General features: G+C 47.4%; 1 protein-coding gene across 3 annotated transcripts; it reads right to left on the bottom strand.

Moving 5' to 3' along the window:
• Nucleotides 1-17,422: 17,422 nt before the first annotated feature.
• TRIB2 (tribbles pseudokinase 2) lies at nt 17,423-57,480 on the bottom strand. Of its 3 annotated transcripts, none has more exons than XM_036881690.2 (4): nt 57,349-57,480; nt 55,822-57,230; nt 50,802-51,094; nt 34,166-35,308 (listed from the first exon to the last, which is right to left on the bottom strand). In XM_036881690.2, the coding sequence occupies exons 2-4, from the start codon at nt 56,089-56,091 to the stop codon at nt 34,840-34,842; spliced, it is 1,032 nt and encodes a 343-aa protein (XP_036737585.1). In that variant the 5' UTR covers nt 56,092-57,230; nt 57,349-57,480; the 3' UTR covers nt 34,166-34,839. The 3 variants fall into 3 exon arrangements, with proteins under 3 accessions (XP_036737587.2, XP_036737585.1, XP_036737586.1); XM_036881691.2 differs by having other exon boundaries at nt 55,822-56,517; nt 56,705-57,439; XM_036881692.2 differs by lacking the exon at nt 34,166-35,308 and adding an exon at nt 17,423-17,775 and having other exon boundaries at nt 55,822-57,448.
• Between the last annotated feature and the right edge of the window lie 14,303 nt (nt 57,481-71,783).

Genomic DNA, 71,783 nt, shown 5'->3' on the forward strand with positions numbered 1-71,783 from the left:
TCTCTAGGATGCCCCAATATCCCCTCTTACAGCGACTTGGGTAGAAAGTGGCCCCAACAAAGACTCAAAACACATAACACATTCCCCCAGCCCGCACACCCCTCTGGCACCGCTAGCTTCCATGGGTGCGATTGTGCTTGCCTCTAGGAATCCACTGTGTGGCTGTAACTTCTTTGCCTTTATAAAATATGAATCAAAACATGGTTTCCAGCATTTTCCTCAAGATAAACATGTGGAGTTAGGAAGCAAGACTGGGAGACCTCACTGCCATTAGAAATGGATCCTGGGCTCCTGCCTTCTGGGAATGACTCTGTCTTTCGTCTACATGATGAATGAGCATTTGAGGAAATTTGGGCAACTTTAATAATTCCCGGTGGATTTGAGCTCCCTGGGTTTAAATCCTAGTTCGCATGACTGTGAGCAAGTTCATTAATCTACCTGAACTTTAGGAGTTGTTAGAGTTAAATGAGTTTCCCCATGGAAAATTCTTAACATAGTGCCTGACACATAAATGCTCAGTTAAGTCGGCATCGATATGGCTCTTCCTGCTATCACAAATGCAGCAAGCTTCTCAGTCACAGGGTCACTGCTAACATCCACATCCTACCCGAGCACTGATCGAAACGCACAGCTCTATACATCTCTTGCCATCTTTTCTCAATTCTAATTTCTAGTTTCTGCCACCATGCTCGCCCTTCCCATCATCTTTTTGCCTGCCTCCTTTGATCTCATTCCCAGAACCACTGCTCATCATCCCAACTTGATCAACAGTCTGGCCTGTGGTGCAGCTGGTCCTCCGTCACACTGACTAACCTCTCTCCTTTGTCCTACTCAGGGTTTTATGGCTGTTTCTGTGCCACCAACTCCTTTTGGCAGTGTGATGAAGCCTATAAACCCGTTCTCAAAATACTTTAACAGAAAGGATTTTAAAGGGAATCGATTATGTCGGAATACAATTATTCATATTAAATGTATAACATAGGAACTTTTGTTTCTTTAACACATTACATTTCAAAAGTCTAACAGTGATCCAATAAATACTATAATTTTGAAGTGGTAATGAATGTAAACATTCCAAGGTATCTACAACTGTAGTGGAATATGAACATATCTGTGATATCTAAGGATTTTACAGGTAGAGCAAAAACAATTGATTTGTATCCTTCACTCATAATTAAAGGACATGCCAAATTTCAGTTGTAGGTTAGTGAAAATAAAGACATAATTTTTCTTATCCATGGTTACAAATTCCTAAATTCTGTACACAGACTTCTTGGAAGGCTCATGGACCAAAAATTAAGAGAACTTGGTCTATCCTTGGTCTTCAAGCGTCTCCTGTAGCCAGCATCCCTGATGAACTCACTAGATGTTTGCATGGGTACCAAACTGTCCTGGTGCCCAGGGACTTGCTTTTGGGGGATCATGTCCCATCTCTTCACTGGAGATAGAAATGTTTCAAGGCAAAGTCCAAAGCAGCCTTCTGCTGGGAGCTTTCCTTGATCATGGGTTTCATGGTGTTCTCTTGAATTATGGCTCTAAAACCAGCATTTATTATTACCCCAGAAGACTGGAGTCCCTTGTGTTTGAGGTTTATTGATGCTCTAGTCACCACTCTAAAGTGTTTGCTTTGCCTCACTACTCCATTTTATCAACCTGAACAGCAGATGTCAGTTATCCTCATCATCTCAACACAGTCACTCTGCATTTTACAAAGCTTAGATGCAACTGCATTTGGTTCTTCTAACAAGTCTCTGTGGGCATGTAGAGCACAGCCGTGATCTTTAACTTGCCCATGACAAAAAGCCAGGTGGTTCTCTAAGAGAAGGAGCTAGTAGGTGACAACATGGAATAGGGTCAGCCCCCTTTCCCTTGCCTCTGTCTCCACACCTGCGTTTCTCCAGCACAGAGCCGAGCAACGAGAACAGGTCAGTGAATGTCTGTGGCTGCTTCTTTCAAGGCTCTTCTCCATAATAAGCCGCATGACCTTCCATCAGTGAGGTCGCTCTCCCCAGCAGGATTGTTCGAGAAATCACTGTTCTCAAACAAGAGTCTTCAAAAGAAGTTGAGCTTCAGAGTTCTTCTCTCATCATCCATACAACTTGATTTCTAAAAACGTTGCAAGGCTGAGTCTGGGTGTCCATTTAAGGATTGCCAAAAATAAAAAGGCAAAGCAAGTAATCACTAACAAAGAATCCGGAGCTATTTCACACAGCACCCTTATGTTAAAGAAGAAACAGAATCCAAGAACAGGAAATGAGCATCACCAAGGAGCAGCAGAGGACCTACATCTCCAGGGTCCCACTGAGATTTTAGGTTTATTGGTTTCAGGAATTAGCATCACCTTCACGAATGCAGTGTGTTTGGAAAGATATTACCAACAGGGATATTCCGGAGAATATGTTGAATTTCTTGATTCAATTTTGAATTTCTTCTATAGTGTGTTGCCTGTACAAAAATATCCATATTATATACTCTAAATCTAGGACTTGATAAGGCTATGTGTGTGTACCTATATATCTGCATAAATAAAAAAACATTTACGCATGCTCACTCACATGGATAATCAGAGACAGGTATGTCACACAAATATATATTCATACCAGTGACTACTTATATATAAAGTATTACACATTCATGCATGCCTAATTTATGTACATACATGCATATGAATGAGCCTTGCTGTACCTCTATGTAGAAAGTTAATCAGAACTATGTATTGGTATATACAGAGATACATATACCTACAAAGCAGAGAGAAATGCACAATTTAAATATACTTCTGTATGTTAAATGCAAAAGTGTCTACATGCATAATATGTATATACTATATTAAGTAATAATATGTGTGCATAAACCTACGTGGATTATTTTTAAATTCAGTACTTATTCATTGGCTTTCTTTTCCTTGTATGCCTGACACCCTTCACACCACCCTGCTTCCTCAGTGAGCCCTCTGAGACAGGACTGCTGATTGAAACACCTCACCCACCCTCACTCTTTAAGCTGTACACACTTCATTTGGATGCTGGCTGTGTTCCAGAGTGGAAGGGCCCTAACCCAAGTGTTCAGGAGATGGGACAAGCAGGATGAAGCCAGGGCAGGAAGGAGCTCTAGAAGCAGCTCATAAGGATGTTCGCTGAGCTGACAGGGCTGGCAGAGCGGGAGCTGCATGACATGGCATGAGGCTTTGTTTCCACGCGTGAGGTGTTCCTATTCAGCCTCCATTGCTTTCCAGCCAACCCCACATGTGTGGCTGCTAAGAAAGGCCCCTGCAACCCATGACACGGAAGACCAATTAGGAAAAGTATCATTGTAATCGCAAAATTTGCACAAGGAGTTATGAAATTAAAACTGTTTATAAAAAGCATTTCCTCAAATAATAATATTCAAAGCAGGTGGGTGGTTTATTTATGTATCTAGTTAACTGACAAAGGACGACTCTCCTACTGTCACTGGGCCAGGCACTGGAAGTACAGAGAGGAAAGCTGCCCCAGGAAGTCACAGCACAGAGGGGTCTTGAGCATGGAAAACACACAGCCCTGGGTGGAGGGCTGACCGGCAGGGGCCTGCTCAGGAAAGGGCCCCCAGAGACGGGATGCGTGAGAAGCTGTCAGCCAAGAAAGAAACCAGGAAGGGTACTCTGACAAAGGAAAGGCATGTGCAGAGACGTGGAGACAACAAGGGGGCAGCACTGGGGAAACCAATCAGTCATGACTGGAGGGAGGGGGGAAGAGACTGGACCTGTTGGGAGGGAGAGTTGGAGCCAGGACAGAGCCAGACGGTAAGAATACATCTGATAAGAATTTTATTATGTATCTTTCAAGAATAGTAAGAATACATTTGATGAGAATTTTATTATACATCTTTCAACTTTACTCTTAAGCAAGAGAAAGGCAATACTGAAGCTCCTACTTCTTTGCTAAAAATGGAAGAAATGGAAAAAGTTCCTCAATATTCTACATGAGTGGCACACTGGTGTAGTGGAAAGATTGTTGTAGAATTTTGGTTAAATGATTGCATTAAGGACCCCACCGAATGGCATCTCTGCAAGTGCAATTCGAGGGCTCCTCCCATCTACAGATGGAATCTATTTTTCTTCACTTGAACATTCTGCCAAAGAGATTCAACACAATGTTCAAAACAAATATCCACCCAATAGTCTGCCTTGTGTTGGCCAAGGTAGATGTGACAGGATGACAGCTCCGCACCACGACTGTGCATTAGGACTCCCGCCATTCCCAGAGAACGTGCCCAGGCTGGTGCTGGAGGCTGAGAAGCCACATGGTGCACAGAGAGGTCTTCCCAGCCAAGACGATGCAGACAAGCCTGCCTCAGCCACCCCAGATGTTGACTGAAGACCAGGAATGCGTCCAGCCCCAGTCGGTGGACCCTGGTCCAAATCTGCAGGACTTCCTGCCCTGCCCCAAGACTGGTGAGCAAAATGAATGCCGATGGTTGTTTGCCACTGAGGGTTTGTGGCTGTCATAGCTCATTGTTGTTGTGGCTCTAGATAATTAATGCAGGTTTGGAATCCAAACGATTGGACCCTACTACCTCCATGTCTGAGCTGTGTGTTCCTGTGGCAATCATTTCATTTTTCTGAGTCCCGAGTTATTCTCTATAAAAGGAGAAAAACCATATTCACCAGCAGGATTTTGCAAGGATCTAAGTGACATGTGAAGTCTGGTATTTAATTAGCTTCAACCATTCGTTCCTCTCCGCCAGTGTGGGAGTCCTTATTCGATGGTTCCAACAGCACAGACCTTTTAAAGAAACGCACTCTGCTGAGGCCAGCAAACCAACGCTGTCAAAGTGGTCTGGGGGCTCTGAGCACCTCTTCTTGAAGCTCAACTTGTGAAACCACCAGCTAATTTAAAACAGTCTCCCAAAGACAACAGAAGTCCCCACAGCCATGAGGACCCCGGGCCTGGGAGCTGCCTGCGCCATACGACTGGTAGGATTTTCCTCTCCCTGTCTCTGCCTGACTGTCATTCTGCATGGCTAGAGACCTCCCGTCAGAGCTCAGCAATGGTTAGCAACTGGAGTCCCACTCAGACCACCCAGAAGCCTTAGCTGATGCACTTGGCTGCCTAATTAGAACCTGAACTGGTGGGAGCATGATGTTCCAGCGCCTGGGCTTGCCTGCTCAGCTGCCCTGACTCTGGTTCTCCGGGTCACTCCGTGGGGGCGGCAGAGCCTTTGATCTACAAAGCCCACATCCACTTTGATCCTGGTCACCTTTGAGGTCAATCTTTCAGCAGCTGGTCAATCCTTCCCACCATGTCAGTTCACCTGTGCCCTGAGAGATACTTAATATTTCCAGATGGAGATAAACTGGAAGAGCTGCTGGCTGCTTCTGTGGTGAAGCCAAGACTGCGATTTGAAAGATCTGAGATGCTCCACACATTTTGTTTTATCCTTGAGAATCCTGTTAGCAATAGAAAAGGGACGACCTAAATTCACTGATACCCTAACCAGGCACTGGGCACTGTTAATTCATTCTCACAACCAACTTGGGATCAAAGTTGAACTCCAGCCCTTGCAGTCGAGGCAGCCTTGGGAATGTCCCTACACTCTTTAAATCTTGGCTGTCTCATCTACAGAATAACAACAATTTCTTTAATAATAATATTTGTAAGTTCCTGGCATTTAAATACTACTAAATATAATTCTCATACCAACTGCCTAGTTGAGGTATCACCTGCCATTTTAGAGGGGAAGAAACAGATACTCAAGGACCCAAGGTGGATAGAGCCCAGGTCTCCAAGTCTCTCAATGCTCCACACTTCCCATTCTGTAGCCAAACACACTGAACCACGGACTGTTTGTTCTCCTGGATTCTTGCTCTGACTGGCTCAGTGAAGCCAGCTGGTGAGTGTGATCATGGCAGAAATGAGCTGCCTGAAAGGAACTTGGCATCCACGCTGTACATTAAGTATTCCTTGTGAAGTTCACCCATCACCTTTTTTGCATGAGTGATTTTCCAAATAATTCATTTGTTTATTCTTTAGTTTTTACAAGTTAACATTTCCATTTCAGATGGAAATATTCCTAAAATCATTGATATACTATTATTCCTTCTTGGGAAAGGTTACTGACTCCAAGCTTTAAGGTTTTCTTGATGGTATCATTATCATAATTATCCATTAGATGGTGTGACTCTCGATTAGAAAGCTTCGCAGTAAAGTGGTTCTGACTGCCCACTCTCCCCCCAGTCACCCACCAGGCTCTCGAGGTTTGTCCCAAACAGCCTTGCCCTACTTCTATTTGCTGTAACAGTGCTTCTCTGCACCAGCATGACTATTACTATCTGCAAAGTTTGCTAGCAATGCAGATACCAGGATCCCATCTGTAAGTGCTGTAGGTCTAGGGTGAGGCTCAGAACCTCCCTGTTTTAACAGGCTCCCCAAGGGTATGCTGATGCAGGTGCTCTGAGAAATGTTATGCTGTGGGCTGAAAACCAAGTCATTCAATCATTTATCTATTTGGCAAGTATTTCCTAGGCTAGGTACTAGGTTTGAGACCTTCAGAGATGGTCTCTGCCCTGACCTCTCTGCCTGGAAGGTTCCCAGTCTAGTGATCTGGCAGCCCTAAAACAAAGGATGCTGGGTCAAGGGAGTAGAAAGGTGGCACTTGGAAGTGTTCTGAATCCATCAGGGCTGGCTTCACTGGGGCACAAACCACAGAGCCCAGTTTTTAAAAGGTGAAGTCCCATTCCTAGAGCAGGAAGGTCATTCTAGGAGAGGGAACACAATGTGCAAAGTGACGGACATAAAGAGGACCTGGAGACTATAAGGAATTGCAAGTAGTATACATGGAGGGCATGTAGACTGAGACCAGGCTGTGTTGCAGGCCCAGAGAGGGGGGTGGGACTTCCTTCTGAGGGTGATCAGGATCAAGTGAGAGGTTTTCTTGGAGACAATGACACGATTAGAGCTCAGTTTTAGAAAAGCTGTGTCTCAGCCTAGCCAGGCTCCGTCACCTGGCGCTGTGTCCCTGAACTCTGACTTCCTTACTAGTACAGAACCACTTGCTCAGAGCACTTCTGATGGAAGCAGAAGTACGGTCAGGCCCAGGAGCTTAGGGAGCTCTACCAGTCGACCACAGTGACCGTAGGTGCTAACAAAATAGAGCTGCTTTCTATAACGATTTGCCAGTCATTGTCTTAAGCATGTGATTTATATACATACATACATATATATACCTGTATGTATATATTATAAATAATATGTGTATATATAATATACATATTTGTATAATCCACTCAGTATCTCAGCACCGGATCACCCATCACTATGGAACAAAGGACTGATAAGAGGTTTTTGAGGAATAGGTCTGGAAGGTGAGTGCAGAGCCTCAGTTTATCCCCCCAAATGAAGGCAGTGGCTGTTTTCCTGCGGATGAGCATCTAGAGATGTGAGTGTCTGCCGAGTGCCTCCTTCACTCTCTTTTTCTCCAGGAAAAGGAGGAAATGGACCCATATTGCCCCTTGCAATGTCTTCCCAGGCCCCAGCTGCCAGTGTCACATGGAGTCAAGGTCACAGGGACCCACACTTCTGTTTGGGTAAAATTATCCACAAAGCACTCCCTAGGAGAGAGTCTGGCACCAAATGCCAGCCAGCATCAGATGCAGTCCGTGTGTCCAGCCCTGACCCAGCCACCTGACCAGAGCTACTCACTGCAGGTTCAGTCACTCATGCCTTTGAACAGGCCTGCTCCCAGACAGGCTCTGCAAGGACCTTCTTTCGCTCCCACCCCTGAGCTTGAGTTTTCTGACATGAGGCAGCCTTCCTGGACAACACTGAGACTAATGAATTACCTGGACACTGACAACCTGTATGCCTCAACCTCTGTCACTCACTGGCTCTTACCCCGCCAACTACTTGCTCCTCCTCTTCCTCTTTTTCTTCCTGAACTATGAAATTAGTATTAAGTCATTAACGATAATCATTATTTATTGAGTAACATCTATGTGATATAAAAGGAAAAACATTACAGGTGTTTCTCCTTTACTCACACACAATACTTCAGACACCAGACAGGTAGGAGTATTTTTTCCCCCACACCAAGTGACTCTCTGAGACAACAGCTGGGCCCTACATTCAGTTCAGTGGGAGTTTTAGCACAGCCCCCACAGGTTAAGGGCTCAGTCCCACAGGACAGCCTCCCGCTGCAGGCGCCAATCTCAGGTAGTAGGTGCCAGGTTACCCACAACTGCTGTCCAGCTTGGCTACAGCTTGGACGTTCCCACACCCTCTCCTTGGATTCAGTCATTTGTTGGAACAGCTCAAACAACTCGGGGAAACACTGACTTATATTTAACACTTGATTATATGATAAAGGCTACAGACGAGCCACCAGGTGAAGTCTGCAGGAACCCCGAGCCCAGGAGCGTCTGTCCCCGCGGAGCTGGGCTGCACCACCCTCCCAGCTGCTGGATGCACTCACCAACCTAGAAACCTTCCAAAGCCCACTCTCCGGGGACTTCCATGGAGCGTGACTTAGGTATGATCAGTCACTAACTCTGTTTTCAGCCCCTCTCCCCTCTCTGGAGAATGGGGGCCATGGCTAAAAGTCCCAAGCTTCTAATCATGGCTTGGTGTTTCTGGTGACCAGCCTCCAGCCAGAAGCCCACCTAAGAATATCTTTAGAACAAAAGAGATTTCCAGTGACCCAAGAAAGTCCAGGGATTTCAGAGCTGTGTCAGGTGTTCCTGTCACTCAGGAAAAGAGCAGGGACCTAGGAGCTCTGTGTCAGGAACTGGGGTCAAAGATGAAATGTTTGAACAAAAGATTCTCCTAACATCTTTTATTTACAAGGTTTGTGGGAGCTCTAGGTCAGGAACTGGGGGCAGAAGCGAATATATTTCTATCTTATTTCTTCACTATGTACAAGTCATTTAAATACATTATCATTTAATTTAGATTTCAAGGGACCCTGCAAGAAAACATTATTATCCTGATTTTACAGAATTGTAAACTGACATAGAATGATTAAATGACTTGCTCAAAATCATTCAGGCAGCCGGTAGTGTATCTGGAATTCAAATAAGAAGATGTAAACTAGCCTCACTGTACTGCTATACCATCCCACTTGGCCCTTTTGACAAAAGAATATTTGCACTTTTTCTTCCTGCACCCCATGTGCTGATCTTGGTGTTTCCAATCTCCAGACTCATATCCCTGGATGCCTATCCATGGAAAAACAGTTACCTCCTTGATACTTCCTGGGACCTATAGCAACTTCAGCAAACCTACACATTTCTGAACCCAGAGGCATGTGAACCCGTTTTAGTCCTGTGCGTCCCGTAAGAAATCATTTGTGTAATGACTAAAACGAAAACATAGCAACAGTGGAAAGGATGTAGAAATGTCAAGTTAACTTTTTGAAGTTTAAATGTTTATTAATACCATTTGGGAACTGGCTGTTAAATATGACCACAAAGGAAGGAAAAATCCTTCTTGTCTTTCCGCCCTTCAAAGTCCTCTGTATCACAGCTGTGAGATTTCAAGGAGGGGAGGGCGGGGGCAGGAGTCCTGTATAGAAGACATTTCAAAGATGGAATCTCATGCAGGAAGGAGGCAGTGTGGTCCCAGGAGGCAATGCTGAGGCTTTCTTCCCTAATCGAGTCCTCCTGTTTGTCATGTTCACCTCTCAACATTGCTTTCAGACCCTCCACCACCCCCCAAAAATGCAAAAGAAAACATCTAGAGCACTTGATAAAATGCATATTGAGTAGTATTGGTCCAGTGTTAAAGACACTCAAATTTTATAATTAAGGACTCTCTGGAAGCAGCTTTTCAGTGAACACATCCAGGCTCAGAAATGTTGAGCAAAGTGGATGTCCCTGGGGGTGATTTTAAGCAAGATAGCTGCATACTGTCTGGGGATAAATCACTCACCATTAGCCTATGACTCACAGGGTGTTCAGAGCACCTTTCACCTATTCGGAAGCACCCGAATGCCCTTAGAACGTCTGTTGGGTTTACCTGTGCTCCTTTCCAGAATACAAAAGCCCTAGGAAATGTATGGAGGCTTTCATTCACCAGCAAGGGAGCGCAAGCTTATTTAATCACTGCTCCATTTCTAACGCCTGACTCTGAGCAAGCAGTTTAAACAATAGAGTTTAATGAAGAGAAGGAGTATGGGGAGGAAGGTAGGAAAGGCAACTAAGAACTCAGAACAAAAGGTTCCCGAGAGGAAAGGGGTCAGACAGTCTCAGAAGGTAAGTATTTCTCTGTGTGTCCAGAGGTAATCCTGCTAGTGCTTGAAAGGTAGGCTGAGGACCTAAGAGTGGAGCCCACGAATAGAATGGATATACAAGATTTCTCTTCTTCTGTGGCCAGGCACACCCTTTGGCCTGAAGCTGTCAAACCAGAGTAGGCATGGAATGAAAGCCACAAATACATGAATAGTCCTTTTTTCAAATCTACCCTCAGAGCTCTTGTTTTGGGGACCAAGAGGATGAAGTTGAATACTTGCTGGTTATATAATAGAAACGTGCTATTGGGCAAAATATAGCAACTCTGTGCTTCAGTATTCTCAGCTATAAAATTGGAATAATATAATCTGGTTTATAGGATTATGATTATTCTAAAGTCAGAGGTAGACTCAGAAGTCTGAGCTCCTCATTCCTGGTCTGCTGTTTATATCGTGTGTGCGTGCGCACGTGTGCAGATGCGTGTGTCTGTGTTTGTGTGTGTAGTTGCATGACGCACCTTCAAACCACCCTCCTGTATGAAACAACTGCTTCACACAACAGAATTACGGCTGCGAGTTTTGTCCTGAATCTCGATTCCTGCCTACATACCTGAAGCAAGTAAAGATGAAATTTCTTATCACTAAAACTCTTTTCTAATTCTTGAGACTGTGACCAGATGGTATGAACAGCTGAATCTCCTTAGAAAAATTGGTAAGAAAAGGCAGGAAATAGAAGAACACAAAAATAATTTTCAAACCTTTAGGTGAGGTAATGAACATTGTGCAGAAAAGAAAAAAAACTGGCACTGCAGCTAAGTGACCAGAGGGTCGCCGGGAGATACAAGGCACTGAGATACCATCGATCTCTTAGCAAATGACTGAATATCATGGGGCCCCCTGGCTACTGTTATCACTACTTCCTTCTGAATGTATTTGCCACATAAAATCTTCTTTTGCTTATTCCCTAGAAATGTATGTTGGTTAAAAAAAACACAGGCCAGAAGATGGAGGCACTCGTGTTAATGGCCCCATGTCAGCACACTCAGACTTAATACCTAAACTCACTGCAGTCTCACCCCTTGGGAATGTAACCTGTAACCAGTCAACATGGAATTTCCTGGTCAGCACTAGGAAATGTACTGATAAACTCCTTCTTTTCCCTTTAGGAGAGTGACCTTACCCCAAACAATGGATTCTCTGCCAATAATTTCCTTTTTTCTGCACCCTCTCTACTTTTAAAAGCCCTTCCTTCTCTGAAGGTCAACAGAACATAGATGCTTGCTAGACAGGGGGCTGCCCGATTCATGAATCACTTAAAACCAATTAGATCTTCAAAATGACTCAGTTGAATATGCTTTGATACACCTAATCTGATGGAAATACAAAGAAAGAAGTGGAATCAGATGCTTAAAGGGCTTAAGAACCAACATTTGCTGGGCATCTGCTGAGTGCCAGGCAGCAGCCACCAGCACACCTGTAATTCTCCAGTTCTCACCAGTTCTGTCAGTATCACCTCCATTATACAGGTAAGATGACTGAGGCTCGAAGGTTCAATCACTTGGTCAAGATGAAAGGATGACGATATGGGATGTATGATGCCAAGGCTCAGGATTCATTCATTTCAAAAGAGGCTGATTAAATTATTTTTAACAAAATCAAGGGAGATGATTCTGAAGGAACTTTTTTGCACGGGGCTGTGCTATCTTCTTTCTCAAAACCCTCGGCATCACCATTCCACGACCACGCTTAGTCGCTGTGAGCTCCTTACAGCATCAGGGGTCTGTGCCTGGATCCTCGTCCCATGCTATCCCCACCTTTGCTGAGAAGTTCAAGGTACAAACAAGCCCTCAGGCGGTACAAGGGGTCAGTGAGCCATCACCAAACGGCGTAGCCCAACAGCCCGTTGCTCCGGGTAAGGCATCAGCAGGGGACGTGTGCTGATTCCAGAATCCTTCAGAAAGAGCAGGGACTGTGCCGACCCAGCCCCCCGGACGCCTGCTCAGCCCCACAGCCACAGGGGGGCTTTCTCACAGCACAGGGCGTAGCCTGGAGGTGTCCTCATCTACCACGTCCAGCTGCCTGGTTTCTTTCTCTCTTCTCCTCTCCCTGTTTCTCTCCTTTCCACCTTTCTCTCCCTGCATTCTCCTCTGCACGTCTTTTACTCAGTCTCTCCATGTTCTCTACAACGAGCTCTTCTTCCCTCCTTCCTTCCATTCCTGCTTCTTTCCTGCTTTCTTATATTTCCTTCTTCCTCCCAACTTCTTGCTTCCTTTCTTTTCTCTCTTCTCTTCCTTCCTTCCTTTTGTCCTTCTTTTCTCCTTTTCTTTTTCTTGCTTTCTGAAGCCCCAACAACCAGAGTGTTCTGCACACCATATTGCCTAGTTGCATGAAAAAAATTAATAGAAGGGGCCTAACCATATATATATATATTATATGTAATACCATATTACTGTTATATTACTGTTATCCTGAAAAAAAGAGCCATGACCTGCCCTCTCTTCATTCTGGAGAAGATTTAATCTCTCAATCTCAAAATTAGGGGACTCTCAGAGAACATTAGTTCAAGTGCAGCTGGTTCAGGAGTCACCTTGGCAGCACACCCTGCAGATCCCCGGGTCAAGGTCAAGAGGCCTCCTGGGATAGAGAAGAGCGAGGGGTGGGGAGCCAGGCCAGGCAGTCCAGCGCCCAGGCCACCTGCAGGAGCAGAGACGCTGTGGAAAACAACCGGCTCTAAGACGGGCACCTTCACTGAAAAGTTCTCGGGTCTTTGGAGAAAGCCGAGCGATATGAAAACACCATGACAAAGAGAGCTGTGCGTGTGAAATGGTCCTAGGTGTCCGGTGGGCGCCACAGTAACCAAGCAAGATACACTGTGGAAGAAGATCATTGAAAGGGCCCTGCACAGCCCTCAGTTTACAGAGAGAGAGAAAGAGAGTGGGAAAGAGACAAGTGAGTCAGCTGCAGAAGCAAGCCTAGAACCTGAGTCCTTGGTCAGTCATCCCACTCAGGCTGGGCCTGCCGGGAGGTTTGCCTTCTGAAGGTCAGCCCTCCAGGCATCCCTGGGCAGCCGCTCTCCTCTGCCGTCGCCCACATCCTGCTCCTACTCCCTGCCCTCCACCTCCCCTCCTGCCTGAAAACAGCCCGCGCTTTACCTACTGATGGCTCAGATCGACCGATGACCTGTGGTGGCCTTCCCAATCTGGTGGCTGGGATGAAAAGGCAGGAGGCACTCCCCCCTCAGCACCCACACTGAACTGAGCGCAGACTCTCGTTCCGGGACTCCCGCCGCCCTCGTGTGAAACGATGAGGCCCCAGGTCTGCTTCTGTCCACCCAGCTCTTGGAGGAGGAAGCCCTGGTCTGTAAAGACTCTGCATCTCTAGAGGCACAGGCCTGGGTGGCGGCTGAGAGACCGTCTACCCCAGTGCTTCGGAGTGGAGAACCAAAGCCCAGAAGGGGAAATGACTCGCCAAAAGTCACACATCATTTAATGATGAATCTGAACTAAAAATGAAGGTTGTCTCTCGTTCCAGTCTCCACACACCCACCACCACTGCTGAAGACACACAGGAGGACTCAGGAGAAATGCTGGTTGCCTTTGCGTGTTTTTTCCCTCCCTCCTCCCCTGTTCTCCCTTCTCTTCCTGCTCATTAGATGAAAGTAATTTATAAGCATTTTATGCTTATTTTCCTGGGATCAGTTTCCAGATTTAGATTTATAGGTCTATGATTTTCTCTTTCCTTTCATGTCCAGGGGGTTCTGAGGTCCCTTATCTGGCCCTCTTTTCTACCCATCCTAGAAAGGGATGCAGGCACACCTCAACGGGTGGCTTCCTAGGGCTTCTTCAAGCCCTAAGTGGGCTCCCACAGCCCTGCCCTCAGAGTGGAAGGGGCACCGAGGAGCCGGCCCAGACCGGCAGAGACAGAGCCGGGGGGAGCGCGGTGGCTGGGGAGGCGTTCCCCGTTCGCAGTGTCTCCATTGGGTTTCGTGAATATGAATCGTGCAGTTGGATTTGCCAAAGACCAAAGTGGAACATCTGCCAACGAATTCTGGAAGATCACAGCCATGTACATCTCAGCACTGGGATGATGAGGTTGGTCTTCTTGCCTCCCTGTGCAGGAGACTTTCAGGGGCTCTTTTCCTCTGGAACTTGGGGGGCGGCGAAAGGAGATGGCCTGCGAGGAGGCAGGGTGTGAAACAGACGTGACGGGACTCTGAGGGCAGGGAGGGCCGATTCCAAGCCCCACTCCGTCACCCACCTGGGAGTGACTGCAGCCCCAGCGGCCTCTGCGGGCCCACGGCAGGCAGCTGACTGGCCCTAGTGTCACCCGCCCACCACTCACAATGGTGTGGCCTGGTGTAAGGTTCTTAACCTGGGTAAATTTCCATTTATATAATGAGTATGATGACACCTACATAGCAGAATTGTTATAAAGATTAGCAATGATTAGCACAGGGTAGAGAATAATTGTAGCTGTCCTGAAGGTTATTATAACCATTAAAGAGGAGAAAGGGAGGACCATTTGAAATAGTCCTCCATTTCAGTGGAATTATTTTGGACAGGACACCATCAATTCAGCAATGGCAGAGTGAGCCCTTAGCTGCAGCACAGATCTTGCTGTATTTGAGCTGTGCGTCTGGAGGGAAGCACCCAGAATGTTCGCCAGATGGGTGCTGTATAAATAGCAGCTTTGCCATGCTGTTGATACTGCCCAAATTTCCTTATCAAGAACTGGGTTGTGTCTGCGCTTCTTGCTGCCCCACCCTGTCTCCCTGGCTGGCATGGCCCCTGGTCACTCTTGGTCACGTCCTCACCTGAGGGTCTGGGGACTCCATGGTCAGTGGGCAGCTCTGTGACTGCTGCCCCCTCAATCCAATCAAAAGAGAGCAGTACCCAGGATCCGGCAACAACCGGAGCCCCATCCAAGTTTACAGGCGCATCTCCATCTGGCTGAGCATCTTCTGTCTGGGATGCGACCACCCACGCCATTCTCTTCCGATCCAACAGTCAGGCTGCAGTGACTCAGGCCCCATCCCAGCGCTGCGGGACCCACTCTCCCCATGGCCTCGAAGTCTGTCTGATGAGTGAGCAGGACGTGTGGGCCGGGCAGCGCTCCCATCCGGACTCTGGGAGAGCCTACTCGCATCTGAGGTGTTGGGGAAACTTCTCTTATCCTTAATTTTAGCCGTATTAGCATTGCATTATCTTTGAGAGAAGCAGCACAGGGAGGTGGAGAGAGCAGATCAGACAGCTTGACTTCCGGTTCTGATTCCATCACTAGCAACTGCATGGTCTTGGCCATTTATTTCTACCTCTCTGAGGCTCAGTTTCCTGTTTCCTGTGCAATGACAGTAATACTGTCCACCCATCTCTGGGATGTTGCTAGACTCAAAAGCGATGATAATGGAGATGGAAGAGAGTTGTCAAGTGTACAACACCAACGTTTAATTATTAGAAATACAATAATTAGTGAAAAGATTCTTTTTATCCAAAAACTGTTCTTTTTAGACTTTGCCCATGGGTTGGAGGCAGGCTTGGGAGGTTGGAAGGAGAGAGAACATTGAAGGTCTTAGACAAATGAGAGACATATTCTGGACTTCTGGAGTTTGCTCAATTGAATCCTTTCTTCCCCATCTTTCCTGCCTCCTCTCCTGGCATTTCCTCTTCGAGGGGACTCTGAGTCCCTCCTTTGCTAGACACAGATGCTGGAAATGCAGTGATGTGAAGTCGCCAAGAGACTGAAAGGGGAGAAAGAAGAAAATATGGCGGGTGAGGCTGTCACACAACAAGCACCAGAGTCGGGACCCAAGGAGAACATGAACTCGCCGGCCATAAGGGGGTGGCCTCCTGGGCCTCTGAGAGAGGTGGCCTTGCCCCCGTCACCAAAGAGGACGCTGACTCTCAGGAAGGTTGACTGACTTGTCTCAGGTGAAAGCTCAGTACTCGGTGTAGCCTGGGCTCAACCCAGCCGCACACGGCTCCAGAAGTCATTCTCCTTCCATTACACCACTTGGGCTGTATTGGAGGAAACATGATGATATTTACAAACAAACAAACGAAAAAACAAATCACCTTTTCCCTGTACTGAGATTCTTGGAGTAAGGAGGTGCTAATCATCTTTATCACCCTCCAGTTCACTACCAAAGGCTTTGTATTCCAGGACCTCTTCCCTCCTCTAAGCCTTTATATTCTTGCATTAAGACCCAAACTGTCAATGAGGTGGCTTTCCTGGGTTGACCTCTTATCCTTCCTATTAGATACATTCTAAAGACTCCATCAGGCCAGTATCTCCAGGACGCAGGACAGGTTCTGAAGCCCCTTCAAGGCTCCATCACTTTCATTCCACTCCACCTAACCCTCCCCAGCTTTCTCCCAAGTTCACTCAACCAGACTTGATCTCTGCACAAGGACTGAAAGGAACACAGCCCCCGAGTCAAAATCTGGGCACGGCTCCCAACTCCGCCCCGAGAGTCTATCAGCTTGAGAAAGGCTGCCTATGTCTTTGAGCCTCTGTTTCTTTGTCCCTAAAATGAGAACATTCACCTTGACCCATTGGCTTGATGTGAGGCTTGAGTGATGGGATTCATTACCGAGGGCCTAGGAAAGTACAACGCCTCTGCTTTTTATCAACACAGAGGGCAAGCTGGCGATAGGCTTCTGATCCAGAATAAGCTCTTCACACCCAACCCCCACTTTTGTTCTCCCAGCCTTATTGAAATATAATTGGCGTCTAACGTTGTATAAGGTGAAGGTGTACAACATGATTTGATACACGTGTATATTGCAAAATGATTACCACAGTAAGGTAAATGAACAAATCCATTGCTCACATAGTTCACATTTATGTGTGTGTGGTGAGAACTTTTCAGGTCTACTCTCTTAGCAACTTTGAAGTACACGCTGCAGCACTGTTACCTATAGTGGCCCGGCTGTACATTAGACTCCTACAAACTCCAGTTATAAGCTTTCTCTCTCTCAAGGAAGGACCATGTGGGAGGGCCTTCCCTTCTATAGCCTTTAAACTGTCTCTTTTGAAATGATCATCTTCCTGGCAGATGCCTCTTTGCCCCTTATGCCCTGAAAGGGTAAATCAATTCAATCTTAGACCTGGCAGCTTATAATTGATGCATAATCTTTCTCCTCTCCTCATCCTTCCCTTTCTCCTACCCCTCCTTCTCCTTCTCCTCCTTTTTTTCCCCTAAAAATGTGTTTCTCTCATCTAATGAAGATTCCCTCCTGATACTAGCTGTTTTGGGCCTAAGAATACAACACTTGGAATGAGGTTCTGTGAATACACGCTGGGAAATGCGGGCCCAGCGTCAAGCATGACCGTCTCCAGCACAGTCTAGACTGCGGACGGAGGCTCCAGTGTGGTGGCCGTGGTGATATCGCTGAGTCACCAGCACCCAGGCCAGGACTCAGGCTTGGCAGGCGGCTCGCCTGCTGGCAGGCACACTCTCCAGCTGGGAGGGCCAGGCACAGGATGACTAGCGATGCAGCTTCCGTCTCCCATTTCTCAGAATCTTTCACTTGTGTGATATTGCAGCCAGCTGTGGTTTCTTCTGCGGTGCTCCTCCTGGAAGAGTGAGACAAAGGGGGGGGAAAGCCAGTTCCCTCATTTCTCCTGCCCAGTCTGTAAGTTCTAAGCTTACACAGAAACTTAGGAAAGAGGGTCACACACCTCCGCCCTCCTGCTAGAAGTCCAGTACCCGCATAGTTCACCGAAGCCACCTGGGCTCCATTGTGTGTCTTGAGGAGGAAGTCTGTATAATTTCCTTTCAACCTGAGGGTTGTAGAAGGTCAGGGAGACAGGCTTAGTTACAGTGTCTGTCACCCTAGGCTAGAGACCAGACGTGACTGAACCTGTTTCCTCCATTACAGAAAATACATAGTAACGCTCCCTCTAATTGAATCCAAGATACCACTACTTTTTGCACTTCTAAGAAAGAAAACAAAATGCTCCCAGTTAGACTGACACACTATTGGTGATAAAATACATCCTAAAATCAGAGATGTTAAAGTGTTAAAAAAAAAAAAAAGAAATAGTGTCTTAGAACAATGAAATGTGGCACCTATCTCAAAAGGTTCCTATAAAGATTAATTAAGATCATACCTCTGAAAGTGTTTTGGAAACTGTCAAGGGCCATAAAATAAGCTGTTCTAGTTAATGGAGACAGAGTGTTGCAGTGAGAAAAGCATGAGCTCTGAGCTCAGCCAACCGGGGTTCAAATTCCAGCAATATCACTTCCCCACTGTGGAATCTTGGGTGATTTCTTTCACCCTCATGGAGGTCACTTTTCTATTCTGTAGAATGGAGTTAGTGATTCCCACTCCACTTCCCCCACAAGTGTAGGATCACACATATATACTGGGTATACTGATATGAAATATTATTTACTTACCTGAAATTCAAGTTTAACTGGGTGTCCCATACTTTTATTTTCTAAATCTGTAAACTGTGTAAACTACGGGGATCAAAAAATGTAAGGTGTCGACACTCTGGGTCAGAGGAGTGAGACTTGGAGATTTTCAAAGGGCAGAATCAAAGGGAAATTGATGATGGTCTGGGGCTAGGAATTCCCATAAGCTTCCTGTGGCAGATAAAGACAGCAGGGCACAGGTTCTGGGAGACAGAGGTGGGGTCCGAAAAATTGAACAGAGGCAAGTAGATGCCGCCCCTGAAGGCCAAAAGCTCAGGTGACAGGGTGACAGGAACATACAGGCGGTGCTCAGATGGTGTCTTATGAAAAGCCAGGAGCGACAGACGCCAAATAACTGTCTTTAAAAAAAGGATCAAGATGACTAAGTGAGTACTAAGCTGCAGAAAGAGACTTCAGGGATTGCACTGAGTAAGAACACGTTCCAATGTTTTCAATAAGCGAAGGAAAAGCTGTAAATTATTCATTTGTTATTTTTGTACGATTTTCAAATTTATAATTTTTTTTTCCTATTCCGTCTCTAGTTTTTATATCCACAAAAATGTTTCTCCTCTGTTGCAAGCAACTCCTTTTTGCAAATGGAGTCCCAAACCAAACCAAAATTATAAAGTTCGTTTCCCCTCCTCATGTCCCACTGGACGGATTCCTAGGTTGGCTCTGGGCTTCATACTACGACCTTGTTCCTAGGAGAAGGCAGAGTTTGTATATGCTTGGTTTGTTTTGACTTGAGGAGTTGCTAAATTCAGATCTTTGATATTTGATCATATTTCTGAGCTATTGAAAGACTTGGATATTAGTAAGAACTGAATGACATTTGTGTTTTCTCAGAACACACTCATACCTCTGAGGCAGGTAGACTGGGGTTATGGTTCCTGGTTTGCCAGTGGGGACACTGAGTCCCAGGGCTCTAAAGTCTAGGCCTTGCTCTGGCAGCGGGTGGCTGAGAGCTGGACTACGGCCCTGGCTCCCCTTCTTCCCCACTAGCCATCTTGGCACTCCAGTTAAACCATCTGGGCCTCCACTGCCTCATCTAGGAAACGTGATGGACAGTGCCCATTTGCATGGTCATTTGTGAAGACCTGTGAATAATATGTACAAAAGGGTATTGCAAATCTCAAAACAGCATATCGGAATTAGCAGTTTTATATAATTTGTTTATTGGCAGGACACAGAGAAGAATGTCAATGTTTTTTAGGTAAAGCCTTTATTCCCCACTTTCACATAGGCACTGTCATGTAGGCGGAGGAACCAACCTTCCAAGGTTCAACGTTGATCTTATGGAGGGTCTCTAGCTCTTTCTTCAGAAGCAGGGGAAGCCAGCCCTCTTGCAAAGCAGGGTGACATGGAACAAGTCTCTTTGGCAACTGACAGATCTAAGCACGTGTCATAAGGAGAAACTACACAGGAAGAAATATATATATATGTCTTTAGGGAAACTGAACCTTTCACTTTTTTTGTATGTTAAGGAAGAGGGCTGTTTATAAACAGTAAGTTATTAAAAAACAAGAGACAGTGAAAATCTCCTTCAGTAAAATGCAACTTTTGTTCAGAAAAACAAGTATTTTGGAAATATGAGAGTTTACTGCCAATTAACAAGACCAATTTCCAAAGCTACATGTGTAAAACAATATTGTCACTTAATAATCAAATAGGTATAGTTTTCTAGAATTTGTATTATTCAAAATATGGTCTATATATGGAAATTTGGAGTTAGAAGAAATCTGACTAATCATTATAAACCAAACCTTGTATTGCAGATTTTCGAAACAAAGTCTAAGTAAGAAAGGATTTTGATAGGGCCACAAAGAAAATAAGGACAGAGCCAGAAATGGAATCTAGATGGCCTGGTTCTCAATTTTAAAGTGCACTAAGCTCCTTCTGCCTTTTTGTAGAATTTGCATGTATTCCTCTACCTGGAAAACAGAGATATTTCTTCTTTGCATTTCCTGTCCGTAGAAGGATAATGCAGTAATAATTCACCCAGCATTACTACCGCTGATACCAAAATTTGCTGAGGGTGACTCCCTTGTAGTGACTGCAGGTCCCTCCTGTCGCTCTCAAACATCTGAACTGATCATACGGTCCACACTTAGTCATTCTTCCTCAACACCTTCCAAGTCTCTTAGGAGCATGGTACTCTCAGTTGAATAGCATCTTTAAAAGATGCTGGCTCTATTTATTTTCCACAAAAGGCTTAGAAAAGAATGATCCAGGACTGTAGACATTGGGTAGAAGGATTATCTGCTGGTTTAAAAACAAAAATATCTATCATGAGTGCCGATAGACAAAGTGCCTATAAAAACTAAACTCAGATCTTGGTGTTAGAAGAGATCTATTACCCCTTGGCAACTAGATCTTAATATTAGACGATGAGAAGGATGCACCCACTCTTGCCTTCTTTGGACTGGTGTGCTAGAAACACAGGCTGAGGATTTTGTTGTTGTGTCTCTGTCTTTTCCCAGCAAGGCATCAAAGAATGGTGCAGTGATAACTCCATTTTGCCTTTGACTTGAGATCAGGGGTTTGAGTTTTATCTTTCCTATGCTTTATTTTGAGCTGCCTGGAATCATCTTTAGAATTAGTCAATATTTTAAAAAGTAGAATAAGGTGGTAAGTTATGAGGAAATGTATTTATATCAACTTGAAGAGAAAGCAAGGCTGTAATAGACTGAGAGACCATAGCTTTGGTTTTCCCACTGCACATTCTCATCCCTTTTTTCTGTGAAAAGATTCTGCAATTCGCTTTGATGCTGGTGGGACTGTCAATCACAGTGTCCAGTCCCCTCTGTGGTGGTTGGCACCTGAGCACTGGTTGACCAGTAAGAGTATCCATATGCCCCTGGCTCAGCAGATTTGTTAAGAGGTAAGCAAGAGATCAATAATATTCTTGGAGTAGTAATATTCCAAGTAGAACCAATAATATTTTTCCCTGGAATGGTTGTATGTATATAGGGAGAGGCAGTGTATCTTTCTGCTGGAAGTTATAAATCTGGGGTTGCCAACAGTTATGAAACCCACTATTGGGAGGTGGATTGAGAATAATCAAGCCAAGAGGTGACACAGACAGAGAGAGGAGAGAGGGAGCAATTCCTGAAATTCATATTTAAGTTCTTGGATCTAGATTTATTTGAAGCCAAACAGAGGGAGGATAGCCCTGTCCATGTTTGAACTTCTTGACCTTGCTGAGTCTAAAACTTGATGTAGCCAAAAATTCCTAACAAATTCTATTGCTTCTGTTGTCGATATAATTTGAGTGGTTTTTGCACTTGCCGATGAAATTTTCTGAATAATAGGGGGCAGCATGATTCAACTTAGTGAATTAATCAAAGGAATATTGTCTTCAAATGAAACCTTATGTGAAGACCCAGTAGAGAAAGAGACGAAGTGACACCTCTAAAGTGGATGTGGGTGTGAGCAGGGAGGAGAGATGTGGAACCCAGCTCGATGCCCTTTGCAGTCTTCTAGCAGACCTTGAGGCATCTCTCTGGGACCCTAGTATTTCAGGTAACCAATTTTAAAACCACATGTAGTTTCAACTCCAGTGCTATCTAGATTGCAAACCTAGTGCAGGCAGGGCTTTATCTGTCTTGTTCTCTCCCATATTCCAGTGGCTAGTGCAGTGGCTGGGGAGTAAATGCACAAATAATTTTAATATAGTATGAATGATGGAGTTATTTTCTATTTCTATCTCCTTGACTAAGTGCCTTATTCCTCTTCTTAAATGTGAATTTCTTCCATAGCTACTGAGAGAGTTAATCTGGCCATGATGTTTATGGTATCTAGCAGGGTTCCCTTTCTCCCTAGTTCCTCCAAAACTCTGTAGCTGTCTGTTGCATTTAGCAGATTACACACCAGACCTGAAATCAGGAGACTCTTTTCTTAGGCACAGGCTCATGATGGTGTGATTCTAGGCAGGTCCCTCCCTTCTTTGGGCCTCCATTTCCCCATTGGTAGCATGGGGGAGTGAGCTAGATGAGCCCTGAGATCCATTCTGTAGCTTAGTATGGAGCTGGATATTGATGACTCACTTAGCAGGATAAACAAGTTCTCCCAATGTGCAGTTTGCTAAAGTAATGAGCAATGAGCGGAACTCTTTCTAAACAGAAAAAAATGTTCACACCAGACAGAGTCCAAAACCTCTGAGGGTTAAATGAGGGGAACTATAATACTAAGCAGATGAGCCCTCCAAAATAAGATTGCAACACCTCCTGGCATTCCCATCCTTGTTTCCATAGGATCTTTCCTGAGTGATTTAACTGCTATGCATGGGGACACCTGAGGTCACCTCCAGCCTGGCCCTGGCCCCACCCAGCCCAGTACACCCTTTGCACTTTGCTACGGAAAGGCCTACTGGGTACATGGGGCATACAGACTGCCTGCCAGAGATCTCCTAGGAAAACCATGGGTTCATCTGCTGCCAGCTGGTAATCATGCTTCCACTAAACAAATCTTTGTCCCAAAGGTAGTTCCTTGGGTTCATAGGAAGCCATCTAAGACAGTGAGACTGAAACTGGCCATCTAATAACAGGAAGCCATAGTTACATCTCTTACATGGTGTAAGTATCACCACAGACATGTGGGCAGGTAGTATTACCCCCAGACTACAGATGAAGAATCTGTAACACAGGGAAGTTGAGTAATTTAGACAACATCAATCCACTTCAAAGTGGCAGAACCAGGAGCATCTTACTCCATTCCTGTGTTTTCAACCCTTATTCTGTACCTGTGAAGCTATATTTTTCTTGAGTAAATGTGAGAAAATAAACTCTCTATAAAATGGGATGAAATTACTTTCTCCAACTGATATAATACTGGCAATATAAACTGTGCGTGTTGGTGGAAGCAGGTCATTGTATTAGACATGGGATACAGAAGGAAAAGCAGCCTAAGAGGACCAAATTCTATTTCCCTATGAGCTGACAGCAGGGGCTAGACTTTGCTCTAAACCTTCCTGCATTGATTCTTCCCAATCTGGGTTGTGTTTCTGGGTTGTTCTACAAACATATGAGCATCCCAAAATTAGACGCTGAGGCCTAGCTCTCCACAAACCCAGTAACAAAAGTCATTCATAATCCCTTTCTGTGGAAATTTTAATCCTAATTAAGCCACTAAGGCTCAAATGTAGAGGCATCTTTCCAGGTAGTCTTCCTAGATGCCCGCAGTCCTCATGGAACTGTCTCCCTTCACTAAGCTTTAGATTCTCTGGCAGGGTGTGCCACCCATTTCAATGCCGAGAACACTCTCCTTGGCACCTTAAAGAAACTATAAGATGTAATCAGGTGAAAGTGCACCTATGTCGTGCACACTTCGCTTATCGTATCACAGTAGGCTCTTAATAACACCCGAGAAAAAGTTTTTCAGAATTTGATGACAGAAGTGTGTCTCAGATGATGAATTAATATATTGTACTTACTCAGACACGGTGCATTTCATAACCAATTTTGTTTAGCTCTGGGCAGCAGCAGCCGGGAACACACACGGCCTCGTGCTCATACTGAGAGGCCTTCTGATCTCGCCCCCTGAAGGTACTTATCTAGCTTTTTGCCCTACAAATTCTTACTCATCCTCCAGGACTTCATTTGGCCATATTCCTTTTCAGTGAGTCCTCCTTTTTGTCCCTTACTGCTCCCTCACTGGATCAAGTGGCCCTATAACTCCTCAGACTTAGCCACATCCCAGCAATTCTCAAGGAGCATTGTGATTGTCTAGCTTCTTGTCAGCCTCCCCGTTACGTCCTAAGCTCCTGATGGGCAAGAATAACACATCCTTCATGCCTGCATTGTCTGAACAATGCACGATGCAGAAAAAGTTATCAGGAGTGTTTGCAGATTTAATGCCTGAGTGAATAAGTACACAAAGAAAGGAAGGAAGGGAGGGAGGAACGGAAACTGGGATGACAGAAATGAAGGTAGAGGCAAGTCATAACTAAATTTATGTTCGATCCTGAAGATGATCACCCTAGATTTTAAGGCTGTTTACTTTTTCCTCCATTACCCTTTTTTCCTTTGATTTCTATCCTCAAGATGTATATCAATATCAAGAAAGAGATGGAATGACATAAGTCAATGTGTGAATATGGGTAAGATCTCTATGCAATGACTTAGCTGGAATATTATCAATATGACTGGCAATGTTATTAACCCTAGAAACTCCCCACAGCCCCAGGATACACAGACGTGAGCTGTTGGTACTTCTGTGCCATGGGAGGTAGTCAACCCCAGGGAAACTGAGTCACTAGCCTTTATGGATCAAAACTGCAAAACTGCCTTCTATCAAAGATGCAACTTCCAGGCCCTGGGAAAGGCATTTGTAAGCCAGTGGGGTTGTTGACACCTTTGAGACTGTATCTCAGGACAATCTGCAACTAAACAGCTCAAACTAAAGGGCAAGACAAGGGCCTCTGATCAACCTGGCGCTCGGTCTGCCCTTGACGTCTGCAGTTCCCACCCACCACTCCTACCAGGCTAGCTCCATTGACAGAGTATGTTGAAAATCAGCAACTTAGTCATCAATACTCTGATTTTATGAATCACATTTGGGCTTAGAGAGTGCAAGTGCAAATTCATGTACTGAGAAGCCAGCAGTCCTGGAATTTGAGCCTGATTTTCTCATCTCTCATGCATTCTACTTACCTTTTAACTGCCAAAGGCCACTGAAGTCTCTGTGGGCCTCAAATCTGGGTCACTGAGTCCAGGGGTCTGCTCTGGTGCTCCGGCGGGTCAGGACCCACACAGGCATTGCTCACAAGGGGAAGCTCAGAATCTCATTGTATGTGTGGCTTTAAAAAGCTTATTTAATAACACAGAATGTCTATATCTAGAAAATGAGAAAGATGCTTTCGAAAAAATACAGTAACTACATAAAGTAAGGCTGAATAAAGTCTCCTCATCATGAAAATAAGTGAAGATAAACTTTTGTAGGGGGGAACCAGAAAATCTCGCTGTGTGGGTGGGGTGCCGAGATCGCTGAGCTTGGTCAACGGAGCGCGGTCCTGTGGGAGGTTTATCTACCAGGAGTGGCCTCTTATTTACATTGGACTGAACTTCCCAGGCCATTACTCCAAGTATCTGGATAGATTTCACACCGACACTAGTGAGCGCTGTAAACATAATATTAAAGAATCTTGTTCACATTGAGACAGCGTCTAAATTATGTCCAGCATTACATCCCTGGTAAAAAAGAATCAAGCTGCATCGGCTTTGGGACGACCCTCAGTCTGTCCAACCTCGTGCTGATTCTTTCCACAAAGGCTGCTTGTTGGACAGCCATTTACCAGATCCCATCCGAAGGTTCGGGGAATGTAACACGGAGCCCGTTCGAGAAGCCCGTGTAGGCTAGTTCTCAGTCCCGTAAATGGTGTGAAGAGTCTCAAGACGTTCAACGGCTGAACTTCAGTATTTGCAACTGTGTACACCACCCCGGCTGCCAGCTGGCGTCAATATGTTAAAAAACTACAAAGCTTCCTATGTAATGGAGAAAACTGTGGGTAATGTTTAGAAAGGATAGTCTCTCCAGCTCACCAGTTGTCCCTTGCTGTCCCCCTCCCTGCCTTGGCATTATTATCTCAGCTGCAAGACTCCTACCAGCCTCCTGTGCTCCCAGGAGCTGTGTTAGGTGTGTGGCTCTGGCTTGACCCCGAGGTCCACAGTCATTGCACACACATCTGATGAATGCTGGCTCTGTGCTGGGACCCATGTGGGTCCCCGGGACCAGAGAGACACGCCTTCGAGGAGTCCACAGTCCAGCAGTGGAGCAGGGCCCTGGGCAGGGCCCCTGGAAGGAAGGTGACTGCAGAGCCGAGTGCTGAAGGATGATGTGAGAACGGCTGTTACATTTCTTTCTCTCCCTGACCTGCGGTGTCCACAACTTCATATAAATGGGGGACGTAACTGGGTGATTCTTAAATTCTTTTGCCACTTGAGTAGCAAGTATTTAAAATGGTAACTCTACAGTGTAATAAGGTACATAGAAGACATAAGGTACATGTTAGTTTTTATTATTAATAAGGCTCTTATATTTTAAAATTCCTAAACCAAATCTGGATCAGTTAGATGAGCATTTTATTAGAAGTCTAAAGACCTGGGTCCTGGCCTGGCTCTGGGTCTTCATGGGAAACGATGCTGATCAGTGCCTCCCAGGGCAGATCTCTCCATCTCCCTGTCTCCGCCTCCCAGGACACTGTGGAAACAGCACGGCTGGCAACAGAAGAAAAATAGCAGCGATACTCATGAGGTGGGTGGGTCTCTCTTCCTGCACCTCCTCCAGGCCCTCCCCAGGAAGTCCGCCCAGACCACCTTTCCAGATTCCTCTAGGGCCCCAGGCCTCTGCCTCTGAAGCCGGGGTAGAGGGAGGAACTGGGGCTTGAGATTCCTGCCAGGCCCTCCAGATCTCCACTTCCTTGGCAGCAGAGGAAAGCCGCCCGAAGGATACCACCCATTGTTTCTCCTTGCTGTGGGTGGGTTGGTCCAGGGAGGATGTGCAGTTCCCTCTGAAGCCGGAGTTTTTCCTTTTAATGAGGAATGATCAGAGGACTGAGAATCCCATAGGCTCCGGAAATGTGAGCCCTTAAACTTGTGTCACTCCAACAAGGCAGTGAGCTCCTTAGAGCATGAGCCGCGCCTCACACCCCATCTTACACAGAAGTGATCAATGCCTGCGGAAAGGGAGAAACCAACCAAATCCTCAGACTGGAATGTACATTTCCCTGCAAGTTATGCCCTTGGTCTACCCCCCTGGAGATCCAGATGGGGTGCCCAGGCAGGTAGGGCTTGGGACCCTCTTTGGGAAAGGACCTCGAGCGTGGCTCAGTGGGAGCTGCAGTGGTAACTCTCCCGGGTCCATCTCAGCTTTGAAGCTGAGGTCATGCTCTTCTCAGGGTGACCCAGAAAGCAACTAAGAGAGATGGTATGTGAGGGCCTCACCTCTAATAGCAATAGTTGCTGTGGGTGGACTGCCCACCCCTGCTTCCCCCAGGTGGTGAGATGGGTTTGGGAGCTGCATCGCTCGAGGACCCCAGGCCAGGTGGTATGAGGAACCCACATAGTTTCTGGTACAGTGGTGACCCAATTGCTGAAATTTTCACTAGTTCTAACTTTCAGAGAATGTCTGGTGAAAAGATATATACTCTGGCCAATGTGCTGATTCAAACGTTTGAACAGTATAGGACAAAAATGCACAGGGCAATGGAATTGCATTACAGGGATTAAAGCTGTGGGGAAGAGAACATGCTGGAATGGATGTATATGTGAGGCCAGGAGATCCACCAGAGGAGTGTGTTTTACGGTGGCCAAAGGCCACCAAGACGATCAGGAACACAGTGGCAATAGACATCACTAAGTTCATGGCTCCTTTCTAGAGGTCACTGCTAAGGAAGACAGGCTGTTATGGAGGTGGCTTACAGAGAGCGGTGGGCTGGTGGGGCCCTGAAGCAGCAGAGGTCAGGTATTGATGACTAACTGCCAAAAACAGAAAACCACAAATACCATGATGTCCACAAGGCGTTAAAAAGAAAGAAGGAATGATGATCAGGGACTGAAAGAAATACAATGACTCTGGTAAGATGCCCTATACTTTGTCCAGTTTCCAGACAAGGTAAGGAAACTAGAAGTAAATTTTCTGACCCAGACCCACTGACATTAAAGGCAACTGGCCTCTCAGTAGAACAGGACTCTGCAAGGCCACAACTATATACCGTAACGAGTCCTCAGTTCTTTCCCAAAGGGAACTATAGCCATTGACTTGGATGACTATTGCTGAAGAAATCTAGACATGTCAAGGACCTGTGGACACAGAGTAGGACTGACACTGATACACAGAAACCCACAGCAGAGTGGAGACAGAGGGGGCCAAGTAATAAATAGCACCCTTGCCCACCTCATAGGGGATCCACTGGGTCTGCAGACATACCCAACTATCATTTCCCTATTCCCCAAATGTGTGATAGAGTTTGACATACTTAGTGGTTGTATTAACTCCCAACCTGGGCCCTTGACCTGTGGGATGAGACTAGCATAGTAATGAAGGCCGAACGAGTCCTCTGAAACAGTGACCCACCTACCTCACCCCCAGTCAGGACAGTAATTAGAAAACAGTATCACATCCTCAGGCGGATGGTGGTGTTTAGTGCCACCCGAAGGAGTCTGAAGGGTGAAGGAGTGAGGGTCCTTCTCAGATTCTCATGTATACAGAAGTTTGCTTCCTGCAGAAACCAGATGGACCCTGGGGAGTGCCAGTAGACTGCTACAAGCTCAGCTGACCATCAGCTTCAGCAGGTATGGTATCATTGCTAGAGCAGATTAGGATGGCCTCAGGTATGGGCTGGGTGGCCACTGCTTTGCTAAATGCAAGCTTTTTTACCCAAATCATGAAAGAAGATTAAAAAAAAAAGTTTGTGCTGACATGGAATGGACCCAGTACATATCAGCCAATATGCCTGGAGCTGTGCTTCTTTCACAACATAGTCTGGAGAGAGCTGGGCCACCTGGACATGCACAAAGCATCACGTCGATCCAGTACATTGATAACATTATGCTGACCAGCAAGGATGAGCAAGAGTTGACTGACTTGATTAAGATGGGCATAATTAAAGGATGGGAGAGAACTCTGTGAAGACTCAGGGCCCTGCCCCTTCACCAATGTTTCTTAAGACTCAGTGTCAAGGACATCATATTCAAAGTAAAACATATGCGGCCACATCTCCCACCCCCACATCAGAGAAGAATGCACAGGGTCCATTGGGCCTCCAGGTAGGGTGTTGACAGCTCACCACAAGGTGAATGAAGCAGGGCTGGCATGACACCTTGGGGGTTCTAGGAGGCGCGGTCTGGGCCAAGGATCTGTAAGGTTAAGGTCAGAAACAAACAGCTGGGGAGGCTCGGCCTGAGGCCCAGGCTCCTTTCTCTGGCGCTCCCCTCCATCTCTACCTGCTTCTCCCCCTCAGCTGAGGTCTCAGGGCCTGGCTCTTGGCTCAGGAGCTCTGAGGGGACTTGGAGGAAGAGCCCCACTTGGGGTAGTGGCTACAGCTTGAGGTGGGGAACTCCAGGGCCCATCCCTCACTGGAGGCCGACTCACCTAGTTGAGTCCTATTTTGCCTTCACCCTTAAGTCCAACTTGGACTCTTAATTTTAGTACCTTAAAGATGTAGTATTGCCTAGGCCATCTGTCCCTGTAACAGCATTTACAGAGACTACTTTAGAGTGTACATAATAATCTGGAAACTTACACAAAATCAATTATCCTCATAAAAAACCCTTTGTTCCCATTTCACATATGAGAAAACTGAGGCTCCGTGAGTGACACGATTTTCCACAGCTCACTCAGGAAACAAGTGGCAGAATGGGCCTGTGAACTCAGATCTTCTCATCCCGAACTTGTTTGCTTCTCATTACATCTAGATGCCGAGCTTCAAAAGCATCAACAGCCTGGGTGACAAGAAGTTTCTCTCGGAAGGAAGGGGGTTCAGGTATGCAAAGGCTTCCTTCCAAAAGCAGGTGAATTGTGATTCAGGCCAGGAAAGGTGAGAACTTCCGTTAGCTTTGATGATACACTCCCCTCCCTCTAGTCCCTTGCCTCTGGGAGCTGCACAGAACATTCTCAGGGTAGGTGGGAGGGGGGTCCTGGTCACAGCTCCCAAGTTTTAGTGTTTAGGTATCCATGCTGAGGGGCATCAGCGTCTCCTTTAGCAGCATGGCATGGCGTGACTTTAGAGATTGGAACCAGGGTTCAGAAGGGCTTCGACGCTCACTGGATAGCATCCTTCAATTAACTTAGTCCCTCCGAGGCCCATTTACTTGTTTGTAAAACTTACTACCTACCTTGAAAGGTTTATCAATGGATTAAATGTTGGTTCCTGTTTCCTCCTTCCCTTCGGCTCTTAGGCCAGGTATTTGTTTCATGTTTGCTTCACTGTGTGACAGCACGTGTATACCCAGGACTCACAGCACAGGAATTACACAGACCCCGCAGGGCTCAGACACGGGCTCAGTGGGGGACTCCGTCTCCACGTTGAGTTACCTGGCCCTTGTCTGCTATTGCCACACAGAGCAATTGTAAGACTTGTATAAATGAGAGCATCTAGAAGGCACAGATGATGAGTAAGAACACTTTAGTTTAGACATTTGATATATTAATTATAATTCATAATTCTTGCAGATCATCATCTGACACCCATTAAAGATTGGTCATGGAGCTCATCGCTGAAGAGAGGGACTGGGACAGGGAAGAAGACCACCCTGGAAAGGACCTAAGGCCGGAGGCAGAGGAGGTGGGTGATAACAAAACCTCCAAAGTTCATGTAGGGCTTCCCACTTACAAAGCCCTTGCCCCTTAGCCCCCAGTTCAGGGCCCATTACCTGCTCTCGGGGTGGCTCTGGGAATGCCCTGGGTTCCTCTGGACTTTGGTTGCTTTATCAAGAGTTGGACTTCACCAGTAGTTTTCAAACGTATCTAGCAGCCGGCCCTTTACCTCTTCATCTTTGTGCCTGTAGGTCTACATCTGAACAACACATGTAACTGTGAAAGTGGAGTTGCTTTGGTTAGCGGGTGGACCTCAGTGGGTCCCTGGCCCCTGTCCTTGATGGCATGTAGTCAATTCTCGGTGCCAGACTATCCCCCAGTCGAAATAACTCTGCCCTGTTACTCCCTGGACTGACAATGGTGACAGTCACTACTCCAGCGTGGGACAGGACTAAGCCCTTGACAAGCCCTAGCTGTTAATCCTCCACCCTTGGTCCTTATAAAAGTTAAGTGTTTCGCTGGGTCACAGCTAATACTGAGACTAAAGACTCAGAGCCCAGGCATGCCACCTCCCCCAGCCGCTGCCCTCACTCCCAGGGGCCCAGGTCGCTTGCCTGCTCCAGATCCAGATTAAGTAGCCAGGGGTGAAGGCCCTCTCCCCACAGGGATTCGAGAATAAAAGATTTCTGCTGGCTAAGCCTTGAGACACTGACAGGGAGGGAGCTTGCTGATTCTCTGCATTCTCACCGGGGTGGAAGCTCATTACAGAGAGGCTGGGAGTGTGTGTGCCAACGACCCCCTCCCTTCGACCACACATGCGAAGGTTTGACACAACAGAACTCAAGCAGGCACTCATTAGGCAGCAGGCCCATTTCTGCTTAATCACAGGCAGTGAAAGAGCAAAGACATTGAATCAGCCTATCTGTACCCTAGCAAAAGCCACTGGTGGGCTTCAGTACCCGCACAGGCTGTTTTTAACGATGAGCTTCTTAGAAACCTGGGATCGGAAGTAGATTTCCGCGCACGAATTACATACCCCAGTTAACAGTTGTTAACTGCACACGGTCCACCTGCTGGGCACTGGGTCAGGCGCTGCTGGGGATACCAAGGTGATGTGGAGGAGGGGCACTCGGGGACTTCGGACGTCTGGTCCAGTTGGCCAGAAAGCCTCTGCTTCAGCCGCGTCCTGCCCTTCCCCTGCCTGAAGTGCCTCTGCCCCTCTTTCTTCACCCAAAGCCAGTTCTCTGGGCTAATTCAGCTGCCACCCCACCCAGGACAGATCAGACTAGTGCTGTGGGTGGGTGGGGGGACCATTCCTATGGGGCTCCATGACTGTGTTTACCCCACCACTTGATTCTGCCCAACATCTTTGTTTCCACGTCTGTTTCTGCAGCCTGCGCTGAGATGACAGTCACTTACTAAGCATTTCGGGATTGAATTGCCCCTCTCTGTGCGGTGGATACTTCTGTTAAATGAGGTGCATGGCAGATGGGACTGCTGACCTAGCTCTGACACTCTGAATCTGACTGAGAAAAGCTGCTGGTGGACATTGGTTTCAGGGTAGTCGGCGGCCTCCTCCTTGGAGGCTTCCAACCCGGTTTGTAGCCGATGCTCCTTCTCCTGGGCAATCGTGTAGAAGGCTGCATTACCTGAGTCCCAGGCAAACCTGGCAACCCAGAGCTATTATTACACTTGCTGCAAGAACCTCTGGGCTCTAACATCATAGAGTAACCAGCTTGGGGATTCAACGACTTGGGGTCCATTCTTGATTCTCTCTCGCTTACAAGTGCTTTAATCTCAGGCAACTCGAGCACCTTTCTGGGCTTAGTTCATCTGTGCCAGGAATGAAATTCACACCTCCTGAGAGGGACGTGAACTCAGTGAGATAGTTCACCTACACCAGCCAGCGCAGGCCCAGACACGATGCGCACTAGCTTTTGTTTTGTGTACGTAGTAGCAGTGCTCTTAAAAGAGCAAAGACCTCAGACAATGGATGAGTTCCTGGCTGGTGGGCAGGCGGTGCCCACAAACCACAGATGGGAGAGAATCAGCATTTGCAGAATGCCAGAATTTTAGTTAAATACGCACAATTTTATTGATTGAAGAGATTAGGACAAAAACATTCAACCAAATACAGGACAAAGCACCAGAGGCCATGGATCCCCACCATGCATGTCACCGCTCTTTCCTCCTACCGGATAGTTAAAAAATATGGGAGAGGGGAGAAAAACAGGTCCTTCTTGACACAGCACCGTCTTCAGAATGTAAAAAAACCTCTCTCCTTTACATCTGCCATTATCAAAACAGAATCATGGGCAAATCCATGGCCGCCTTGTCTCCCGACTCTGAAACGGTTCAGCCGCCCTCCTGGGAATGCAAAGGCCGGGCTCCTGCTGAGCAGGCGGAAGCATTCAGGGTCTGCACATACATGCCACGTATTCTAGTGAAGCACAGATTCAAGTAACATTTACATCCTAGAGTCCACGTGTTACCTACCCAAAAACATGACCATTTCACAAAACGTGTACAGGCAGTAAAATCCAACTGAGGTACTGGAAACACAAATATTTATGCCGAAAGAGTTCTGTATCATACAGCAATAGAAAAGCCGTAAGAAAAAACATTTGCCACTCGAAATCAAACCAAGCTATCTAGGAAAGCCAAAGAAGAGGTTATTTCAGGGACAGAAATACTCAAACAAGAAAAATATATATATATAAATGTTAACTACAGCATGTAACATGTCACCCCAAGTCAACCCGTAATTGAAGTACTGGCTTAATACATCACAATGTGACATTTTCCTTAATAAATAGAACAGTTCTTGAAAATACAAAGGTGCGTATTGGGATAGAGAGCTGTTTTTATTTATATTGCCCCAGCTTTCAGCTTGTTTTCCTTCCCACTTGTCTTTACTGAGGGTTTTTGTCCAAACCAGAGGGTCTCCCAAGCCAAAAGAATCATTCTTCGTAAGGAAAACTAAATAGCTGCCCTGTATTTTATACATGCGGGACAACCTGCTTTGTTTCACTCGTTTTCAGTAAAACAAAGACAGAATGTTGAGAGCGATGTTGCAGTGCCCGACTCTCTCAAGCCGCTGCTATCGTCTCGGCAGCCCTTGCCTCTCAAAGGAAAAACTTAAGTTCAGTTTCTCTTTTTTCTTTTTCTTCCCTTCTTTCCTTTCTTTAAACTACGATAGCAGTAATGCATCTGGAAGTTTGACTTCTCATAGCTTCCTGCCGCAAACCATTTGACACAAAACAGAATATCTCGTTAAATGACAGATCCCCCCCCCCCCCACTTCAGGGAGCAAAGCATTGACCTGTCATTTCCTGACCAGGCTATTAAATGGTTTATTTCGAAGAAATGAGTTGAAGAGCGCAATTAAGAGACACAAACTGGATTTTTATTTTCTTTTAGTTTAGCACCCAGGTTTCACGTCAGTCTGTGTGCACCGAATTTTTTTTTTTTTAATGAACCCCATTAATTATCAGACAGGTGGTTGGCTTATTTGAAACAGAAAAAAAAAAAAATCCTTGGCCAATTGTACCTTCCCTGAATCATAACAAGAAGTTAAACGCTAACAGTGCGATGCCAAGATGTGTGTTTGAGGCAGAGAGTTCTGATTCTGTCTGTCAGGGTCTGCAGCTATTTTTGAACAAAACGGAAAGTGGGGTAGGTGGAAGCGGCCCAACTGATGGGTGGCCTCCAGGGTCTACATCAAGGAGGAGAAGCTTCAGGAGGCTCCCATCCAGCCAACCAGACCCAGGTCCCGACCCCTGTCCCATAACTCTTGTCCCCATGCTACATGTTCAGTCAGCTCCTTGAAGGTTTCCCTTCTTTGAACCAAGAAACGTGTGAGTGTCAGTGTCCTTGCTGCCACGCCAGGTGATAAGTGTTTCCTGGAAGAACTCCCTTCTGCTCCCCTCCCACTCCTGGTACTTGCTCGGTCCCCGCGAGGCATGAGCTCAGTTAAAGAAAGGGTCCAAGTTCTCTTCCATGTTGACGTCCGGCACCAGCTGATCAGACACTTCCTTAGCACCATATCCTGAATTCGAGACGCTAAAATCTGTAGAAAACCAAGGATGGTCCAGAATTTCCTGCGAGGTCAGCCGCTCTGAGGGCTCCCGCCGCAGGATGCTTCGGATGAGGCACTTGGCCTTGGGTGACAGGGTCTCTGGAATGTTGAACTGGCCACGCCGGATCTTGCTGAACAGGGAACTGGGCTCAATGTCATGGAAAGGGTACCGCCCTACCAGCATGGTGTAGAGCATCACGCCCAGGCTCCACACGTCGGCCGCTTTGCCCGAGTAGCTGCCACTGGTGTTCAGGATCTCCGGGCTCACGTACGCGGGGCAGCCATGCTTGTCGGAGAGGGAGTCGTCGCCTCCCCGCAGAATGTAGGCGTCCTCCAGGCTTTCCAGCTTGACCCGAGTCCTGCAAAAAGGAGGAAGACGTGAGCTCCGTCTCTATAGCGCTGCCCCTGCTTCAATGTTCCCGGACTCCTCATTCATTCACCCATTCATTCATTTGGCCAGACAAACCTTACTTCCTGAGCACCTTCTAGGTGCCAGACACTATTCCAGCGCTGGGGACCCAGCACATGACATTTGGGACTTTGCATGACGTTTGTGATCCATTAGGGACCTCAAGCCTTCAGCAAGTAAAAAAAACCATAAGTAACGTTTTTGTCACCCCGTCTTAGTGAGGAGGGAAAAAGAGATTAATTTTCTCAATCACATCTGGGTAATGACAGAGATTCACAGAATTTGAACACAGGATTTGAACCAGCAGCTCTATCCACAACTTCTGGCAAACTTTTGGCTCACATGATATTAACACAGTCTGTGAGGAACCTCTCCTCATTGCATTTCGGCTTCACAACACTCCTTTTGGTAGACATGGAGGATTACACAATCCCATTTTACTAATAAGAACATTGAGGCTCACAGAATTTAAGTAACTTTTCCAGTCTCTTAGCTGTGAAAACCCATACCTTCCTAAGTCAACCGTGTTGCTCCTTCCACTATACTGAGCTGCCTCTGTGTAAGACACAGACAGAGCCAGGGAATATTCCAACATGAATATATGCCCATCTCCTGCCCTTCCAAGGCCAACATCCTCCCAGCAAGCCCATCTTCCTTCCAAGATTTCGTACTCAAGTTGCCTCCTGTCCTGCCCATCGTACACCCAGGGCCTGGTCCATGACCTAGTCCTTAACCTGATTTGTTTACCTGTCTCCTCTACCTGTGCCACTGCATATGTGCTTGTGATTTCTCACATGGGTGTGTGGCAATCTCCCCCACCCCTGCCCCCCCGCCATGTCAAGACCACTGAGCTGGCTGGCAGGAATGCAGCAATCTCCTGGGTGTGCTGGGGGAGATGGGTGGAGGAACTCCACACTAAGTTCTGAGTCTCTGGCACTCATCTTTACATGGTAGGACTTGGTATCATCACAGGGTATAAAACAAATACATGCTTAGTAAATACTTTTGGAAATGAGTTCCATTCTTATAACTATACCTAATTTCCAGGGAATGGAGCTGAGGACCAGGACACAAAGTGACGCATTCCAAGACTGAGGGCTGATCCCCACCCAGTGCTCCAAGCTCCTGCCCAGGGGCCTTCTGAGAACTCCTGCTTCCTTGCCCTGCTGAGGAAATAGGTAACGCCTTTGGATGGAAAGTTAGAAAATACTACCTGTGGGCGTTTAAGACTGGAATCTTCCTCCTACTCCCCTGGCAGAACACTGCCAATGCAGGGGCCCATTCATTCACTTGAACAGACAAACCTCACTTACCGAGCTCCGTCTAGACATCAGATCTAGATCTAGATCCCGTAAACTCAGTGAATCCCATTACATGGCGCTGCTTGAGGCTTGCCTCTAAGGGAAACGGGACAGGGAGGGGGCTGGGGCCGGGGCTAGGACCTCACGGCAGCACCTACAAGGTCTGCATCTTTTGCATCAGCTGCTTTCCTCCACCTCGGAAGTGCCCAGCGAGGCACCTATCCCGCTGCCCTGAGATGTCACCAGGCTCAAAGTAGCAAAGAGCAAGGATTTGGAAAAGCCCCAGTGGGGTCTTAGTGCAGGTCAAAGCTTGAGCTCAGTCCATCCACTGCTGTTTCTCTTCCTCGAGCCTCCCAGGGCGACCACCACAGCTCCTCAGAGAGCCGTGGACGGGTGGGGGGCTCTCGTGAAACACGGAGAGCTGTGGGGAGCGCGCTGTAGCAGGTCTCATGAAACCTGGGGCTGATTCCTCCGTCTCACATTTGGATCACAGGAGTTCCGAAGACCAAGGAGCGCCTGCTTCCCTTCACTCACTTCTGTCTATGAGCCGGAAATGGCTGTGGCCCCTGGAAAAGGTGCGAAGGAGGAGCTGGGGGTGCTGACTGCAGGCCACACTACATCTCCCACCTGCTGTGTGGCTGTGGGTGAGTCACTCAGTCTCTGTTTCTCCACCTTAAACAGGAGTGTTGGACGAGGCAGTCTTGTTGTGGTGGTAGTGGTACAATATATGTAAGATAAACTTTCCATTTTAACCATTTTTAGTATTCAGCCCAATAGCATTAGGTACATACACTGTTGTGTGTCCATCTGGACAAGACAGCCTTAAAGTCTGACAGCCTTAACACGCTGAGATTCTCTTATCTATAGCAGCGTATCTTTTTTATGTGCTCCCCCATATTCTCTTACAATCTGCGATGCTGTTCTTCTCCCCTATAGCTAATGATCTGTAAAAACAGGAAGGGTCTAGGTGTGCTAATCTGGACGTAGGCAGATTAAAATTAATCGCTCTTCCTTTTCCTTTGTCTAATCTAAGGTGGCAGGTGGTGCAGACCCACCCCAGCAGCCTCCCTAGATGTTCTGAGATTGGAGGTGACTCAGTGAAACCCGAGGGGGTGGGGAGCACAAACCACAGGCACGAGCAGTTTCTCTCAACAGCTTCCTCCCCAGCCCTCCCCCAGCAGCAGTTCCTCTCACCTCTGAGTTCACTGTCTTGGCAGCACAGTAGCTATGGCACTAATGACAGAGTGGCAAAATAAAGCCCTCCCCGCTGGGTGACAAGGGGTGGTCCAGTGGAACGGGCACTAGACTTGAAATTGGCAGACTCAGGTTTGGGGTTGGCTTCCTCTGCCAGATCCCTCTGGTGGGGCCTCAGCTCACCCCAGTGCTTTCACCAAAACCTTAAGATAACCCCCAGGCCCGTCAACCACATCTTCACCGTGCTCTGTTTCAGCCTCTCCACTGTTCCTCAAATACGCTGACTGACCAAGTCCGCCCAAGGGCCTTTGCACATGTGCTCCCCAGCCCCCTGTGCAGAAAGGCCTTCCCCTAGATATGCATACAGCTCACTCCTGCTTTTTCAGGACTCTGCTCAAATGAACTTCATTAAAGAGACTTTGCCTGACCATCCTATATAAAGTAGCACCCCTGCCCCCTACACCTCACCCCCTCACCCCCTGGAATCCTATGCATTTATATTCATTCAGGCCTGCAGGTCTACGCTAGGTATTACTCTGGTGGTCGTTTCAGGGTGATCACCTGATTCCCCACCACCAGGAGCTCGTGGGCAGGTGGCTGGGGTCACTATGTGTGGAGAGAACACCACACCTGTGCTCACTGCTATACCTCCAGCCCCGAGCCCAGCACCTGGCCCATGGCAGACACTCGATCCAAAAGTGAAGGACAGTCACACGGTGACCTGTGGAGCTTCAGTGTGCTCACCTTTAAAAAACAACTCCTAGACCCTGCTCTGCCTACCAGGCCCAGATCAAGGGGCAGTCAAGGGAGGGCTCTGTGGGGGACAGGCTTTGCAAATGACAACGCCCCAGGGACCTATCAGGCGCGGGTGGCAGGCAGCTGTGACGTCAGGGACACTGACTGCCGCTGGCTCAGCCATCTCAGCGGACAGACGGCCCCCACTCGAGCTCTTTATGCTAAGCCCCACCCAAAGCCCCTTCCACCCTTCTCCCTTTCCCGGCCACAGCCCTAGATGCTGACTCTCCTTCCCCATTACCCCTCCCGCTGGGCAGCAGTGACCCCACTTTCATCCTAACCTCTCTGCTGGAATCCTTCTCCAGGCCCCAGGATTGGGCCTTAGAAAATGGTCAAGGGCTCCATCTTGTCAATGAACCCCCATCACTGAGTTCACCCCTGTTCTGCTACTCAAGACAAGGACTCCGTAGCCGTGCAAACACCTGAGTGAATCTGTGCGTGACGTGGGAGTACGGCCCCACTTGCTTCCCGCTCGGCCGCCCCCGAGCTCATCCATCCGCCGGTTCCCCCTCCTTCCTTCCTTCCTTCAGGGGCTGGGTCTCTGCTGGTGAGGGTTTGGACCTGCTTGTCACGTTTGGTGCAGCGCATCTTGCAGCACAGCAGCCACACGGCAACCAGTCCAGTTCCAAGTCCTGATGTCAGAGACCCGGGCTCCAATTCTGGCTTTGCAAATTACCAAGTAGCAAACGTCAGGTATCCTCTGTGTACCTGACATGTGCTAGGTATTCGCCTGTGTATTTTCTCTCTGAAGTTTGTAAGATCAACTTCCAAGGCAGGAATTCCTTCATGGGGACCCTGAGCATAATGCTCAGAGAGGGTAGGTGAGCTCATGTGGCCAGCCAGGCTAGCTAGGGGCTGCATGCACGCCATTCTCTGTGCTGTGAGCAACCAGCCCTCAGGCCCATCCCCACCCACGTGAGCACCTGACAGAGGAAACCACACCCAGGGTGGCTCAGCCAGCCAGGCCCCCTCGAAGTGGGCAGCACACGCGCCCCCCCAGGGCCAAGGAGAGCTGGCCTTTGGAGCGGGAGCCTGCTCCTTCTCTGTAGGAGTACATGCTTCCCAAGCAGGGCAGGGGAGAAAGGAAAGAAAAGCCTAGAAAAAGATGAGGCGGAAACGCAGCATTCTCCTGACCGTGCCTCCTTCTCAGAACATCCTGAACTTGTTTATGTCACCCCTAGGCAAGGGTCAAGGCGAGTGGTCTGGATTATGTCTCGTAACAAGGACCTTTCCGGGTGTACACACGTCTGGACCCACGGCCGGGCTGGAGTTCCAGTCCAGTCCCCATGGACTCACCCAGGGAAGGTCGGGCTTGGCCCCCCGCACTAGAAAACAGAGCTACCAGCCTCTCCTCTCAAGAGAGCTCAGGGGGCGTGTGTGGTGGAGCACCTGCCCGTGTCGGAATGGGAGGAAGTGGATCAACAGTCTTTCGCCTTCTCATATCTCCTGAACAGTCTGGAGATTATGAAATTCCAGGCAAAAGAATCGATTTTCATAAAACTCAAAGGAAGCATCGGTGGCCCTAGTAATTCGAAGGTTCCACTGATCATTCAGGCATTTAAACTAGGCGCTGGGGACAAGGACATGACAAGTAATACCCATCTTGGTTTTTGTGGGTTAAATCGGACAGTGCAAGCACAGTATCTCCTGAGCAGCCTAGCATAACAGGTCTGCAAAAATGGCGGCAACTTTAATTCACCTTATTCTTAACATCGATCCTAGAAGGAAAAACAGACAACCAAGCCTCAGGCAGATGCAAATTCTGTGCCCATGTTCCTCCCTGGGACCTTTGCGCTTGTTTTTCCCCCTGCCTAGAATGTTCTTCCTCCAAATGTGCCCTGATCACTCCTCTCACTTTATTCAGTCCAGGCTAAGGTAATCAGGATGAGCTTCATGGAAGTGGTGGGACTAGAAATAGCACATAAAGAATGGAGATTCCCAAAAGTGACAGGGGGAATGGTGCAGAATTTCTGTGACCAAAAAGCTGTAAATGACAGTGGTTATCTCCTGCAGCTCCTCAGAGGCAAGAGCCACGCACATGGCAAGGGACTGAGTTGGCCAAGGAGTCACATCCTTGTGTGCATTTTGCAACCTGCCCTGGCATAGGCAGGGACCAACCAGCCTGCTTTGTTCAACCTCTGAATGAACAAGGCTCACACGGGGCAGCTTGCGTACTCAGTGCCACCCAGCCCGGTGCCAGGCCTGGTGTCACAGGATCCCCAGCCAGGTTTGGAAGCCAGAACCAGCAGGATGTGGTTCCACTCCCCGCCTCTGCCTCCGCCTCCACCTCCGCCTCCGTGGAGCAGTGCCCACTGGCCTCAGAAGCCCCCACGTCCCACCCACTGAGCACAGGCTAGCGTGGCTCCTTGTGGGCCACTAAGTCCCATAAGCATGTGACCACAGGCTCTTCCAGCCTCAGTTCCCCTTCTGTAAAATGAGAACAAATGGCTACAAAGCCTGAAAAGGTCTCTTCTGGCTTGCTGATTTTAAGTTTTCATTCTTAAGCTATAGGGACTGCAACCCTTTCTATAGGACATCCTTACAATGATAAACAGAGTAGCAACAATAGCAACTCTGAACTCATCATCTGCTGAATGTCGGGACTTTTTTCAGTCTACATCTCTATTTCTCATGACAAAACTGAAAAGCAAATATTATGGCATGTACAAACTTCCCAACAGTAAGGAAACTGAGGCACAGAGAACTAAATGTCCTCAGTCATATTCAGGGTAATTGAGAAAACTGAGCTCTGAATCCATGTCAGGATGATTCTACATGTGCCCTTTCTAAAATACATCCTGGCACCAATATCACATATTTACTTAGCATCCAAAACTGATTTTTAACCCTGGGTTTTGTGCAGAAAAACATGGACCCAGGACTATTCAGCACTAGATCACATACAAAACCACCACATACATGATCTGATTGCTACAGCTCATAAGGTAGAGATAGGTGGCTGCAGGTGCCCATTTCCTAGATGAAGAAATGGAGGTACAGAGATGAATGTGAATTATCCAAGGCTGCCTAGCTAGTGAGTGGCACAGCTGGGATTCAAACCCAGGTTTCCAACCTCCAAATTTAGTGCTCCACCCAAAACTTCTAAAATGGCCTACACAAGCAAATCATGCTTTGCTTTTAAACCTTTAAACAGCAACCCCAGGCTCTCAGCAGGAAGAGATCAGGACAGGGTGGGCCAGGGTGAGGCCCGGCCCGGGAGTTCAGCCAGACAAAGTGGGTCTGGCCAGGACGGGAAGTCCGGTAGCCTGAGGTCAGTAGAATCCACAGAAGTCATTGAAGGCCATTTGACGGGGTGTGTCCAAGCAGGCAAAGGGTCAAGTGAGAAAGGTCAGCTGCAGCCAGGTCGGGCCTTGCTCTGCCCGCTACTGCAAAGCCACTTCTGGCTGCCAGTCCCATTGTGCAAGCAAGGGTTCCGCCTGGGGCGGCTGCAGCCATGGGAACTCCACAGGTGCTGACCTCCCCAAGTACACCGTCACTCCCTTACTTCTGTCTCCTCTATGTGCATAGATTTTTCCAACAGTCACCTCTGAGAGCCACCAAGACTCCAGGTTCTATAGCATCAGTGAGCAGACCCAACGCCTAGGCCCAAAGGCTCACAAGTTAGCAGGAAAGCCACAGGTACCCCAGGAAGGGTCAAGCCAGGGTGAGAGAAGCCTACGGGGAGTGGGCACAGGGAGGGGCAGTTGAGTTCTAAAAGGTGGGGTATCCCCTGGCTACCTTCCACTACCCCACAGTCAGGGAGGTGACAGTCCTGTACCAGTTTGATGTACAAGAAAAGTGCAGCTTAGAAAGACAAGAGTAACTTGCTAGGAAATAGTTGGGATGAGAGAACCATCTGATTAAGCACCCAGGCGCCTGCAGCTCTGGCTGCCCTGCCATTACCGGAGCCCCTGCACTGCCTGCTGGCATGCACGCATCCACGCCCTGACAACCAACCATGGCCGCTGGGGAATCAGGGAAGTCATTCCACTGCCATGGCCTTACCGCTGCAGGAAGGCACCTCCCGAGTGCGGCCTGCCATCTCCGTAGGAACAGATGGGACCTGCAGCTCCAGGTTCCTCATCGGTGCTCCACTCACCCCTCACTCCCCTGCATTTACACCTGGATCCTAAGGGATCCCCGCTTCCCAAGTCCATCGATTGGCTTCTCAGAAACGCTTCCACAGGCCACCTACCCCTCAGTGCTGGACAGTGCTGTCCAGAGCCCGCCTAGCCTGGATTCTTCCAAGGAGAGCCCGGCACACCCCAAGGTGCCACTCCTGCCTTGCTGCTTAGGCGGTCAGGGTCCAGAACATTCTATCCATGTCCCATTGGTGGGACGGGAGCAGGGTTCAGGCCATACCCTTGGGCCCTGCCACCCCAGGGAGCATTGTGAGCAGCCAGTCCATATACAGGACTGGACAGGGATGCTCTAAGACAGCCCTGAACTAGGACTCCCCGAGATGGCCAGGCACATACTCAACAGGTCTGGGGAGTCAGGAAACCTGGGGGCTGCTCTTGGTCCTGTTACAGGACTTTGGAAAAGGGCTATAAAGAGAAAGGATTGGGTTTAACTCCCCCTCTTGGCCACCCCCTCAATGCCAGTGGCTGAGTCCTGGTTGAGCTTCAGCATCCCAAGGTGGGCACCCATCCCTAGTCCATTCTTCACACACCCTTGACCCTGTCCCCACCCTGTTTAGAAGAACCCTTCAATGGCTCCTGGTTTTCAGGTCAAGTTCAAGGTCACATGCATGTATCCAAAGCCCTAGGCCCCTGCTTTCCTCTTCAGCCTCACCTCTGCCCTGACAGCACCTCCACCAGCACGCCCCCCGCCGCACACAGCTTGTTCGGGCCTTCTGGCCTTTGCTCACACCTTTCTGGAAGCTCCCTCCACCCCACTTTCCCTCCTACGTCACTCAGACCAACCGGAGAAGGAGCCCATCTCTGTCCCGATGCAATCATTCTCCATGCCCCTCTCCACTGCGGAAATATTCTCTTCCTGCTCCCAAACAGCTCTCTAATGCACGCCCATCCTCTCTAACATGGTATTAAACCTGTTACACTGTCTCCCATTAGCAAGGATTCTCCAGCATTGGTTCTTGCACCCCTAATACCTAACACTGGACGTAGTGCAAAGTGGACGCCTAATAATGTTTGCAAGCTAGTGTGGCTCCCATATCTAAGAGGCCCCCACCTCCAACATGCTGTCTAGGATTCAGAGTATACAGGAATGATTCTGCTTAAGAATCGCCATGTCTAGTGTCCAGAAAAATTTCAAATTTCTGGACACTGTAACATGGTTTACAGAAATTCCCAAAAGTGAGTGCTGGGTAAAGGACATTTACAGTGTGTTTCCATCCACTGCCTTCTACCATTGATATATCTAAGGGATTTTTCTTACAATATTTATGCCTGCAGATCCTAAGGGGATGTTCATACACCCATTAAGTTGATCACCATACACTCATTAAATACTTAACAGGACAGAAGGATAAATAGACCCCATCTTACAGAGGAAAAAAAACCCAATTCATAAAATGGAGCCGCAGGATGTAATAGCACTGTCCGCAGGGTTGACTGCCTGGTGGCCCAGTCTGCAATGCCGGGGCTGCTCCGCGTACTGGGCTTCACTCAGACTGCGCCGGTTAGTCCTAGGCTGTTGGCTTCTCGCCTAACTGCACGCGGAAACTCCTCCTCTGGGCTGGGCGGGGGTGTATTCTACCTGGTGTCCATTTCCTGGAGTCCATGTGGAATTTCAGGGATGAGGCTCAGGAGTCAGGGGTCCTTTGTACAAAGCCCAGGGCTTCCACTGATGAACCGTGAGACCCTGGGCCTCAGTTTCCTCCTCTGTGCAATGGTGATAACATCATTACCTTACTTACTGGTTTAAACTGGATAATGTAAGTACAGTAGTTAGTTAGGATTTAATTAATTAATTTAAGTGTTGTAGTTAGAGCAGGACCTGGTAAATGGTGGATGTTAGATACTATTTCACCAAAGTAAGTACCATGAGGGCAGGGTTTCCATTTCATTTGGTACCGCAATATCTCTAGCACCTAAAACAGTGTCTGGCACATAACTGGTGCTCAATAAACATTGGACAAATAAATGAATCTCCAGGTTGTTAGATTATGAGGCCCACAGCCATCAGATGACAGCCAAGAGCAACCCAGACAGCTACCTTTTTGAGTCTCTGCAGTGCACCTGGCACTGCGCTGTGCTGGGTACTTTAGGTCCATTATCTGTAACCCACGTTAGAGAAGGTAAGCCAAGGTCAAATGACCTGTGGAGAAATCAGAATTTTACCACTGCACCCTCGGCTTCATTTTCTCAGGGCCCCCATCAAGGCCACCAGCTAATTTATTAAGTACAAATAGTAAACAGACCAGCCAGAAATTCTGCTGAAGGGCACTACGGTTTAATGTACTTCTAAGCACAGAACCCCGAGAAGCCCACTGTGATCACAGAGACACTTCATACATGAAATGACACCCCACCACAGACACTGGTAACAATATATGAAGTAAATGTCACTTTTGCGTAAATCAGTAAATCAAAATGGGGATGATGGGTGGATTTCTCATTTGATGTGTAACTTGGAAAGAAGTTCTCTTTGAAAAGGTGTCAACGTGGGAGACTCCTAAATTTTAGTCCCTCGGGGCTCCCATTCTGAGCAAAGACCTTGACGCAACCAATCTGTACATAACCCTCTCTCCCGTTCTGTCATCAGAATCCAATCTGAGCTCCTCCTAATCAGCAAAAGTGATTTTCATTCATGTGCCCACCATGTTCCAGGAGCAGTGAACAGAGACAACCTCTGTCCCCAAGAAGCTCCCAGTTCAGCAGGGGCCGAGAACAGCCTAGGGCAATCAGAATAGAGGGGGGACTGCTATGGCAGTGCGGCCTGCAGGAGGGGATCACTTACCCATCCCGGCAAAGGTCGGAGGAGGGGAACCTTCCCAAGGGTTGGCAGTGCTGGAAGTACATAAAAAGGGAATTCCAGGAGCTCTGTCTCCTTCAAAGCAAAGGTACGGGCTTTTCCTAAAGCATCATGAGCCTAAACTTAACGTAAATCACAATCAATGAAGGAAAGAAGAGCCTGGCCTCCAGGGCTCCAGTGCCTGCGCTCTGTTCTCCGGGAGACACTGAAGCCTCAGCAGAGGTGGCCACAGCCTGAACACCTAAAGGAAGAGCCGTCTTAGAAACTTCTGCCTGAGAAAGAATGCTGACCTCGGCTGGGGGAGGGGAAAGGCCCCGCCCCCAGGGAGCCGCAGTCTGGCGCCTGGCCAGGTGGAGGTTGTTACACTGAAAGCCCCAGGGCGCTGGGTTCCTAAACAGGGTCCCAGCTTCCCTCCTGCAGCAGCAGCAAACACTGATCAGCTTCCACAAAGTAGAGGAAATGAAACCTGTGACGTCAAGAGATAAAGATCTTCTAACCAAAGGAGCAACATGTGCAGAGGCATGTTTCTCAGTTCACATGGGGTATTTCTGTGCAATGAAATGTCAACACGGAACTGCGACTGGGGGCGGGGAGGGTGGTGGCAAGGAGCCTGATCCACGGCTGGCAAGCAGGGATTGCTGTGGGGACAATGGCCCACCCGCCCACTGTGCTGAGGCAGCTCGGCACAGCAGCCCTAGGTTGCAGCAGCTTAAAGGGCTCCTGATGTCCTGAGTCAGCAAACTGGTCCGTGCCAGCCAGGGGGCCAGCCCTTGAGTTCAGAAAAGGAGAGGCCGGCAGCTGCCACCTACAGAGGGCTGACTATGTGCCAAGCACTGGGTTCTCATGCATTCATTTAATTCCAGGAGGAAAGTGTTATTTCCACTCTGCAGACGGGGTCATCTGGGCAGAGGGAGTTAGGTTAACTGGTCAAGGTTAAGTTTACTGAGAAGCCCAGGAGCAGGGACTGGAGAGCACCTGCTCCCAGGCTCAGCCTCCCTCAGAGACTCAAACTGCAGGGCCTCCAAGACTGGACTGCCCGGCAGATCACTCCAACCGCAGGGCAGGGAGAGGGAGCTCGGCAGACACGGGGTCATCCTCTGGGGATGGGGCAGTGCCCTCTATCCGGGCCCCACCCCACAGGGTCCACCTACTAGTGTAGACCACATCAGGTTTTACTACAGGGCCTGGGGTGCAGGGGGTGTGTCCAGGGTAGGTCTGAATTCCTCAAAATGCAAGAAAGGCCGTGGGATGGAGGAGAGGCAGCAGGGGCAGAAACAGCCTGTGCACAGTGGCAGCGGGTCATCAGTGACCTCAGGGCCAGCTGTCTGTTAGTGAGTGCCGCCCCACACACCCGGTGAATCTCCCAGTCACCTCATGTGACTGTCACAACCATCCTACCGGGATGCAATTATTATTTCTACTTTGATGAAACTGCAGTTCGAAAGCATTAAATGACTTACCCAAGGTAAGTGGCTCAGGAGTGGGAGAGACAGAATTTGAATCTAGAACCCAAATCAAAACAAGAAGCAGAAGAATCTAAGGTGCTGCTAATTCAGTGCACAGGCAGAAGGCACAGGAACCTAGCCTGACACTGGGTGTCATCTGGGCATATTATCTGCAAAGGCTCCTCATCGGACACTGGACTGATGGCACTGACAATTCCCCTGGGAATGGTTTCATGTATGGTCACAGATTCGGAATTACAGATGGTCCGGAATAAAAAATCTGTGCGTAAGCAGTCACCCCACAGGCAGGTCTCCTTCTGAACCAGGTGGGGCTCAGCCAACTTCACTTTGTAATGCTTTCAGCTTCATTCACTTTTGAGATCATCAAGGAACAAGAAGCACACGATTGAGAGAAAGAACACCTCCTGATGTCTCATCTACGGTTTTCCCCAGAAGACCAGCGCCTAAAGGGTCAGACACTGGCACAGACGTCACCATTTAACTTTTCAAAAGCCTTTCAAATTCAACGCATTGTTTCTGCACACTTTTGAGGCTGTCACGAGAGCTTTAGTCCTATCGAAATACCTATGGAATACCTATTGATGAGGGCCTATTGATTAGGACCGGAGGTGGGGGCTGCTGAGAACCCAGCCCCAGTGAAGCCCCCGACGCCCCTCCCCTCAAGATACACCAGGACATGCTCCTTGATGGCCACTGGGCAGACCAGCAAAGAGAGACCCTGCTAGGTCGCCCCCAGCTGCTGGGAAACACCAAGGAATTAATAGGCCCAATAGGCCCAACGACACAACCTCTTAAGTCAAGGATGAAACCAAAACAATAGGAGTTGAAAAAAAATTTCCTATCAGCTACTGATGAGAACATTTAGAATGTCCTTGAAAATGGAAGCAACCTTCTCTGAGCTGCCCAGACACACTTGTCACGTCAGGACAGCAGGTCCTCAGGGGCGTCAGCGTGGTGCAGGGCAGGGAAGTGCTCCAGAGTGAAATGATTGGATTCCAGGTTAGCTCCCTCAGCACCCTAGCTGTGTGACCTTCAGCAAGGTCACTTAACTCCTGTGCGGCCCAGTCACCTCGCCAATCAGACAGGGAATTCTCACTGTCCCTGAGGGTCCCTTGGAGAAGCAGGGCTGCACAGCTCGGGTGCTCTCGGTCAGAGACAGATGACGACCAGCCTCCTCCCAGTCACTCACATCTTCTTTTCCTGAAGGAAAATGCTCTTTAAAGTTAGAAGAGATTTCGCTTTGACACATTTGCTCCAGTGAGGTGTTCTGGTTTCACATTCACATGGGATTCTTCTTTCTAGTTCTTTTCTAGAGTCTTGCTCTTTCGTGAAAGTCAAACATAACTGCAGACTCAACGCCAGAGACCTAATTTCAGAAACCTTGACATCTTGGTATTCCCTCCCCAGCCCGGGGACATGAAGGACTTTGGCTTTCCCGAAGTGTGCTCCCCGGTGTCTTACACATCTCCTAAAGGACCAGAGAGACCTGGGCGAAAAGCCCCACAACAGCAGATGTGAGGTCTGACTCAGCCCCTTCTTTGCCTCCAGCTAGCTGTGGGTGCAGGGGCAAGCACCCTCACTTCTGGGGCTCTGCTTCCTGGGAGTGAAGTGAGAGGACTGGAGCATGGACCCCCGGGAACCTCCAGTGTTCTGTGACCAGGGGACATCTACCCTACTCTGACTCACTTCATATATATGTATTTATGGGTGTGCTGCTCCACATACCTGCTGATGCCTGGAATTCCTCTTGAAAGAGACACAATCAAAGAGGATGTCTTAAAACCTCAGATCCCTCTGAGAAAGGCATTCATTGTCCTTACTCCCTAGGGCAGGCAAATGAATTTCTTGAGAGTTGACTTAATAGAGAATATGTCCTTCCTTCTGCTCTTCCCTATCTGCACCTTTGAGATTTTACCAGCCTGCATTTTGGAGCCCTCATCTATACAATGGACATGATAATACTCACTTCTCCAATTTGCAGAGAGACTTTGGCGTGTTAAACAATAACCGTGTAGTAGGGCCCTACAGAGGTCATCAACTATTACCTCTTATTTTTGTATTAAAGCTATTAGATCTCCAGGGAAGGTGGAACACAGACGGGCAGAGAGGGTCTCTTTGCCAGTGTTCTGTTGGGAGTCAACTATGTATTTACCTTCCAGTAAGAATATTCAGAGAAGCACACACCTGAAGTTATAACTCCAAAAGACATCAGGGCCAATATAACAGAGCCAGGACAATAAAAGGAAGAAGAACACGAGGCCCAAGGCAAGGGACCAGTCTAAGGGGATATTAAAGGCAAAACCCAGAGAAGGACCTGGGTCTTTACATTTAAGGGTAAAATTATGGAATAACCAACCTCTATTAGTCTAGGAAGCTGTGGTCCTCTGCACTCAGCTGAATTCTAAATGTGTATGAAATTACTGCATTTGGGTTAAGTAAACACAGACCCTTTACCTTTGATAATCCCCAGATGCCTCCCAGACATTTGCTTCCCCACGAGCTCAAACCACAAAGATGGGAAGACCAAAGCACACACCACTAGCACTCTCCCACTTGGAGGTCATCAAACTTCTGGAAGCAATTGCCTAAGAATACCATAGGCCACTGAGGTAGATGGCAACCTACCTGGAAGGCAGCAAGGTTTGACAGCATGGTCTGTGCCAGGAACGTTTCTTGAGTGAATGAATGAATGACATGTACTAGCCTTGTATTCAGATGGTCTTTAACAGCTTTGTGACAGTGGACCCTCCATGTCCCTAACCACTCTCCTAGTAGGGGATGAGGATGCCCAAGGCAGTCATGAGAATTCCATGACATATGTGTAGAAAGTCTAGAACAATTCTTGGAATAGTCAGCAATGAATATCAGTCAGTTGCCTCCATCCCTCTGGAAAAGCACATTCTTAAAAAGAAAAAAAAGTGGCCTCAAAGAGCTTTGAACAATGTTACCTAGAAGAGAAAGCTTGGCCACAGAGGGTTCTGCTAACTAGAACGGAATGAGTTATTGGAAGAACCATAAATGAAATGCAGATGCCCAGCATCCTGCCGAGCTGTCTTCTAAAATAACCAAGATCTTCACATTGCCACGCATTTGCACTGGCTGTTTCCTCACCTGGAATGCTGGTCCTTTCCACCTTGCCTGTAACATATTCATCTCTTAAGTCTGGGCTCCACAATCACCTCTCCTCTATCAACTTTGCTGATTCTCCAAGTCCCAGTAAGAACGTCTCAGCCCCCAGTTCCTGCCTGATCCAGTCTATGACTTCACTTAGGACCTGTAACACTTCCTTTGTGGCTCAGCTGGCTAGCTAATGAATCTTGATAATCACAGTGCAGTGTTGAGAACTGTGATTAATACGTGATCTATACTTAGGAAATATCTACTGAAGGAGTGAGTGAATGAATGAATGAATGATGACAGATGCCAGGCATCGAGTGTTCTGAAGGTAGGATTTTCACAATCTTGCCTTTCTAACATTGAAAATGTCACAGAGACTTGTGACACCAAAATAAAAATAATTGCTGGTCACAGAATATCCCATCACCTGTCCTTGGAGCATTTGATAACACCTTTTAAGTAGTGCTGATTTGTTTTCCAAGGGTGCTTAGAACATTGCACTAGTCCCTCCCTTTGTCCTTTCGCACTCCCTTCTCCTCACCTGGACAGCGGGCAGCAGAAAATGCCCATTCCAACCTCTCAAGCAAGCTGCCTGGGAGAGTACACGGGTCAGTACAGGGATGAGACTCACCTTTCTTCGTCCTTAAAGATGAATTTCCGCAGCTTGAGATCCCGCAGCACCAGCCCCCCGTCGTGGCAGTGGGCCACCGCCGAGGCGATCTGGTAGAAGAGCCTGGCTGCCTCCTCCTCCCTCAGCTTCTTGCAGGTGCGGACAAAGGAATGCATGTCCCCATAGCTTCGCTCAAAGAACGCATAGGCCTTGGTCTCCCCCAGGATAATTTCGGTGATTTGGTTGATGTTGCTATGGGCGGACAGGCAAAAGCATGGGGCCAGGGACTCCTGGTAGCAGCTGATATCAAACACCTAGGGCAGGATTAACAAGACCAAGAGTCAGAGGTGTCTCGTATAACCAAATCACTGAATGCAGTCACCTCCCACAGGTGAGCTTCTGAGATGACAGGAGGCCTGCTGAGCTTGGTCCCAGACCACAGCAGCTGTGCCTCCTACCAGCTGTGCAGCACTGATTAAGTTGCTTGATCTCTCTGAGCCTCCAAATCCTCATGTAAAATGGGCAAGTGATACTGGACTTGCAGTGTTGGGCAGATTATATGAGACAATGAAGGCGAAAAGTGCTTTGCAGGATGCAATCCACTGCACAAGCGGTACATGTTACTGTGTTTTCTCTCTATCCCAATCACCTCTGCTTATAGAAGGACTAAGGCAAAATCCTTAAGTGACCCACCCAAGCTGCAGAGACCTTCAGAGAAGACCTATTTACCTTCAAAAGAATATACATCAACACCGTATAGCTATGACCATTGTATACAACATATTTTATGCCACACAACTATGTTGTACAGCACAATACAAGATATTAGCAGTTAATAGGTTAAATATGTAGACTTTGCCTAAAGGTTATCTAATTCAGTACCTTCATTTTACAGATGTGCAAACTAAGGCTCAGAGAACAAGTCAAACCAAGGCCCCAGTGGCAGAGCTAGGAATTGGACACAGTCCTTGGGAAAGCAGACGCGCTCTTTTCTCTATTCTTCCACAGCTATCTAGTCAATGAATCAGTTATGCAATGATCTTCTATGAATCAGCATAAGCCTGTGAAGTGCCACCTCATTGTGGGGTATTAAAAAAAAATCCACCCTCGATACCTTTTAAACACAGACCTAAGAGGAATGAACACTACAGAGGATTTTTGAGGTTCGAAGAAAAAGCTTTCATTCATTTCAAGACCTCGTTCAATCAGGAATAGGAATCCCTGGGTTTGGATTGTGGTTTTACTATCTGCTTGGAACTGCGGGCCCAGGACTCCATTGTGTGCTGCTGGAGCAAGGCATGGGCCTGGGGGTGCTCTGGGGGCAGGCACCTGAGGCCAGGAATGCCGTTAACAACAAACCCTTCACGTTGCCAGTTCACTATCATTCGGCAGCTTCGATCTCTTTGTCATTAAGTAGAACACACTCTCCTTGACCATTGTTTTGCAGTGTGGTGGGGAATATGCCGGCCTAGAAAATGAGGCTCTAATCCTGGCTGCGCCAGTGGTAATCTGGATGAGGTGGATAAAGCGCTCGTGTCCTCGGGCCTCCCTCCTCTTCAGAAACTGAAGATGCTGACTGGGAGCACTGTTGATTTTTTAGGTCCAGATCCCACATGAGAATCTGATAAAAGCTCCGTCCCCTCTTAGCTGAGATGCCCATTCTCAAACACAAGCATAATGTATCAGATTCATCTTCGGGGGATTCCCAGATCTTCCAAAACCCAACCAGAGACACAGCCTTCAGTCGCTCTTAAATTCAAAATATAAAAGAAATCTGTGAGTCAAACAGGGATAGGATAGTAAGAACCTCAGGAGAACTGGCGCTAACCCTGGGCGAGAAAGCAAAGTAACATTGTGAATGAACCGTATTGAGGCATCTCAGGAAAGCAGCACAGCCGCTGCCACTATAACCCAGAATTTAAGAATGAAAACTTCAGCATCTCCAGAGACCACAAATCACACCCTGATACTGTCAGATGATGACCTACGAGCGGTGACCTCAGAGGTCCGTTCAATTAGGAATCTGAAATGCTTGAGTCAGCTTTAACACCCAGACTGCAGGCAGCAGAAACCAGGGAAAGCCTCAAAAATTTCAGAGAGCGCCATAAACGTTTTGCAGTGGCTAATGTAAACATTCTGCGTTATGTAACGGGGATGATGTGTTCTGAAGAACCAGGCTGCAGGCTCTGTCGCCTGTGCTCATGGAGTTATGATTACTTATAATATACTTCCTGCTTTAAATTGCAATTTTAAAAAAATAGAAGGTGATTTTTGCTAAGTACCTTTTGTCTATTATCCTGCCCCACTGATGGAAAACCAAATGGATGTAGAAATAAAACAAAGATCAAACATGCTCACAGCAGCATCAGAATGTAGCCATACCCCCTGTAGAAGAGACCAGATTCCAAGATGGTGGACAAAGTATGACAAATAAAGCAAGTACTTATGTTTTCTCAAATGGGTAGGAACCAAACTTATTAGTAGCTATAACGGGCATCAATGAGCTTGGATCGGCATTTAAACCATCACCTTCAACTGCAAAATCAAGCCCTGAGCCTGGTTGCCAGCTTCTTTCAAATGTTTAATTTGGAGTCTTATGTTATATAAGGCGACAGTTCAGATAAAGCAGTAAGATTAGGCCATCATTAATAGCATTGGCAAAAAAAAATCATAATAAGTGCCCATTCTGCCAAGACAGTAATTGTGTCAATCTGCACAGTAACTACCAGCCTCTCCATAAAATCGATAAAGATCCCTTAAAACTCCCTTTCTTCACTTTCCTACTTTAAAGTAGTCACATGGAGACAATAACCAGGCTTGATTGTTCTGGCTAAGTGACCCTCAAATCTCTCTCCCCTGCCAAATAGTGTCCTATAGAATTCTCGATACAGCCCTCTAAAATAAGTGACATCTTTACATTTGATCTGTCTGGCAAGGACTTTTCTAGGAGACAAGAACTCTATATTCTAAGACATCAAAAGCAACTTGATTCAATATGTAGATTTCACTGAGCGTTGCTGTAAGCTAAGAGTCCACAGTATATATCTGAGGGTAAGTTCATAGAAGCTGTCTTGCAAAACGCATTGAAGCTTCCGAGGATACATACAACAATGCTTGCAGAAGTCACCCACATCACCTCTGGTTAAAAGGCAGAAAAACAAGCTGCTGTGTCTTAAAGGGATGACCTCTGTCAAGCAGAACAATGATACTGCTTTTAAATCCACTTGCAGCCACACAGTAATTGGTAAGGGGCTAATTCAATCTTTGCAATAAATAAACAAGCAGATTATATGTACAGTTTCATACTAGAGAGCAAGTCTACGATGACACTGTAAGGTCAGCCCAAAGTGAACTATGTATTGAAAAATCTACAGGGAGAAAAGCACAGGGGCCAGAGTCACCTCTGCCTTTAAACAAAGAAATAACAGCAAGATGCTCCTGCAGAATTTGGTGCTTTGTCACTATACTTAAAAGGGTCTCTAGCCTTTGAAAATTATTAAAAGGCTGTTCCAAAGTTGAGTAAAAGGAATGAAAACACTCACTGCTGGGTGATTGTGCATATTTCATATGCGAGTGGCAGCTCTGTGGAATTCATTCATTTCAAAGGATGACTACCCTATTGTGCAATGTTGTAGCTCTTCTGAGAATTCAATCCAGCTCTGAATAGCCTACTGAATTTTGGTTAACCAGGCACAGTTGCTCTGGGTCTCAGTAACTTGGAGAAGATGCAAAATACCGAGTGCTTAGAACAAGCAGAAAGCAATATTTAACGTCTCAGATTTTCCCCTGAGGTCTGAACTGAACAATTGCAAAACTGAGTGGATACCTCCACAAAACCCATTTTTTACAATGAAATACTTCTGTCCCCTAAAAAACAAAGCAGTCTGTGGTTAATGGTAAAAGTGTGATGCATTATCTGTAACAGCTGTGCAGGTGCCCATTTCAAAGACAAGAAAGGTCCCTACTCCACTACCCCCTCCCCCCGCAAGAAAAAAACCAGCAGTGAGCAAAGCTAAAATTAAGTGACAATGAATTCTTGACCTATGTCCAATTCCTGGGGAGCAGGATGCTCTACTGTATTCTTTTTTTGTTTTTTGTGTTTTTTTGCAACTATTCCCTTCTCATCCCCTGATCTGGAACCTGGTGTGTGCCCACAAAGATACACACACACACACACACACTCACACTTAAACACAAACTAGTCACTATTCAGGGTCAAAACAAAAAGGAAATTGAAGTGCCCATCTCAGCATTAGCCCTGCGAGACCCTGGGGCTCCAAACGCTGGCGTCTAAACCGCACAGGCCGTTGGGGGTGGGGGGCTCAAGGGGCTATTCAGGCACGGGTCTGGAGAGATAGGAAGAAACGGAGACGAGAGAAAACAACCCCAAAGGAGTCACTATTTCCTACATCCAAAGGCGCGCCGGCGGCTTTGATTTCGCCCCCCCTTCCCTCCTTTCAAGGCTCCAGGCAGAAAAAAGCTCTTTGTAAACTCCTTCCCCGCGCTGGGCCCCTGGCTCAGCCAGAGAGGACACCTTTGTGTGTCTCTTAAAGGGCACCTTCGGAACAAAGGTTTAACACCTGCACGCTAAGAACAATGGCTGCAAAAGGAACCAAGTCATCAGTGCCTTAAAATTAGCGGGGGATTCCCTACTCCATGTTGGAAGGAGAGGGGGCTAGACAGCGGGAGAAATCCCCCTGGCAGCGCGACCGGGCCCCGCGCGCAGGAGCTCCACGAGCCTTTGGGGGCGCGCGCCCGTGGCCCCCGCGCAGTCCCGGCGCACTCCCCGCCCTGGGCTCTCCCCAAAACGCCCCCGCCACAGCCCGCCCCATTGTCTGCAACGCTCTAAAAACTTCGCAACTAGTCGAACAGGAACAAACAAATAAATAAACCCATTTAACGAGGCCACGGATAATTAGCCCGCGAATCTCACTTCTCCAGACTCCACGGCTTGGGGACCTCCCGCCCCCTGCAGACCCCTCCAAAAGGCCGGGGAATCATTTTAAAAGACAAAAAGCAAAACCAAACCCCAGCTCTTTACCTTGCACACCAGCTCCTCTCCACTGTGCAGATGCACGGCACGAAAAACGTGGTCTCCCTCCAGAGGTTCCAACAGTAAGTATTTCCCGATGCAAGAAACGCAATGCGACAAGTTCGGAGTCTCCGGCGGGCTCGGGGAGCCGAGGTTCGGGCTGAAACTCTGGCTGGGCTCGGCGGACCTTATAGACGACAACTCTTCGAAATCCTGGGTTTTGTTCCGCGATCTCCCATATCTTGCTATTGTGATGGGGGTAGACCTGTGTATGTTCATGAGTGTGGGGATCGCACTCGACAAACACAAAACCCGCTGGAGAGCCGAGTCGCTGGCGAGTGCTGCTGCAGGCGCCTCCGTGCCACGGATTTAAAAGGGAACGAGAGTGGAGGGGACGGAAGGGGGCTCTGTGGAGGAAGAGTTAGAAGCCCCCCGAATGGGCGCCGCCGGGCACCTTGTCTGCGCCGAGCCCGGCTCCCGGGGGTATTCGGTCGGCAGCAACTCGGGTCCTTTTGTTATCCCAGAGCCAGAGATTTGCAGAATCTCCGCACTTTTAGTTTCTCTCTCTCTCTTTCCAACGTGGATCTAGACGAGCAGCAGGACTGCTATGGTGGGGAGCTGCCGCGCTGGGTCTCCCGGAGCGATCCCCACGCAGGCTTCCGAATCGCAGACGGGGCGGAGGAGCCCTGCCGTAGTTTGTCCAGTCTACGGGGAGCGCACAGCGGCGGTTGGGTCTCAAAGCGTTAGAAACCAAACAGAAAGAAAAAGGAAATAAGCACGGGTCTACCGGCTCGCGCCGCACGGCAGACAGAATCCGCGCTGCACCCCCTTTTTTGGTGGAAAGGGTGGGGGGCGTGGAAGGGGGGGGTTGCCGGAGAGAGTAGTTACCTACGTTTTAACTGTAGATGGCGTCTGAGACTTTTCCAAGATCGCAAGAGATCTCCAAAATTTAAACAAACAGACAAAAAAAAAAATAGCAAGGGAGTATTTAACTTAGAGCGGTCAGAGCTGCCAACAAAAGACTGCAAAAGCTGGGCAGAGTTGCTGCGCGGGCCAGGCGCAGGTACCGCGACAAAGCCCAGGGCTTGGCCCACCGGGCGGAGGTCAGCACAGGCTCATATTGCCGCCGCTCGCTCGCGCTGCAGAAAGTCCTCCGAATAAAGCAAGAAGTGGGGGCAGGTCTGTAGTCTCCGATTTCCCAGGCGAGAGCTTCCGGGGGTCCTCCGGGCGCTGTAAGGGGATGCTCCCCCAGCCCAGCCACCCCGCGGCGTTCCTTTCCTGCTGGATAACTGGATCTTTCCTCGGGATAATTTGCAACCAGTCCTTCTTCCCCTGCCCTAAACCCAAATTGCCTGGTGGGGTTTGTTTTGGAGAAAAATCAACGGCTTTTCTTCTTTTTTTATTTTGGTCTTTCCACCCTAGAGGTGAGAGGAATGTGTATTTAAAATTGAAGGGGATGGCCGACGGTGCCCGAGGCCAATCCCCGCTCTCAGCACGCCTGCATCTCCCGGCGAGGCGGTATTAATAGTTACTTACGTGGCCGGGGATCTCGGAGCAAGCGGGGCCGTGTGTGCGCGCGCGCGCCTCGCTCGCGCTCCGTCTCCCCATTCAATGTCACCGACACATTTCCACGGAGCCTCCGCCCACCCCCCCGCGGCACTCGAGACTGGCTCAGCCCAGAGCTGGCCCCGCCCCGCCCCCGCCCGGGCCCCCCTCATTGCGCCGGGCGCCCATCAATCAGCGGAGCCGCTGCCAGTCCTCGGGCGGCTCAGCGCCCGCGGGCCGCGGCCACTGCCATTACAGCTCCGGGCGCGGGCCTCGCCGCTCCCTGCCCGGGCTCTGCGGGTGTAAACAAAGTGCAGTATCCTTCCGCGGCGGCCGAGCGGAGGAAGGGTCGGGGCGCCGCCGCGGGCCCGGACCGCGCGCCCCGCTGCGAGCGGCTGGGCAGGAGTCGCCCGCCGCAGGTACCAACCCGTCTCCCCCGAGCAGCTCCAACAGTGTACCTAGTGTACTTCTCCGCACCTAGTTCATCTTCCCAGCGCTTTTTCCCCGAAATCGGTCATTCTCTGAGCATCAGGCCACTGCCACTCAGAAGCCGCCCTGGGCTAGGAGCCCTTCTCTGTGAAGAACGTGCTTGCATCAGTGGTGCTGCATGGAGTTTCAGAAATTAGTTTCGTTATATTTTTCCAATACCCTCCTTCCTTGCCATTTAAAAAGAAATCGCTTGCTTTTGGTTGATGTCACCGTCCTCTTGCCTTCACCACCGCCGCCTTCCTAACCCCTCACCCCAGGGTTAGCAGTATTTTCAGAAGAGCCTCCAAAGGCACCTTTTGACTCAGACCGAACACTAATTCTTACCCTCCCGGTGCGATATCCGAGGGGCCTTGGCCACGTGAAACAAACCCTTGCGCCCACACCTCCTGCCAGTGTTCCTGGCTCCCAGCCAGAGGGCTGGTCTGCCTGAGTCCTCTTCTCTTAGGACTCCCGCCCCCCACACCCCGCAGCATACCTGATTGGACCAAATGCATTCAACATTGGGAATCCAATGAGGACTGCTGCGTCACATACACCCCCAATTATTCTCAACTGCCTAGGGAGGTCCCAGTGCATTGAGTTGGGCAGAAACATACCAGGAAGGGGCTTGAATTCAGGCAGAGGCTTTGAATTTTAGGCCTTAACCTAATGCATCCTGGTAAATCAGAAGCAATCTTGTTGGGGGGACAAACTTTCAAAAAAAAGTCAAGGGACTGGGAAAAGGGAGGTTACAAGACCCTTGGAGTTTTCCATGCATATATGCATGCTTTCTAGTGGGGGAGAGAAAGGGGACCATATAATTTATTGCCCACAGTGGGACACTTGAGTAAAAGGGAGAGTTATTTATAATTATGCCCACTCGAGCAAATTTATAATTATAATTACACACAACCAAGCTACTCTACTGATAGGGAGCTCCTGGGAAGTTGGCCAGAGATGACACTGACTGTTCAGCAGGCCATTACAGGGCCAGAGTTTGAAAAAAGGACAAAAAGTGGCCTTACTCCTCCTAGCAAGGCTCCCTACCCCGCTCCCCCCAGACCTGCCTAGGACTCAGTCCCTGGCCCTAGGGGAATTCATGCGTTCCCCCAGGGTGTCACCATGACTGCTGATCAGCATCCTTTAAACCAGGCTCATCCCTTGAAAACTTCTGTGCTCCTGTCTCTGTTGAGGGATCCCAAAGGCATCGGTGGTCTCTGTTCGGTGGCCACCAACAGTGCTTTATAACTATAGAGGTTGGGAGACCTTATTCCAGCCCTGTCTGGGCCTCTGATTTCAAATGAAAATTGAGTCAAGACCCTTTTTTTTGCTCCGTGGGTCCCTGTTTCTTCAACTGTAGAATGAGAAACATAACACATGCCCTGCTCAGCTCACGTGATGCCTCAAGAATTATCTTCTCAATTCCAGGAAATCTATGAAGGCTTACTGTAAGCCAGGCCCTGTGCTAGTTGTTAAGGACCCAAGTGCGAGTGAGATGTGCTCTTTGCCACCCGGAGCTCTGAATCTAGCCCCAGAGAAAGACACAGGCAGACACCATGTCATTGCATAACCATGTGGCCATCCAGGTAGCATACAGGAAGAAACAACTTTTCCTGGATTTCAGGGAGTTTCCCCAGAAAATGCAGTTTGTTTATCTTGAATTAACCCAGAGAAAATATATATTGAAACCTACTACGTGCCAGACACTAGGTACAGAGATACAATGATTTTAAAAATGTATTTCCTGTCTTCATAGGCCTTGAGAATGTTCTACAAGTCATAAAATACCACGAATAAGAGATTGTTGTTGGCATTTCAGGCAGAGAACGTGCAAAAGCAAAGGAGTAGATGTCCTGAAATTTCTAGTGACTCACTGTGGCTCCAGTAGTGGCAGTTTAGGAGCGGCGCAGAGGCATGTAGCTAAATGGTTTATTGGAATTAGAATGGGAAGGGTTGAAAGACCAGCGGTAGTCATGGTCTTTGTAGTAGAGGAGATGGGTAGTCAAGGCTACCGTTAAATGGGGAAGTGACAGGGTGGGACTGGGGTTTTAGAAAGACCATGCTGGAGTTCATTTGGAGGAAACAGCAGTGGACTTCCAGGGAAAGAAGGGAACACAGTAGCCTGGAGGGATCAAGAAAATGATGAACTTCCAGTGAGGCGTAACTGATGCTGTGCGTGACTGATAGTGTGTTTATCGCCTCTGATGAGACTGTCCTGCTCGTGCTCAAAGGACAGATTCATGGTCTTCAGAAGCTATTGCACCACAGGATAAATTATACCAAGTATAATGTATAAATTACACTGCAGGTTATTCATGCCAAGTGCCTTAACCGTATTTACATGTACTAACAGTAAATCTGCTCATACTGAAAAAAAAAAATACATAGTAGGAAGATCTGGGTGGGAATCTTCAACCACTCACTTTTCAGCCATATGACCTTGGAAGAGTTTAGAATTATCTTAATTAAGAAGTGGAACTAGAATCTGAATTTTACCTAATGCATGAAAATTATGAAAGATGTACATAAAGCAACTAGCACAATGTCTTGCAGTAATAGGAATAGTTATTGTTACTATTATCATTAGAATGCATCCACAGGAAGCAGTCCAACATGTAAAAAAAGTAGTAATAATAGATAAATGCTTAGAGTATCAATAAAATGTGTGGGGGTTATTAAACATACAGTTGTAGGAATGGTTAAATACAATATTTAGCTATGATAAAACATATGGCAATTTAAAAAAGGTTATGGAAGTGTATACACATGTCAAAATTCATTGAGTTGTACACTAAACATTTTATTATACGTACCCCAGTAAAAATTAATTTAAAAAAATAATAAAGCCCACTTGGATTTTAAAAAATAGGTTATATAATATCAGGGAGACACATTTTAACCAGTCCACTCTTTAGGATAGTTAATTCCAGTTGCCTTAGGTAGTCACTAGCCTGCTATGCATGCTTTCCGGAACATTCTCTATCTTGAAATATATTTAACTGTTCTTTCATTCACTTCACTGTGCATTGCTTCATTCTTTAGCAAATATACAGTAGGTACCTGCTAAGTGGGAAGCCCTAAGTTAAGTAGTGTTTGTTGATCAAATAAATAGCTTTTGACTATTTATTTGACTATTTATCCAAAGACTACTATGTCACTTTAAGGCTGACATCTACCACAAGTGATGACACTCACCTTTCTTAAACAGCTCTTACATCAAGCCATCCTAGGCTTTAAAATCTGTGACAGATTTCTAGGACAAATTGTAGATAATGTCAACTCATGCTGATGTGCACATTATGGACTGCACAACTCCAGAACATTCCATTCCCATGGAGGTCTCTGTGAATGGCATCCCTGGAGTTATGCAAAACACAATCTTCTTGGTGTTACGTGGAGCTTTGGGTATAGACTCACTGGACTAGAATTCAAGAACTTCCCAACACCCTCACCTCCGACTCTTCTTGGTTACATGCCCACCAGCTGCTCACCACTCTGTGGGTCATGGATTACCACCTCTGTGCCCAGGACTGGGGTCATATGTTCCTCCATCTTTGGTGCATCCATGTTTCCCAGGAATTACTCCTGAAATGTTCACTCTACCTTGCTCACCTCTTTCAGCTCAATTCATTTTCCCAAGTTTTATTTGGCTTTGTGGTGTTAAATGACATGTTCAAAATCCACGAGGATGAGTGCATGGCCAACAATGAAAAGGTTTGTGGAGTTGCAATCTAAGTAGCCCCGATGATAGAAACTGAAGATTGCTTAGCATCGGAGTCAGGAAAAGTAGCCAGCATAAGGGCCCCTAATTGCTCCTTCAGGCAAAATGTAACTAACCAACGTATGTGAAACCAAATCCGGATACCATTCTAACATCCTGCTGTAATGGCTCCAGGAGGTCCCCTGTTTTAAACTGAGTTCTTCACTGTGCCCCGAGGTTCCACCATTAGTGTTGCATTATTTTGTGTTCAACTTCATATCCCCTTGCTGCCTTTCTTGAACATTCTGTTGCCTCTAGAAAGGGTTTCTGTCATTCCTTTTTGTAAGCAGGAAGGGAGAGAGCCAAGGAAGAGGGTGCACACATGCACAGCTGTAGCCACTGGAGCTGCATGTGGCCAGGTTCACTGTAATCCCAGGGTCGACACGACAGGGAGGTACATTTCCAGCAAAGGTGAGGTGTGTTGTCTGCTCCTAGGCTTCGTGTCGTAAATTGCCCATTACTTTGAGAATCTTCTGTAATAATAGCTATACTTTAATTATGTCTTTTGAGTGCTAGACCAGCCACTTTTGTTTTCTCTCTGGTTCTTACTCAACCCTTCAAAATAAGTATTATTACTCCCACTTTATAAATGAAGGAACCAGGATCCAGACAGACTAATTATTTTGCGTAGTAGCCCTGTTATTCAGTGGCTTTGCAGGTGTGTGTGTGTGTGTGTGTGTGTGTGGAAGGAAGCAGGGAAACGAGTTCTTTCTGAAACTCTGTGGTGCTTTCCTACATCACATCGCCCGTTGCCAGGCTTTCTAGACAGGTCTAAACCTTTGGGTTGCATAGCCCAGTTAAAATCCTCCCACGACAGTGATTTCTTTTCCCATTTTTGTTAAACAGTTCCGAAGGCAGTTGTTTATCTACAAGGTGATTCTTAGTAATACTTATTAAAAGATGACTCTGTGTGTGTTTTTTGTTTATTCATTTGTTTATTTTCCCATGGCTAGATAGGGGATGTGTTTTTCTCTTTGGATGAATGGTCCCCTGGGAAAAGCCTGGCACACAAATAAGGAAGACGTTGGTCATGTTGGAGCTCTTTCCTCCCAGACCCTGTTGTGGTGACTGTTCTCATACAGGAAAGGAGTTGTTGACAGCTGAGTGCTCACAAGTGAAAAGAATAGAGGAGAATTTTTGTTGTTGCTCTTAAGTTAGAGGAGGGTGGGAACCCCAGCCTATGGAAATTTTCCGGATATTGTAAACTGTCTACCATCCTGTTACGTATTGCTGAGCAGCCAACAGAGAAAAGTGAAAACAGGTAAAATGAACCAGCTGGTCCAGGAAGTGCTGCGAATTTACATATTATCTAGAGTGCTAAGTTACTGTAAAAATAGATGCCCTTTGAAGCGTGGTCTGGGAAATCTCGCGTGTGTTTCCACACCTGGAACACAGACAGACCCGGAGGGAGAAGGCCACGTCCCTCGGCCTCACAAGCTTCAGGGCTCTGAATGACGCTAACTTACCTGCCCTCCATGGAGTGGAGATAATAGCACCTTCTTACAAAAGGAATAGGCTAAATCGGATGTTCACTGAAGTCCTTCAGCTTTTCAAATCCAGCCTTCAGTGTGGGAAAGACAGGCTTGTCACCAGCAGACCAATGTCTGAACAGCGATGCTCTGAGTTTTCAGTCCATTTGGGCCCTAATCTGGCCAATTGGCAACAGGGTCTTGGGAGGCCCTGGTTGCTCAGATTCGGGTTTATATGAGCTAATATGTGTCCCAGGCTTGCCTGTTTACACAGCACTCTTATGCCTGTGACCCCAGGTAATCCTCACAATGGCTCCATAAAGGAGGTTTCATTATTAGCCTCAGGAGAAGAAACCAGGTCTCAAGGAAGTTAACTAGCTCATGGGCACAGACCCAATGCATGAGATACCAAATCCAGCGTTCATTCATGGTGCAGCTCTCCTTCCTACGCCTGCCTTCCCGGCCCCCTCATCCCTGCTCCTGTGGTCCCCCAGCCCTCTCTCCTTTCTCTGTTTCCTTCCCTGTTCAAATGTTTTAAATGCAAAGCAATTTGGGCATCTTACAGGAGTCCTTGCACAGCATTTCATTTGATTACAACAATAATGGTTGCAAATCAGGAAAGCATGGCTGAACAAAAAGCTGGTATCTTAAGGACAGCAGTTCCCACCCTGTTAGACCTGGATCGCAGGGGCACTAGAGTAGTGCATGTGTAGTGGGCGACTCTGCACCTCATGGGGCGATCTTCTCAATAGACTACCGATGTTGTAAGTGGTACATCTCTCCCATAGCTGTGCAATTCACTTTCAAATGTGCACACGTGCTTTTGTGGTTAATAAAATACAGAAATGTAAACAAATAACAGATGTCATATTTCTCCCATCTAGGCATTTAAAAGACTTACCTAGGTGTAATCACAATGAAATTTTGTTTCATTCAGATTGTCCCAGAATTTAGAAAGGTTGAGCTTGCTCTTCACTGGACGGATAGTTCCCAGCAATCAGCCCAACACTTAGGCAAATGGGCCCTTATGTATGTGTGGGACTAGCGGGTGGTAAACGGTCCTGGGTGTGTAAACTGGAGGACAGGGTGAGGAAAGGAAGTGCTTTTGTTCTACATGTGAGCTGTGCTTCAGGGCCAGGCCCTCTTCTCTTCACTGCGTGATAAAAGAGCCTGCTAACAAACACAACTTTTAGGGGATTCTGCCATAGGGAAATAAGTCGCTTTCTAAATGTCACAGTCGCTCAGTGGCGACAGGGTTTGACCCCTGACAGACTTGGGGAAACTACATCCAGAAAAGAGTTGAATACAAAAGTCAACCAACCAGCATCAGTAACTCTGTGATCCTAGGTCCCTAAACCTCAGTTTCTGCTTCTTTAAAATGGCACCATTTTAAGAGAGACCTCAGAGCTGTAAGGATTCGGTGTCAGGCAGACAAAGTGCTCGGATTAGCCCTTACCACTGCTCTCCTTAGAATCACCAGTGTCAGCTTCTCCTCGCCTTCTCCCCTCTCCTCCTGTCCCCCACTCCTGTCCCTGCCTCTTTCTCTTCTTTCTCCTTCTCACCCATGCTGCGCTCCGCAATCATGCTCAGACATCCTAAATAAGGTCCTGGGCCTCCGGCTGGCTGCTCCCGGCCTGGCAGGGAGACACAGGAGCCTCCCAGCCTGGGTGTAAAGGCAGAAGGCGCTGCTGGGATTCCCAGCCACAAATTTGGGATCGATCAGGAGCTTGCAAAGCATCACCAGTTTGGACCCCTTCCCTTTCTCAAAATTCATGGTAATTCCTCAGGGAAACACAGGTAAAACTGGCAAAGACCAAGTTTTGAAAATCCTTTACTTAGCTCATCATCTCTTCTCCTGCCAGGACCCGTTCCTAGGTCATCTAAAGAAAAAAACATTTTTTGTTTTAACCCGGATGCTTATAAGAAGCCCTAAGTCCCCAAACAAGAGAATCGCCCTCACTACAGACCCCAGGGTTCTTGCACAGCCTCTTCAAGTTGGCCTGGGGTGCAGGGCTGTCTCAAAGATGGGGATATTCATAAAGAATCTTGATCCACATTCTACTCAGGCCAAAGCAGGCTTTTTTGATGAATTATAGTCACAATCCAACCCAGATAAGAGGAGCGAAGCACTTGCTTCAGGTACAGAACTTAAAGGGGCACCAAAAACCCCAGTAATTAAGAAAATTAATATCAAAAAAAAAAAAAATTAAAGCAAGAAAGAAAGCCATGATGAAAAATATATCCAGGTTTTAAATAAAGTGTAAATCAGTCTTTCTAATCTCTCCTTTTGCCCCAGACTCCGAACGGCTCTTCTGGCTCCCTTACCACCTAACCTCACCCTAGGAGAGGAGAGAAAAGAAAGAAGAAGGCAAGTGATATGTTTTTCTGCACTAAGTTCATGGCAAGTGCTTAACGAACACCACCATACATTTTCCTCATGATCAGAGTGAAACCTAGACACGTTTAACCCCCTTTATCGGGAAGGCCAACTGAGGCCCAGTGAGGGTGAGTCGCCCTTTTCGGCTGGTACAGGGTAGGGAGAGGATTCACACTCGGATGGGTTTGAGTCCACTGCCTCTGACTTTGGCCTAGTTGGTCTTGGCTCAGTTCTGGGCAATCATAACAAAATACCGTAGGCCGGATGGCTTAACAACAGAAATTAATTTTCTCACAGTTTTAGAGGCTGAAAGTCTGAGATCAAGGTGCTGGCAGGGCTGATCTCTCCCGAGGCCATTCTTCTCGGCTTGTAGATGCCGCCTCTCCTGAGCCCTCGTGTGGCCTTTTCTCCAGGTGTGCACATTCCTGGTGGCTCTCTGGCTTCTCGAAAGGGCACCGGTCCTATGGGATTAGGGCCCTGCCCTTATGACCTCATTTAGCCTTAATTGCCTCCTCACTGGCCCTATTTCCAAATAGCCACCCTGGGGGTTAGGCCTTCAACCTATGAATTTGGAAGGGACACGATCCAGTCAATAACAGTTGCTGTGCTCAGGGATTTATTACTACCAACATCACAGAGATTAATAAAACTGTATCTCTTGTCTTCAGAATTTATAATTGTGCTGAGGCACACAAAATTTATAGCAAGAAATCCTACCATAAAGTCAGCTGTAGAAACTGTAATTATAAAATATAAACTAAGGCAGAGGATTTTGTTTGCCACTTCATCCTTTAAGGTAGTCCTTTGCACAAAGTAGGGGATATATGGGATATTATATGTATCTTTATGATGTATATATGTATCTTTTTATGATGTGTGTATATATATATATATATATATATAAAACTTTAAGTTATATATATATTTTTATATATGTATAAAACTAAAGTCTAAAATGTGTTTGGAAGCTCTGGAGAAGAAAAATAACCTTTCCAAGTGGGAAGTAAAGTAAGGACGACAACATTTGAGCTGGCCTTGAAGTCAGAGCAAAATATCCACAGGTCAGAATAGAAGAATATGTCTAAGAGGAGGTACTACGCCAAGTCCTGGAGGTAGGAAGGCAGAGGCCTGCTGGGATAAGAAACATCAGTCAGGCTTGCCTGAGGCACGTGCAGAGGCAGCAGGGAGGGAAAACAAGGTTGCTGTCAGAGTATAGAGGAAATATGAATGCTAAGCTAAAATGCTAAGCCTTCATTCCACTGGCCAGATGTTTGCCTGGCCTCTAGATGAAAGATCCTTATTAGCCAGAAATCTCGTGGTAGAGTAGAAAGCCCACTAGACTAAGTGCTGAGCTAGTTGAATGTTCTTTCATACACTGCATCCGTCATCTATTGCTGCGTAACAAATAGCCCCCCAAAGCTTCCATTTCTAAGGTCGCTTATATAGTTACTGGCAGGATTCAGGGCCTTGAACGTTGTTGGACTGAGGGTCTCATTTCCTCCCTGGATGTTGACTGGAAACCAGCCTAAGTTCTGAGCCACATGGGCTTCTCCGCAGGGCATTTCACAGTATGGCAGCTGCTTCATTAGACCGAACAGTCCAGAACAACCAGAGAGAGGATAAGCCAGGTGGAAGTTATGGCCTTTTGTAGCCTAATCTTGGAAGTGCCGTCCCGCCTCACTTTGCCGTAGTCTGCTTGTCAGAAGCAAGCCACCAGCGCCACCCCAAACACAGTAGGAGAGGAGCATACAGCAGAGTGAGTGGTGCAGGGGCAGGGTAACTGGCAACCGCTTCAGAAGTTGCTTGCCATGGCTTTTTATCCGGTGGCATACCAGAATCTTGGGGTGGAGATTATTATGTTTAATAGGAAGGGGTGGAAGCTAAAAGCTGCTGACCTACACTGACAGAGTTGATATCCCTCTGATATTCCTCAAGGATTCTTCTGTCTGGCATGATGGCTCCATGGCTGGGCAATGGTCTCTCTCAGCCTCTCTGCCCCCTGCCATCTTCATCTACCTCAAGACACCAAGTGTTTTTCTGAACTCTAAACATAGGCAGAGAATGACTCAATCTGGAGACGTGGAAGTCCTTGAGACCGAGGGCCCTGTTTTATTTCCCTCTATGCCCACAGTGCTGGGACAGTGATGGACACATATTTATTGTTGTTTTCTGGATAAGTCTATGAGTATCATTCTCTTAGAAGCCTGGAGTGGAACGAGCCTGGACTTTGGAGCCGGTCAGAGACACCTGAGGTTGACCCACATCTGCCTGTGCCTCTGCATTTCTGCACCCACCCTCTCTGTGCTTGAGTGAAAGGGGCTGTGTCTTGTCATCCAGTCTTCAAATACTTCTTGGATGTTTTGAAATGATTACTTTTTAAGTCCATATTTCACAACTAAAATGATTCTATTGTGTTCTGAAAATCTCTTTAATTGAATGTTCTCTTTGTCAACCCAATGAACTGCTAGTTTTGCAATAAGATTCCCCTGGCACCTTTCCTGGGAGGTTTAGTGTGAGAAATTCACTCACATAACAAGAAATATAATAATGAACGCCTGTCAATTGGCTGAGTTCTGTTGACGGATCACAGCACCATGCTAGGTGCTGGGCAGAGCACAGCGGATCATTTAGGAACTCACCATAATAGCAGAAACCTCTCATACACTGCACTGCTTTCTCCTCTGAGATTTTTTTTTCTCTTTTTATCCTATCACATTTTTACTTGGGCCATAAATCACCAAGATTTTCTTACACACATAAAATACCCACAGTAGACGGATAAATGTACCAGGTTAAAGATGGCCATAGATTTTTGACACTCCTTCCTTTAAGAGGTGGAATCCGTCCCCTCCCCTTGAACATGGACTGGTGTGGGACGGCTTGGATAGAGAATGGTGGATAGCATGCATGGCTTGGCTTTGAGAAGACTGGAAGCTTCTTCCTTAGTCTCTTTGGAGCTACCGTGTCCTAAGTCCAGTCAGCGGCCCTGCAGGAAAAACCACACCAAAAGGCCCAAGACCACATGGAGAGGGAGAAGGCCCGATGGAGTTGAGCCTTTCAACCAAACCTTGACAAGGCTCCAGGCATGAGACTGAAGCCATCCTCATCCCTCCAGGTCCAACCAGCAGCCAACAGAATACTGCTCACTGACCCTAGTTATGCCATCTGCCCAAATTCCTGCCCCACAAAATAATGCTGTAATGTGGTTTTACACCATTAAATATCAGGTTCATTTCTTAGTGAGTAACAGAAAATGGAGCTTTGTAGTGTAGTTGTCTTGTTCAGTCTGCTAGGCAGCTCCTCTAGGAAGTCCCACCCAGAGGAGTGAACAGATTACTCTAGTAAAGAGGTTATTTAATAAATACAGGTTGAATGAATTTCAAATCCTCCTTCTTCTGACAATTCTGGCTACGGGAAGATTTGCTTTCCTATTGTGCATAACGTCATTTGGCAAAGATTATATAATGAATTCTGATGATTTTTCTGATGGTCTGGGAGGACATCACTTTCTCAGAGGATCAGGAGTCCTTGAGGGCGAGGACCCCTTCCCCTCTCTCCTCTTTTGTGCAGTTGTCACAGTGTTGGGTACTCTGCAGGCAGAGAGGATGCAAATCCATTAAGAAAACAATGATTGCTTTTGGCCTAGAGGTTTTAGAATTCATCCAGCCCTTAGTAGAGTCTGGCCATCATTCAGGACACCTCTTGCTCTGCCGCTAATTTACCAGGTGCCTGTGAAACAGTTTATTTCTTTCACTAGAACCCAATCGCCTCCTGTATAAAATAAGGAAATTAAATTCAATGCTACTGAAGTCCTTGCTGTCTCCAACAGTCAGTATTCCAATGAGGCGTTTGTTTACTCACTCATTTTTCAAACATTGGTAACCCAGCTGCCATAGAAAGCCTCTCTAGGTCAAGGAAATCAACATGTGTTTCTCTGAGAATGAAGACAGTCCACTCCTTCCTTTAGGAATTTGCATCTAGAAGCTTCCTGACAAAGTAAGAAAGCTCCTTTCTCCTAATTCTAATAAGCATTTTGCAACGATTTCCCATAAAGATGGGCACAATTGTTGCTTCAGAGGTGGGGAGAGGTGACTTGCCACTGCTATCGTGTGAGACTCTCCCAGAAATCCTTGTTTTAATTTCCCAAAAATGTGGATACTTGTAGTAATAATAACTAACATTTCTTAATGGCTATACATATGCCCTCGTTTCCTGTCACTTTGTGCCATGCATTATATTCTCCAGTAACTGAGGCTTATGTTCTTCACTATTTGGTATGCCCTTCTCATCTCCATAAATCTTGCCAAGATTCATTTTGTGCACCAGCTCTTTCAGGAACTCTCAGGTTGAGCTAAGAGTCCCTCCAGGTTGCATAGCTGTATCCCTGCCAAGCCATATTTTGTCAGAAGGATCTCTGCATATTCCTATTTTCAACTTACTTGTTCATTGAAAATACAGAGTGTGTCTTACTCATTGTTGTAAATATAAGGCTTGAACAGTGTCTACACGTTATAAATGACTGAACTAGTCCTGCATACTGTGTTAGTTGTACCAAATTAAATAATGAACACAAAAGGTGCTTATTATTATCCCTGTTGAACAACTGAACTGTGGCTCAGAGAGGAAAGTGACTTTCTTAAGATCATCTAGCCACAGGGCCCCCACACAGCGGCTTACTAATATTCTCCTCCACATCCTGAGAATATGGGACTTCTCTGTGGTGGGAGGGAGAGAGCTCAAGCTCTGTCCTCCTCCCCATGGATACAGATCCTTTGTTTTCAGTGTCTGGGAAATGCCCCAGGATTCCCTGCTGTGTTACCCTGGGAGACTATTGCTCAATCCCAGCAGCTGTTCTGGAGGAAAAGAAAAAGCAGACATTCTGAATGTATCATACATACAATGCAATATTGAATTGAAGATTGCTAATGAGAGAGAACTCATTGTGCAGTCTACTTTCAGTGAGGTCTAGCTCTTAATTTTCAGTGGGCGTAGCAGGAAGTACTAGTGTAAAAAATAAAACATATATATTACTAATACTGTTGCTATATAAAAAATATTTGGCCAAGATGGTTAAGATATGATTCAGTCCTTGTTCATCAAGTTGCTAAATATTATTCAGAGAGTGGAGTCACCATATGGTGTAACTGAGTCTCCTTGGGAGACTGGGTGAAACACTGTGTTGGATATAGAATCTGCAACTGGGCATGTCCCTGGTGCGTAGAGTCTGGATCAAGCCCCAGGCTGCTAATTCTACTGAAGTCGTCATGCAAAGATTAAAATGCACGTGGCAAGTGGAAAAAGCATAGCCCTGCACGTATTGCTCTGTGAGGTTGGTCTCTCTCAGAAACTGATGAAGATTAGGCAGAGCTCTACATCTAGACACTTTTGCAATCTTTAAAGAAAAATGTGTGTGGGCAAGTGCAGTACCAGCTGGGAAAATCTAAATGACTGAAACCCATGACTCAGAAATCTGAAATTGCCTCAAAACTAATGAAGCTCTGTGCAGATGACTCAGTTCATTCATGTCCTTAGTTTGCTGGCTTCAAAGCTTGCAGAAGGGGTCATTGTGCAAAGTTTAGAAGACCAGACCCCACACAGGAGACTAGTCTCGAACTGGGGGAGGTGGTCTGGGGTTCACATCTCAGGAGCACATGCTGCAGAGGCAGGAGCTGGTGCTCACTCTCCCCAGGGGCTAGGTGACCTCAGTCAGGGGAGACATCTCTGGACCTGCCTTCTGTCCTGGTGCAATGAAAGGAGAGATCAGCTGATTTCTAAATCTTGGTCAGTTTCGATATTGTGATGAGCCAGGCCCCCAGGAGGAAACAGAACTTGCCCTAGACGGTTCAAATGAAGAGATTTTAGCACAGGGACCCATTATAGCTGTGTGTGCCACGTTAAGAGGACAAGTCAGAAAGAGTAAGGAATCCAGAGAGTAGTAAAGCCAGGAAGCCATTGTCACCCCCATGGCCAAAAGGACAACAGGCAAACAGTGTTACAGGAGCCCAGTGAAAACTGGAACTTGGAAGAAGACCCACCCAGTGAGAGCCACAGTCCTGGAGGGACACAGCCACTCCCAGACACATGGCCCTGGTGCAAGGAGGAGGCGGAGAACAAATAACCTGAACGGTGTCCTCTCCCCTGTCCCCTTCAGTTTCCCAAGGTGCCTCTCACTGGTCAAACCCACCCGAGTGCCATCAGCCAAGGAAGCCTAGATGCAGCAGGTCGTGGATTGGCTTCAAGTGGCACAGAGCAGTGCAAACAAGCATAGCCAACTCCGGTGTTCTAGGTCTAACTTGAATAGGGTTCTGTGCTTCTACATCAGGGTAAAAGGCAGCACACATTTTTTTTTATC

Source organism: Manis pentadactyla, chromosome 2 (genome assembly GCF_030020395.1).
Source record: "Manis pentadactyla isolate mManPen7 chromosome 2, mManPen7.hap1, whole genome shotgun sequence".
Taxonomy (NCBI): Eukaryota; Metazoa; Chordata; class Mammalia; order Pholidota; family Manidae; genus Manis; species Manis pentadactyla.

Coding starts and splice junctions, on each gene's coding strand:
- TRIB2 (XM_036881690.2), bottom strand. CDS start 56,091: ATGAACATACACAGGTCTACCCCCATCACAATAGCAAGATATGGGAGA. Junction 51,095..55,821: donor GAGAGGAGCTGGTGTGCAAG/GTAAAGAGCTGG, acceptor ATCCTGCCCTAG/GTGTTTGATATCAGCTGCTA. Junction 35,309..50,801: donor ATCTTTAAGGACGAAGAAAG/GTGAGTCTCATC, acceptor TCCTTTTTGCAG/GACTCGGGTCAAGCTGGAAA.